The sequence below is a fragment of the Dendrobium catenatum genome, unplaced genomic scaffold, assembly GCF_001605985.2.
Source record: "Dendrobium catenatum unplaced genomic scaffold, ASM160598v2 fragScaff_scaffold_1521, whole genome shotgun sequence".
Taxonomy (NCBI): Eukaryota; Viridiplantae; Streptophyta; class Magnoliopsida; order Asparagales; family Orchidaceae; genus Dendrobium; species Dendrobium catenatum.
This window is the reverse complement of record NW_021319983.1, coordinates 1,231,423-1,286,310: the sequence shown is the minus strand read 5'-3', so window position 1 is coordinate 1,286,310 and position 54,888 is coordinate 1,231,423. Positions and strand designations below refer to the sequence as shown.

General features: G+C 35.2%; 3 protein-coding genes across 3 annotated transcripts in view; all 3 read right to left on the bottom strand.

Moving 5' to 3' along the window:
• LOC110111998 (biogenesis of lysosome-related organelles complex 1 subunit 2) overlaps positions 1-10,908 on the bottom strand; it is a 19,167-nt gene extending 8,259 nt beyond the window's left edge. The window contains exon 1 of the mRNA XM_020844071.2: positions 10,769-10,908. Within this exon, the coding sequence (XP_020699730.1) occupies positions 10,769-10,882 (114 nt within the window). The 5' untranslated portion in view covers positions 10,883-10,908. The remainder of the gene's footprint in view (positions 1-10,768) is intronic.
• Positions 10,909-20,954: 10,046 nt separating this feature from the next.
• LOC110111987 (calmodulin binding protein PICBP-like) lies at positions 20,955-22,472 on the bottom strand. Its single transcript, XM_020844058.1, has one exon. It carries the CDS (start codon positions 22,470-22,472, stop codon positions 20,955-20,957), a length of 1,518 nt encoding a protein of 505 aa, XP_020699717.1.
• Positions 22,473-24,557: 2,085 nt separating this feature from the next.
• LOC110111993 (zerumbone synthase) lies at positions 24,558-49,309 on the bottom strand. Its single transcript, XM_020844064.2, has 2 exons — positions 49,158-49,309; positions 24,558-25,637 (listed from the first exon to the last, which is right to left on the bottom strand). Exons 1-2 carry the CDS (start codon positions 49,196-49,198, stop codon positions 24,839-24,841), a joined length of 840 nt encoding a protein of 279 aa, XP_020699723.1. The 5' UTR covers positions 49,199-49,309; the 3' UTR covers positions 24,558-24,838.
• Positions 49,310-54,888: the final 5,579 nt, after the last annotated feature.

The following is a 54,888-nucleotide window of genomic DNA, read 5'->3' as shown; positions in this document are numbered from 1 at the left end:
TAATACTTATATTCAATTAAATATACATAAATTTAAATTATTTAATTTTAATTTTTAAAAAAAATAAAAAAAAACAGTTATAATATTTAGAGTTAATTAAAGTATCTTAAAGTATATTAAAAAGTTAAAAAATTAAAGTTGATTAAAATTTAATTAAATATTTAAATTTAAATTTAAATGAATTTCCTCTCTCTCCGTTTCTCTCTATGCGCCTCTCTCTATTTCTCTCTCCACGTCTTTATCCATCGCTCTCTACCTTTAAGCTAAAAAAGCAAGCACAATGGCATTTTAAGCATAAACGTAAGCATATGTCACGTTTCTACTGAAAACGAAAAGATTAATAGTGTTTTTCATGAAAATGCAGGTCTGACTCGCGTTTTCCTCAAAACGCATTATCGATTTCATTTTTTTATCCTTTTTTAATTTAATTTAGATTACATTCCTTCTCCTATTTTCTACATAAAACATGATCCTTTTAAAAATTTCGCTTTCAAATTAATATTCAATTTCATATATACATATTAATTCTGTTAATTTATATATGTGCATTCATGTTCATATGACGAAAGTTCTGATGTGAGGTTAAAGTGTACAACAAATTGTGTTATATGAGCCGTAATTTTTATACTGTTCGGCTTCTGCTTTTGGTGCCACCTATCAGGTGCATATATAGGAGACTATTTTTATCCCCATCTGCTTTATGCAAGCGTTGAGGATTCAAAGAAATTATAAGTGGAAGCAGAGTTATAAGGGAAATCAGGTTAGGTCTCATTCACCTAATGAGTGTTGACCTTGGTAGGCATAAGTGTAAGTGGAGTTATAAGCACGTATCGGGACATGAGCATATCATGATTCATATGTTACATATTCTATTGAATGAAATAACTTCAAGTACAATAAATATTATGTTAATAAGTATATTATGATGCTTCTATGAAAGTACAAGTGATGTTCAGTTAAAAAGTGTATCTGACACTAATGTGAAAGTACAAGTGAATGTACATATTAATATTGATAATGTTTAAGTTCAAGTAACAAATTCTGAAAAGTTAATTCAAATGCATATTCAAGTTTAAAACATACTTATGTTGCTCTTTTGACAATGCTTATGTAAGCAATCCCTCTATTTATGTTTTCTAAGAGTAAAATCATTTTTTTGTTATTCTACAATTGATATGTAAAATTTTTATTTATATGCTACAAATATAAGCATTGACTTCTGCAATAGGGACTTGGGTATGCTCACTGAGCATATGAATGCTCACCCCGCTTGTATTATGAAATTTTAGGAAAAGGGAAAAGTCCACCCAAGTAAAAGTTACAAGATTAGGGTTGTTAGAAGCTTTTCTGCCGAGGTATTTAATAGTCTAGTATTTAAATTTTCATATATAGAACAAACATATACTAGATTATTTATATTTGTTTGATTTTGGAATGATAATCTGAATGATTGATTTTCTTATTTTCTATTATTGGATTATTTAGTTGACTCTAGAATGTTCTGCATTGTTATTGAGATTTTTAGGTTTAAGGTTTAATTTTTCATTAAGTAATGGGGTGTGACACCACCGTTGCCCGACTATGATCTCTTCGACTTCAGTCGTCTGCCAACTACGTTCTTCGAATCACCGTCGTCTGACTACGATCCTTCGACTATCATCGCCCGATTATGGTTGTTCGACCTTTGTTGCTCGTCGATAATCATCCACAAACCACCATTGCCCGAGTACAGTACTTCTACCATCATCGCTCAATTGTTTTCCTACGGAACTCTGTTGCCCACTGACTAAGTCCTTGGGCCACTGTCACCCGATTATGATCCTTTCGACCTCCATCGTCCACCGACTTAAAGTTTTCTGACCTCCATCACCCGACTAGTGTCCTCAAACCACTGTCGTCTAGCTACTGTCCTGCCAATCTTCGTTACTCGCTAACTACATCCCTTTGACTAACATCGTCCAACTACGATCCTTTTGACCTCCGTCGCACGCTGACCACGGTCCTCGAACCTCTATCACCTGCCAACTATGATCATTCTGGCCTCCATTGCCCGCCGATTTTGACCACCATCGTCAGGCTACGACGTCAGGCTACGATCCTTATACCCTTCATCGCCACCGATCATCACCTTCCCACTACGTTCCTTTTGACCTTCATTGCCTGCAAACAATGGTCATTTTGAAATTAGTCGCCAGCCGAATAAGGTCCTTCCAACCTCCGTCGCTTGCTGACAACGGTCCTCGGACCACTATAGCCCCGACTACGGTCCTCCAACCTACATCGCCCAACCACAGTCCTCCAACCTACAATCTCCTAACAAGCGTCGCCCAACTACTCCAATGCCTAGCAACTTCATCACCTAACATAATCAATAATGCCAACACCACAGTGTCACTCATAAAATTGATGTATGTCATTTCTTTACAATGTATTAATTCCCTTCCCTGCGAAGGGCTTCATTTATAATCAAATACAAATACTAGTGAAATCATTTCAACTGGGTCAAACCCAATGTTTTTCTCATTCTTGGGTTTTTCATGTAAAAAAATATGATCTCTTATGACTCTCTTACCTACTCTCCTTTATCTATGTGTGTTAGACCTCCGTACAAAACTAAGACGTTAAATACTTTATCACTCTACAACCGCCTATGTTCTGGCACGCAATAATTTTTACCAAAATATTGGCTAGATCCCTCTTGGTTTTTTTGGATGCTTACAAACTAGCTTAAGAGAGGATGTTGAATAATCACTATCAATTAAAAGCAAAGTTCTCTCCTATACATGGCCAAAATCCTCACTAGAAAAGGCAGCACCCTTCGCAGCTTTTGGGACCAAGCGGATGCCTGGGGTGGCAAGCTGAATATGGCAGGAACCCTAGGACTATGATCAGGTTACATATATAATAAGTTAAACATAATACAGCGTATAAAATAAACAAAGTAATCATGTTACAAACCAAACAAATGGAGTAAGAGGTAACAAAGAAATGAGTGGAAAATAAGAATTATAAAAGAAGAATATAATGAATAAGTACGGACTAATCAAAGCAGTAGCAGCAGCTACCAAAACCAAGAAAAGAAAATAATAAGAGAATACTGAAAATAATAGAGTAAAACAAGACAGCATAGAATGATTTCACATAAAATTTGCATCATAATTAAAATAACAAGGTAGAAAATCATAAAACCAAAATAAAAAAAACGATTTTGAGAATTGTCTAACATTAAAAGGAAAACTCGCATTAGATGTCAGTTTCCTAAGAAATAGCACCGCTAAAATGTTCCATGATGTTTTCCTTTCTAAAATCAATATCCCGGAAAAGTCTAAGGCGCACTGATGGCATCTTGACCTGCGCCAAACTTGAGGCACCAAGGCGCAAGTCTCAATAAATATGCCCTAGACACAACTAAAATCAATACTAAAGTTGTTGCAGTTTGCTCTTGCTAGCAAATATTCATTGATAAGAAACCCTTTTTCAAATAATTCTTCCATGATGCGGGCAAATAACATGATCTCGAAAATATTTCCAAAGCCAAACTATCAGAGATATCAATGACAATTAGGGAGACGAAGCAAACAGCACCGCCATGGTCATCAACAATCAGAGGAAAAGGAGAAACCCCCAGGTTCTTTCACCAGAAATACACTACTAACATTGCAACTGAAAAAGTTGTCAGCTCGTCTTAACGTGTTGAAAGAAAATGTCAAGCAAAAACTTAATTATAAAGTATTTGAAGAGTAAATCTTAATTTTAAAAAAAAATTTGTAGAAAAAGGTAGCCTATTATTAATGGCAACATAAAAGCATGTACTTAACATCAATCCAGTGATAACAGTAAAAATAACATTTAAAATATAACATTAGCAGACTTTTTTTGAATTTTTAATTTGGACATGGCTAATGAATGTGATGAAGATGATGGCAATGTTCACGTCCCTAAATATAACATGGCCTCGATGCATCGGAGCTTCAAAATATCAAGAAAAGAGCTTCAAAATATCAAGAAAGGGGCCTTCACGATCGATTATATTGAATGTGATGAAATCGATGGATATCATACATGGCATTATGCAAATTAGGTTCAATGGCGTTATGCATATTAGGTTCAAAGTGCCTCGACCACAATCAAAATCATCCCATCATCGCCCGTTTCACATTACGAACAATGCTATGAGTTCAAAATATCAAAATTACTAAATAAGGAGACCAATATTGCATATCCACTGCAAGACAACGAAATGCAAAATTCGACTGCATGCGATAAAAGACAACACGAAGTTCAAGATGCATGAGAAACCAGGAATTGCACAATAAGTAAATTCACATTTCCTGTTCCTTTTATTTTAGTATCATTACTTCTACTTAAAAAATCATAAAAATTTTAAATAAAAAAAAAACAAATTCTCAACCAATCGTCCTCTTCATATTTGACATAAAATAAAATCCTACCCCAAAAAATCTTGGAACCATATACCTCGGTACCATCCCATCTGTCCTTTTCGCAAAAAAATCAATCAAAACCCAAAATCTATTGCATGACCTACCCACCACGCCCATTCCTTTTACCCATTTGAATGACTTCCTCTTTCATCTCTCTGTCCCTCGTTCAAATAAGAGCTAACTCGTCAAAAAAATAAAAAAATAAAAGCTAATTCCATAAGAAATTATGGTTGAACTAAGATCACCAAAAATAACAAACTACTTATTATGTTTTCAAAATGCTTATGATTTGAAAACATGATCTTAATTTAATTTAGAAAGCCACAGGTAACTTACTAGTAACCTACCTTACATAGCTTCAAGAAAATTGAAGAAGCTTAATTGCTTGTCAAATAGACAGCCACAGTCTCAGGTATGCTTGGAAGCCTTGGCACACAACAAATGATATTCAATTTAAGCTTGGTTTGTATAAGCTTAATGTTTCAAGAATGTGTTCCTTTTAGTGTTATATTAAATTAGTATTTATTGTATGTAGGACTTTCGAGCTTTGTTCTCAAGGTGTGATCGGTTGAGGATCTTTTGGCTTTGGGTCTTGTGCCACTCTCCTAGAGGTAAGTAACTATTATTTATTTTGGAATAAGCGTACCCTTCTTTGTTAGGGGTTTTATAATCTTGTTGCTTGTAATAGATTTTCGAATATTATGTTGCCGACTCTATTACCAATATTTATTATTATTGTGTTATTTCAAAAAGCATATTTCTTACTCATATTGAAATCATCATGTGATAGAAATAATATTATTTTGATTTGTCGATGCATGAGTTTTTAGCATTTAAATGGTTCATACTGTTTAAGGTTAAATTCATATAAATTAGTTCTATTTAATGCAGTATATGATTCTCATGTTGTAAATCATATTAGTTACATAAATTATAATTGTTATGTTGAAATTCATAATACATGTTGCTTATTTGTAACAACACTTGCACTGTGTGATTATGTATATGTCGGTATAATCCTATTAATTTTTTGCTAGCCATGGTCGACATGCCCCAAGAGTGATACAACAACAACAACAACAACATCAAGCATTTATCCCACTATGGGGGTCAGCTACATGAATCCTTTTTCGCCATTGTGTCCTGTTAAAAGTCAAATTCTCATTTAAATCTAATAAAGAAAGATCATTTCTAATATTTTCTAACCAAGTTTTATAGGTCTACCTCTACCTTTCTTAACATAAGTCAAATCTAATACCTCAACTTTCCTAATCGGGTCATCGAAAGGCCTCCGTTTAATGTGACCGAACCATCTATGTCGATTCTCTCTAATCTTATCTTCCACTAGAGCTGCTCCAACCTTTTCATATATATACTCATTTCGTATCCTATCTCTAATGGTAAAGCCACTCATCCACCTAAGCATCCTCATCTCTGCAACACTTAACTTAGCATTATGATTCTCTTTTAATGGCTAACATTCGGCACCATAAAGCATTGCAGGTCTCACCATCATTTTATAAAACTTTCCCATAAGTTTGAGGGGGACTTTTCTATCGCACAACAAGCCCGATGCATTCCTCCACTTCAACCATCCAACTTGAATTATGTTGATAATATCCCCATATATTTCACCATCACAGTGAACAATAGATCTAAGATATCTAAAACGAGTACTCTTAAAAAGAAATCACTAGATTTCCTTGGATATGTGTTTACCTTCCCGGTATGGTTATATGATAAACTAACAATAAATATATCTATGTTTAAATGTATAAAACATAAGCAACATGAATTGGAAGAAATAAATGACTGATAGGTCATTTGGAGGTATAATATTACCTAGTGTAGTACAGTTATAAACTTTGAAGTGAATTGACATCAATAGCTAATCGGCATATATTCATGCATATTAGAATATGCTGTATAAAACATAGCATATCTCATGGCAGATTTTGATATAGTGATTATAGGTTAGTTGATGCAAATGAAAGATTTGCAAAATCTAACAAAAAATAGAGACTTCCTTACAATATAATCATAACAAACTTACAAACATATAACTTATATTAATTTAGAGAAGAAAGATACAAATGGGGCGGGAATCATGGATAGAGAAGAAGAGGTTAAAAGACCGAGACGAATTATAAGAGGGGAAGGGGAAAGGAGGCTAACTCGCAAGCTAGTCAAAACCCGCAGGTTTCATTCCAAAAACTATCACATAACACTTACCTAAAAAGCCACAAAACATCTCTTATATAGAGGAAGAAAAGGTTTAAAAAAAATAATACATGTAATTAATGCACCTCAAAAACAGCCAATAAAAACACATTAAAAACTGCAGCACACCGGAACCCAAACGGACAGTCGTAGGAGGGAAAATTAAAGCAAAAAAATAGTAGCTTTATGGGAAAACCGAAGCATCACACGGCATCTAATGATGGGAAAACCAAAACATCAACACAGAATCCAAAGGGACAGCTATTGGGAATTAAAATAAGCATGGGGAACACCAATAGACCTCTTTTGCCTACATCATTAGTACTCTCTTTTGGTTATTCATACTGCATGGCTGATTCTTTTGTTGTTTATATTTTGATAGATAGTGGTTACTTGCTGAAGTTTGATTTATCAAACTCACTCTTTGTCTTTTTCAGCGGGTCTTGCAAGGTGTTTGGTGGACCGCCACCTCAGGAGCCGGGTTATCAGCAGTAGGCTATTTTTTATATTTATTATTTGGTAGTAGTTTATTATGCTTATGTTTATAATTTATGTGGGTTGGGTTTTTTCTTTCTTGTTTTTCGTTATATTTACATTTTTGTTAACTTGTATCAGAATTCATATTATTTGGATGTTTTAGATATTTGAACTTCTATTAATGAATTTGCTCCTTATCACTTCCTATGTTACTTTGATGCATATATATATATATATATATATATATATATATCATGTTGCATCTCTTGTATATGCATGTTTCTCTTTGTGAATAGAAAATAGGTCTTCCTATCACTTCATCGCATCCTGTGTTGCCAGGGTGTACCGCCTTACAGACCCGGGGTATGACACTATACACCTAATATTTTAGACAAGAATCCATATGATGTTCATTACAAAGAGACCCAGTTTTAGTGATGAGAAGTATTTTCATTTCTCTATGCCCATCTATTTTATGAATACAACTGGGAAAAAGTAGCTTCTCTTACATTATTGCACTGGGTTAGCAAAACATTCGTAAACCCACAATTCAAGCTTAGTTTTTTAAATTAAAAAGAAACCAAGGTTATTATCATGTCCAACTATACATTTTTATTCCTGTATTTCTATGATCTCCCATATTTTAAAATCACCATATATCCTATTTCAGCATTACCAACTCACACACTAAGAAATAGCCCTCCATAGACATCATACTCTTGACAACAATGCAGAAAATGTTAACATGAGAATTATTCATATTCATCCAATCAACTTCACATGCCCAAACATCCATTTATTCAACTTGAACGTGTCAAAACTGGGGTATAAAGATTTTTTGCCAAGTTTGGTGATGCAGAACGATCATGCAAAGTTGAATTACTTGAAGAGTTTGCATGCCTAAGTGTTAGAAGCCACAATAATCATATATTCACAATGAATTTTCTAACGACAAAAAAAACACTAAGAGCGGTAAAACTAGCTTAGGCTGAATCACACGCGTAAGAGTTAAGATCATAAAACAATCAAGTCAATCTAAGGTTGCATACATGAATGGTTTCAACAATAAATCCCTAAATTAACAATGAGAATAGTTGCTATGCAAGGACCCCTCACTGAGAGAAGATATGTGGCTGCGGTTAGGACTCCTGAGCAGAGAAAACCTTCGGCTGGATTGGCTGGAATGGGATTGGAGGCCTCCAAAACAGCAAAACGAGGATTCCGGGAATACAGGACAGCAATTTCCTGTTCTGGACTTCAAGAAAGTAGGTGGAGTCCTCTCTAGATGCAGAAATCTGTTTTGGACAACAGTCATGCAAGTCTTGGCCAGCAATCTTGATGCTTGGGGGTAGCCTGAACGACAACCTGTAGTGCCTAGGAAATCCTAGGCTGCTCTTGGAGGGTTGCTAGTTAGTAGACGGGAGTGACGTGGTGGAAAAATTGCTGGTTGGAAGTTTTCTGGACAGTATTTCATGGGTAAGAATGGCTGGACAGCCTATTAGATCAAGTTGATAATAGAAATCTGAAATTAATTTTCAGATTAAGTGGATTTGGCGAGATAAATTTGAGTTTAAATTCAAATTTTAATGGCGAGAATTAAATTGGATGAAAGGGAATTGTGGGAGGTAATTAGGGAGGCTTAATAAGGGGCTATTAATGAAATTGGAGAGAGAAAAGGAGCATGAAGAGGGGCCAGCCATAGCGAGAGAGGGGAGAGTGGAATTAAGGCTAATGAAGTGGGGCCCACATACTAATCAAAGGTTTAAATAAAATATGAATTAATTTTCATTTTTTTTTTTGGAGGGGAGGGGGTTCCTAATTTAAGTGTTAGTTTTTGGAAAGCTTTTGAATTTGAAATTTGAATTTGAAATTCAATTAATAGCTCTCTTAATTACTTGGCCTTATTTTAGGGAAGCAATTAATGCCCCTTTGAAATTTGAATTTCAAACATGAGGGTTGGGTGAAGGGGGGCCAGCGGATTGAGCACGGAAGATGGTGGCCGGACGGGTGGCTAGCTAGAGGTCGGCGGCCAGGTGGTTGGCCGGCGAGTGGATTGGAGGAAGTCGGTGGCTTGGATGTTCTAAGGAGGCCGGCGGCAAGGGGAAGGCTCGGGTAGGGAAAAATTACAAAGAAAAGCTTTGTGGGTAATGAGGCCGGCGGGTGGGAAGTTTGGGGAGGGAATTCGATGCAAGAAAAAAAAAAGAAAAGAAAAGAAAGATAAGAGATCTGCGAACCTTGGAATCCACCAAGATTGACGGGTACTGCAAATCACCCTCCTCGGGCTTCTCCCCTCATGAACTCACTAAGAGATCAACATGAACTCACCAAGAGATCAATAAAAACATAAAATTTTCATTATCAATAATTCATCATCATCAAATTACAAGAAACTAGCCTATAAATAGACCTCAAGAAAAGATAAGAGGTAACGACTAAAATGCCCTTCGGGCTACAACATTACATGCCCACCCATAAGGATAAAAAGGAAAAAAACAACAAAATAAAATAAAACACATAAATAAATAGAATCAAGATCGTAGCCGTTGATCTCCGATGTCCTCATCATTTGGTCTCCCTTTGCCATCCTTTCTTTACCAAAATTACATCTCAGATAAGATAATCATAACTACAGAATTCCACTTTTCTCAATTAATCAAATTACTTGAGTTTTGCATCTGAGATCTAACTTCTCTTGCATAGGCAATATTTTGAGTTAATCATCCGAGATTACATTTTCCTTATAGGAGCAAGGCATAGTTGTAAGCTTAGTGGCATAATTCATTCCATCATAATGGAAATCATGTTCGTCATAAATTGTTCTCATAATCCAATGATGTGAAGGACTTGAAATTGTAAGATGCGATGGTAAAAATGAAGACACCCTAAATCAATGAATAAGTGTTGCTGTTAGTTACATTGGGAACCAAAGTAAGAGTAAATATAATGGTGACTGAATGAAATCAACCCAAGAGTTAAATAAGTAATACCTGACAGTCAATCATGACTCAATATCAACTTCTAGCCATTATGATTTTAAGCAATCAATTGACCTATACTAACTATTTTCTGGCCTACATCAACCTCTAGACATTTTTGTCCTCGATTTTTTATTCAATGCATTCAAAGCAGAAGAGTCGAGCAGATTAAAAACTTGAAGCTCCTCGTAGCAGCTGAATTGCAGCTTGACCAAAGTTAGCTTAGAATGCACTTTTGATGTTATCAAGCTCAAGTCTCAACTTGAAGAAACTTTGAACCTATTCTGTAATTGATACGAAACAATACTTGTTAACAGCTAGAAGTACATTAAAGCTGGCATCATTTCTAGTTTTCAATCTTCATTAGTTGGGCCGAACAAAGGTTCAAGTTTCACCTTGGAGAATTAAAAGCAGAATCTTATTTTTGTTTTACAATGTCCCCCTTCTTTCCAATTAAAATTGTTAAACCTGACATTAGATCAACTCTTTAGGTTGGAGGGTCTTGAAATCGAAGGATAAACAATAGGGCTTAAAGTCAATATTTTCCCGATTTGAAAAAAGAAAAAAACCCGATACGAGGGATCGTTGTTCGCAATGAAAAAAAATATGAAAACAGCTACGAGGGTAAAAGTGAAGGAGGAAACAAGGGAAAACCTGGAGATCGCCTTTGACCATGGCGGAAACGTCTGTGAATAGACGCTCGAGGGAATCGGCAAGGTTGTCCCGTTCCGTTTCTTCTCTCCTCTGCCATGGGCTTTTCTCCTCCATCTATCATCGAACCACGAACCTCATTTGTGTTTGGGGTTTTTACATACATACCAATTTATACCTTATATTTTACATATCTAACACCTAAAACTTAAATATTACACTTTAACAACTCAAACACAAACTTCACCTCATATCTACCACTCTGTTTCACTCCCGCTCACTCCGTTTCATCTCCCCATTTCCAGCGTTGAAATTTTGCGCTGTAGCACGTAAATCCCGAAGGCTGGAGACATCCCTGTTTTGTTCGGCTTCTTCTGTTTTGTCGCACAGAACGTTTTCGTTTCTCCTCTTTTTACTAGCTGCATAGCCTTCTCCCTCTTTTTACTTTCTCCTCATTATCTTTACTTTCTCCTCATTCTCTTTTATTTTTTACATTTTTTTCTAAAAATGGGGTGTTTAATTTGTCTTATTATTTCAGGTTATAGTTGAAAAAGAAATTGCTAGTGGGTGGCATACTTTGTCTAGAATGGATTGTGATGATTTATGTGGAGAGAATGAAGGTCATTTTTTTGTTACAATTAAATATGGAGGATTTTGGTGTGATACCAATGATAACTTTAGAAAGAGATATAATGGTGGCAAACAAAGGATTGTCAAAATTGGAAAGGAAGTATGAATCTTTTTAAGCTCAAAACAGAGATTCTTAAAATATGTTCATGGCTTAAAGGGTATAAATATAGTATGCATTATCACATTCACAAAACATCGCCGAAGGAATACAAAATTATAAATACTGACGTAGACGTGGTAGAGATGGTTAAACATTCAAGTGGAAATTTTCGTACTGAGTTAGTTATCTCAGTAGAAGAGGTAGATAGAGAGCAATCAAACACAAACCTCATGGGGGTTGTTGGTGCTGAATATATGGAAGAATGTTCTGTGATCCATAATGGTTGTATAGATATAGGTATTGGCACCTTCTTCAATGATGCAAAAGTTTCAAGAATGCTCTCCGATCAGTTGCCATAAAGGAGAACTTTGGGGTTCAGATAAAAGCCAGCGATAAGAAACGTGTGATTGCGACTTGTTCCTATCAAGGTTGTAAATGGAGAATTCGAGCCTCTTTATGTGAAGACACTCAATCTTTCCAAGTTAGGAGACTAGATGGACTACACACATGTCCTGGAATAAATCAAGCTGGGAATAGGCTGGCAACATCTGCTTGGGTTGCCAACGAGATACAGGAGATGGTAAAGAGGTGCCCAGATATCCCACCAAAAGATATAAATAGTAGTCTAGAAAAAGAATTTGGGTTATCCTTACCTTATATGAAGTTTTGGTACAAAGAGCTCATCGAAGGATGAGTAGCTTGAGTTGGCAACATGAGTTAGTTCCAAATGTGGAGGAATATATTAGAAACATCACAACGCGGAAAGATCATTTTCTTATTCGACAATCTAGCCTTTTCAAGGCTGAGGTGGAGGGTCTTCATTCAAGACATATTGTCGATATTGAACAAAGAATCTGCAGTTGCAGAGTGTGGCAGTTAATTGGTTTACCTTGCATTCACGCTGTGGCTTTCATTGGAATGAAAGAATACCCGCTGTAGCATACGTATGTTGATGATTACTACCACGTTCATAGGTAAAATATATGCATATGAATAATTATTTGCATGTAATAACCGCTGATTTATCATATTGCCTATCGTGTAGGTACAAACTAGCATATGAAGGGGCAATTTCCACATTACCCGGAAAGGATCTTTGGCAAGTTACAGAGAATACTGAAAATGTTGGTGTACCTAGTACTTGTAGACCAAGAGGAAGTCCTAGGAAAAAAGATTGTTAAATTTCTTGGAGCAGGATAAGAGGTCACATAGGTGTGGCAGATATGGTTTGTTGGGGCATCATAGGAGTACTTGCAAAAATCCATTGCAAAATAATAATAACAAGGACAATTTGCGTACAGATGTTAGACGAAGAAGTCGGACAAAGTTGCCAAGCAGACGGAATGGAGAGGATCATCAACTTGAAGATTTCGAGTTCTCATATGTGGCTGGATTTTAGGATTGATAGCATTGACTGTTATGACGTTTTGAGCTAGTAGGAAGCATATTTTTTTTTTTAGCTACTAGAAAGCAGCTGTAACTTTGTTTGAAGATGTCACTGTTATAATTTTTTTGGGCTAGCACGTTTGCTGCAGGTTTTTTGCTGGTAAATAGTAGTTTGTTGTGAAGACTTTGCCATTTTCTTGATTCAAAGAAATATGAAATCTGCACGTTTGTTGCACGTTTTTTGCTTAAAAAGGTTTTTCCGAGCAGGATTTTTCACGTCTATACATTTTCGAGCAGGTTTTTTCGAGTTATCGTTTGCTGCAGGTTATCTCACGTCTATACATTTCTGCAGTTTTTTGACGTTTGCTGCAGTTTTTTCGAGCTGCAATTTTCACTCTGAGCTGCAATTTTGAACTATCCCTCACATTAAAAACAGTTGCTGCATTTTCACTTTGGAATTATTAATACATATACAGTTGCTGCAGGTTGTTTGAACTCAAATTAGAACACAAATTGTAGGTTATTAATACAATTCCTTGCTGCACGTTTTTTTGAGCTGAACAATTAGTAATTACAAACATGAGAGAATAATGCCTAAATTTATTCAATAATTCAACATAAATACTTACAATACACTACACCAACACAACAATAAAAGGTTGCAAAACTAAACATAACAAAAACAACCTTTTCTGCAGTCGACACAACACGTTACAAACACAAACGGATGGTTACATCAACAACAACAATTACAACGAAGACTTTCATCAAGAACATCATACATTCAAGCATATTAATAACCTTCGAAAAAAAATTCGGGTAAAACTGATAGAGGTTTAAAGGCCAAAACAGAGAAAACAGTCTGTGAAACATTCTGTAAAACAGAGAAAACATTCTGTAAAACAGAAAGCAAATGATCAGCCGAAGCCACAGATTTTCAGAACCGTCACGCCCCCCCATTGCTCCGACAAACCAGATACCCATCTCTGCTCCCCGAACTCACCGATTTGCAGCTCAAGAAGGACTTGGCGATCGGACCTGATCGGATCCAGACGAATCCGTAAGAAAAGCGGCGACGAGATCTTCCTCTGCTGCCCGAGAGAAAGCTTCGGCGGGTGAAGAATTTTTAGGGCTATTTTTTTGACGGAGTGAGCGGGAGTGAAACGGAGTGGTAGATATGAGGTGAAGTTTGTGTTTGAGTTGTTAAAGTGTAATATTTAAGTTTTAGGTGTTAGATATGTAAAATATAAGGTATAAAGTGGTATGTATGTAAAAACCCCTTTGTGTTTCCAATTTTTCTTATTGAAAAAAATTAGGGAAAAAGAAGAAGTGCAACCTTTTAGCCATGAGAAATTTTGAATTTATATAGTGCTCACAAATATATCCATCATTTTACTTTTTAAGAAAATATAATTAAATTTTACACTCAATTTTAAATATTCTTAGAATTCAAAGATATTCTAGTTTATCAAATAATTTTTTTAACACAAGAAATTTTGACCCTTATTGTTCTTTCTAAGCACCTTTTTCTTCAACAATTCTTGTTAAAGAGAGATGATTCTGAGGCTAAGTTCTAATATAGGATTTACATCTTAGTTTTCATCTCTCTGTATGGCTGACCAAAGATTCTCATTGAAGATTGATGATGTTACACATTTAGCAAAGCATCTATCTTCAATGGTGTTATACATTTACACTTTGAGTCGTAAAATTAGAAGACATTAGATATGAGATTATTATCTTTAAAAATTGCTCAAAAATTATTTTGGCCTTGAATGAAAGATGTTCAACATATGATTGAATATTGAATATTGTTTAAATGTAAGTACTAGTATCGAACACTAGTCAATGAAGCTATGCTCACGTAACGAAGATAGTTTGATCAATCCCCAAAAATTTTGATCAATATTGGAGTAATATTCAAACAATTTTTTGATCAAGTTTTGATCTTATGTTTGAAGAAACTTTGAGTAAAATTCGAATTTATTATTTTTACTCAATCTTTCATTTGAGTTGTCTTGCTATGCTTGCAAATGTATGCGAGAGTCATATATATAAATCTCAGGGTCATGAAAAAAATTATTAAATAATTTGAGTTATTTGAGGCGAATGTTATGATTTTATTGAATATGAGAGGCAATCACATAACATCATGCTTATATAGAGGCATTACATTACTTCTAATGATTTGATGCTGCATTTAATGGACGTGTTATTGAAAATTAATGCAGAAACTTGATGGCTTTAATGCAAAATGCAAAATAAAAAATGCATATGATTTTGCTTGATAAAAATTGACCCAATCATGATGATCTTCAAGAACACATTTTATAGGAATGTATATGTGGTTAGATGTGAACTCTTTTAGTGATGTAGCTGTGGTCAGATATGGGCACTTTATAATGATGTTATTTCATTTAATTGTATCAAACTTTTTATTTACTATGTTATAGAAATTGTGGTTATACTCAATATGTTACTATAAACTATTATAAATATTTTAATTTCAAGGATTGTTAATAAGTATTCTCTATTATATGCTTTCTTACAACCTAAAAGTTGGAAAATACTAAAATCCTAAAACAAAAGGTGGAAAAATAGATATTTAGTCATTTACATCACATGATGCTTCCTCTATCATTCAAAAGCCCCAACATATGATAAATCAATACCAATTTTTTTAATGTCACATTTAATCAATGCAAGAAAGGATAGCAAAAAAAAAAAAAACTTGCATTCTTGTTAATGTTAAGCATTATCTAATATTTTATCCCTCAATTTTTTAGCTTAAGCTTCATTTCTTGAGACCTCCCTTGAACAAGCATATGTGGTTTCCTTAGCATTAGAACTTCTTTGCTTGGAAATTAGTGCAATCCCTCAAACAAGTATGATCTTTTATAGATTTATAATGAGGATGTTTCCTAGCTTAGGAAGACTTACTGACTAGTGATGCCATTACAACCCTTAGGAATTCATTTATTGTTTGAATCTCTTGAATTTGATAAGGAGTGCCATAAAAGTTGATAGAAGAATGGCTATCTCCTTGAGGATGAAAGTTTTGATTATATTTATCTTATGTAGCCTCTCAAGTAAAATAGTATTATATTTCTCTTAAGTGAATCCGTTGCAAAATAAATAAATTAATGGAATTAAAATTAACATAATCATTATTTTTATGCAATATTTTGGTCAATGAATAAAGAACATGTTGACCCCTACGTCAAATTACACGCAAAAGAGGCAAAATTGATGAATTATGCAACGCGCGGCGCGATGCATCACTTGAAGAGTCAAGAAGCTGTAACAACTAACAAGAATGAGAGGAGAGGTAGTGGCATATGTAGAAGTGGAGGTAGGTGTCATGAATTTTTTAAATGGAAAAACATATTCGAAAATTTGGACATCACGTGATATGTAGAGGAGACCGGTAAGCGGATCTAAACATTTATAACATTTGGATTGGTTGGCATAACAAAAAAAGACACAAGGAATAGAGCGATGTTGAAGTTTATTTCAATGTTGTGGATGAATCTATGGGTAGCATAAGCAACCAAAGACTTATAGATGATCGTAGGTAAGAAGTTGATGAAATAGAAGTTGAAATGGGGATAATTTATAGGTAGTAGACGTGATGCACCATGATCTAAATTTGGAAGAAAAATTCTTTTAATCTTTTAAAAAACAAAAAAAAAATAGAGCTATCTAATATCATATGTTAGTATAAACAACAAAATAGATTCTATAATTTAAAACATCAATTACACATTTGTATTCAATTCCCAAAAAATATATACATCACTCATGATCCATACAATCATCATTTTGTTTATCTGTTGCCAAAATCTTAAGGAAAAAGAGATTTTAATAAAGTCATATGAGTGACTTTAGATATTTTATTAAAATAATATTTTTATATTATATAATTTATTTAAATAATTTTGTTTAATAGAAAATTCAAATAAATCATTTTAGGACTTTAAAATTTATAGAAAAATATCCATAAAATAAAACACAATATTTAAAAAATATCGATGAAATCGATTTGCAAATTGGACACATGACGATCCCAAAATTCTCACTTGTACCAACATGTGCAAATTCCTTAAAGATTTTTTTCGGTGCCCAAAAATTAGGAAAAAAATTCGTGTAAGTAAAAATTTACAATCAAAATATGATGGCGAAGACGGATTGCAATTTGGAGTTATTATGACTCCAAAAAAAAAAATTGTCAAAGTTAAAATACGAGATATTACAATTTACCCACCTTAAAAAAATGTCGTCCCTGACATTTCCCTTAAGGATTCAGGTATAAAATCAATATCAACAAAATTCATACAATCAAAACTCTAATCTAACCAAATCAAATCAAAACTCACCAAAAATCATACAATCATACAATTCATTATATCACATGTCATTTAATTATGTATGCAAACTAATGCACCTTAATCTACCAAATCTATCATACTCATAATCCATTCATATAGCTCTAATAACAATCAATTCTTTCAATAACTATACTTTGATACTAATTGTGATACCTCAGAATTTAAATTTGAAAGAATTATTCTTTTAATCTTTTAATAAATAAAAATTAAAATTATGTAATATCATCTATTAGTAATAAACAACAAAACAGATTCTATAATTTAAAATATCAATGTATACATATGTATTCAATTTCCAAAAATTATATACACTACTCAGGACCTGCACAATCATCATTTCATTTCTATGTTGCCAAAATCTTAAGAAAAAAGAGATTTTAATAAAGTCATATGAGTGACTTTAGATATTTTGTTAAAATAATATTTTTTATATTATATAATTTATTTAAATAATTTCTTTTTATAGAGAATTCAAATAAATCATTTTAGGATTTAAAAAAGTACAAAAAATATCCATAAAATAAAACATAATATTTAAAAAATATCGATAAAATTGGTTTGCAAATTGGACACCTAATGATCCCGAAATCCTCACTTGCACCGACATGTACAAATTCCTTAAAGATTTTTGCCTGTGCCCAAAAATTACGAAAAAAATTCGTGTGAGTAAAATACTATGATCAAAATATGATGTCAAAGATGGATTGCAATTTGAAGTTATTATGACTTCAGAAGAAAAAATTGGCAAAATCAAAATATGGCATATTAAACTAAGAGAGGGTAAGCGATTAATTGGGTAAGGAACTGTGAGCAAGACATCAACCCAATTGTGAAGATGTACGTTTGCAATGAATAACAGTGCACAATCAATCTCCAGAAGATGGCAATGTTTTTGTTCGGCCACCCTATTATGTTGGGGAGTATATGGACATGTAAGCCTATGTAGAATGCCAAATGCATGTAGGCAATGTTAAAACTTGTAATTTACAAACTCACCTCCTCTGTTTGACTGAAGCATTTTAATTTTAGTTTGAAATTGATTTTCAACCAAAGTTTTAAAATGCAGAAATGTTCAGAGAACATCAAAATTTAAGTAAAGTGGATACATCCATCTAAATCGTGTAAAGACATCAACAATGATAAGATAGTATTTGTATTTTTTAAGGGAGAGAATTGGGGAAGGACCCCATACATCAAGATGTAAAGGCTGTAAACATTTAGATGTATTGGGTAAAGCTAACTAAAAAGGAAGATTGTGACTCTTTGCTCGAGCACAAGAGTCACAGTGAGATACAATTGAATTATCTGTAAAGTAAGAAGACAACAACTATTGCGTGGTGGAGGGATGTCCAAAGCTTTGGTGCCAAGAGATTGAAGTAACACGACGGCTGAAGAGAGCTGTAAGATATGAAGAAGAATTTGGAGGCGTGGATATGGCTGAAAGCTTAATAGGGTAAAGTTCATGGAGGCTGGATCTCTAAAGCAACGTCTGATGTGTCTGGGAGTTCTTAATAGTGAAACCATGAGAATCAAATGAAACATAACATGGATTATCATGAGTGAGACTATGAATAGATAGAAGATTATGGGTTAAGTGAGGAACATGTAGGATATGGGGAAGCGAAGCTTATGGGAAGGAGTCCGCAAAATGCCTTTACTAGAATGGGCAATGGGAAGTTGCGTGTCATTGCTGACAGGCACCTGAGAGTTGCCAAGATATGGTTGTAGGGATTGGAGTTGCGAGGCATCAGATGTAAGATGATTGGATGCTCGGGAGTCAAGAAACCAATCAACCGCAGATGCATCATCATGGGCAAGGAATGCTTGATTCAAATTGGTGCGCAAAGTCAGTTGATAAGAAAAATTCATACGATGTCAGCATGTGGCAGCAGGATGTCTAACTTTACAACATATTTGGCATTCGACATGTGATGGAAAATAATGACCACCACGAGGAGAAGACATAACTGGGTGACCGACGCGAAAGGAGTTGAATATGCCACGGAAGCGACCACAAGAGCTGCCACGTAAGGCAATGAGTTCAAACGAAGAGTCTTTAAGAGTGGTTGAATTGGTTTCGGTAGCTTGATCTGCATTGATATTGACCGCTTCACTATAGAGGAGGGCATACAAATCATCCAAATTAATTGGATGAAGTTTGGTACAAATTGTCGTTTTGAATGCATTGCATGTCGGAGGTAAGCCGTTCAATGTATAGAGTATAATATCTTCATGTTCAATGGCCAACCTTGCAACAATGCTAGCATCCACACATTGCTTAATCTCGAACAAGTACTTCAACATAGATCTATCTCACATCTGCAATTGGTGAAGCTCGTTCTTTAACTGAAAAATGCAGGATCTGTTGGAGGATTGCAGCCGACGTTCTAAGGTAAGCTAGATGTCTACACATAATTCAAGATTAAGCACACACGGTAATAAAGAGGGAGAAATGGTAGAAATAGGGCAGAGTCAAGATTTTGATCAGTAAGAAGCCAAGCGTTATAGACATGATTAGATGTAATGGATTGATCTGGAAGAAGCAATTGACGGGATGGTTTTAGAATGGTGTCGTCGAGATAGCCAGTGAAACCATTTGCAGAGAAAAGCTTAAGAACTTGGGATCGCCAGATGGAATAGTTTTTGGCAATGAGCTGGACATTGAGAACGGTTTTAATATTGGACATGAGAAATTTGAGTTGAGGAGATATCAGGACATCTGCCATGGCTACAAAAGGTAAGGTCGACATCGTAGATAAAGTTTTGGGAGTCTCCTTGGTGAAAAAAGTGGGAAGTTCACAACCTGATTAGCTCTGATACCATGTTATCAGAGCACCTGCGAAGAAACTAGAGCAGGAAAAGGCAAAAAGCAAAGGAGATGAAGTTACTGTATATTCCTTAATTACTATTGAACATTACATCACATATATATATGAGTTGGATTACATCTGTTAGATATAGATGGATGTGATGATTTGTACAGAGAATGTGTGTACATGATTAATAAGTAGGGGGCATATGTCTGCTAATACTATGTTCAATAGAATGCTTCTTGGCCTTCCCTCTTCAATAAAAAGCAAGAGACACTTCATCCAATATGTTATTAATTGCCTCCAAACCAGCTACGCAAGTCGTCACTGATCTAATTTACATGGCTAATTTGTATTACCCGTTCTAATCCCTTTGTCCAATGTGATTAAAGCCATCCATTTCTTCTTCCATGATTTTCTTGGGATGTTGCTTTAAGTTTATCTCAATTGTTAGAAATTAGAAAGTGTGCTTGAAGTCCCTCCTCATTGGTGTAGCCAAGGCCTCAAATCATAAGGCCATGGAGTCTTGCATGCTATTACCATGGGTCATACAAATCACACATTAGTTGATATGCTGTAATATTTGATTACAAGTTACATTAGAATCAGAGGGGGTGAATGGGAAACTGCGAAGAAATAATAGACTGAAAGCAAATTCTATAACAAAATGACAACTTCTCATTTAGATTTGTGCCATAAGGGTGAAAATGTTGAAAAGAATGCATCAACTCTGCTTGAACAACACGAACAAATGAAATATTACATTGTCTACATATTTTACATTCATATATTCACTTGTGCTATATTACAAGCAACTTCCATCTAAATCCGTTAAGATAACTGAAGAACATCAAAGAGCTTCTAAAAGTTCTGGATTACTGATCTTGCTTTTGACCAAGGTTGCCTGCTCCATTATGGCACATATGTGTTTCACACATTTGTGGCATGACTGCCTCAAAAGCAGCAACAAGCAGTGGTACCTTCTTCTTCCTTGTAGAAGCCAATCTTCTGAGAGCCTTACTGAGAGCATTGTCTATCATCCATTCCTCAGCAGCTTTTCTTTCATCCACTGTCTGATGCTTGAGATTTACCTGCTCTTGTTCTGGTTCATCTTGCAATTCAAGTAATCGTGGTGGCCGTCGATTGATCTCTTTTACACTCTCCCTAAACTTCGATGGCTGTCTTCTCAATTTGCTGTATTTTACTTTAGACCTATTACCCTGTGATGAACAATCTTTCACATTATTTTCAACTACAAAACTTTTCAAATTGGCCTTACTAATGTCCTTTTGTCGTTGAACGCAACCAGCTTCTAATTTAGTCCAATCTTCTTCCATTGATTTATACTCTTCTACTAGTAAGTTGTCCACGGTTGCTGCTTTTTCACTTTTTTCCGTTTCTGACTGAGCTTCTTCATCACATTCTTGCTCGATAAATTTCAGGAACTGAGTGATTACCTGAATGTCTTCCATAGAGAGCTCGCTATTCTTTTCTCCACAATCTTCAAAGCTTGTAACTGAGCATGACTCTTGCAGCTGACTCTCATCATTTGGACCCTCCAACTTCATCTTATTCATCCTATCGAAAATATATATTTTTTCAGCATCATCAAAGCTGTCTTCACCCCATTCCTGTAGCTTAGAGTGGATCTCAATGAAGAGTTCATTAACTACATTCTCGACCAGCTCAGCCTCCTTATCACCGCTCTTTTTTATTGATGAATAACCTCTCAGTTTCATGCTCTTCTGAACCTTCAGCGACTGTCTTCTTGATGACAAGATTCGCTTTAGGGAAGGCACAGCTCCATGTTTATGGCCATGTAGAGAACAGAACGTGTAAGGACAGACCTTCAGTGCTAAAGCATCTTGATGTTCTTTGAGATCCACAGACTCTGGAGTTTCTGAATCCTTAATAGGTGATGAACGATTGGCCCTGGTTTTATAAATCGACGACTGGTTATTCTTTCCTTTATTTTTCTTCATTGAAGACCTCAATAGCTTCAAACTAGAATTCTTTACCAGGACTCTAGCAGCAGAGGAGAGAGATTTGGACGTAGCCGTTATAGGAGTTGAGGAATCGATGGGTACCTTACTCTTCTCCTTTCTTGCATCGTAGCTGCTTGTAAACTTCATGTAGTTCGGCACTTCATCTGTAGCTTGTTGAGGAGATTTGCTAAGTGGATTTTGACTGGTTTTCTTAGGAGCTTTCCTGATTCCATCAAAGTCTGCCACTCTTATTGATCGCACCTTCTTCAACTTCTTCTTTGTTTCACCACCTCCATGGCCTCCATCCTGCTTCTGCTGCTTGGACGAATCAATCTTTTCAGGCTCCTCAGAGACCTTCTTCGTTTCACTTCTTGATCTAAACTTGTCAAGCATTTTCCTTAGCACCATGATGGCGAAGAAGAATAGGATTTGCTTCACAGCTTCTATGAATTGGTGCACGAAGAAATTGGAAAGCCTCCCCTTCTCTCTTCAAACTAAGATCTATCGATGGTTTTGGAAGACTTGTTGTTGCAGAAGCTGGTGGTGAGCAAGTCAATGGAAAACTCCAGAGATCCCGCACAATTATGATGAAGCTTTGAATAATCGGCTTTATGACTTTGGGGCTTCGATTTAATCTGGTCTGCCGTGAAGTCAGTCAGGCCAGCCAGTTTTGAATAGACAGGGTAACCCTTTTTGACCGTTACTCGCTGTGTCATGGTGTGGACTCGAAGACTTTTTCTTTGTTCTACAAATGTTGACGGACTCGGAAGGTATAAACCATTGCGGCGTTGCCTGTTTCTAGTAGATGGAGTATTGACTATGAGTCACTTTTATTATTATTTTATTTTTTTAGAAAATATTTATTTGATTATTTTTTTATTATTTTCAAAGTTCTTGAGATAAAAATTTAATTTTTGCAATAAAAAAAAATTAAGTTGTATTACTACAATAATTTCACAATCAACTTTCTAAAATCGTGCAACTGTTCCAAATAGGTGGTATAACTCTTTCAATAATATTTATAAAAAAAATTCTTAGTATGAGTGAAAAATAGGATTAATTACACAAATATCTCTCATATAATATTTAAAATAAATATTTAATTTCATTTTATTTTTAAAATGTGCATATAACTCTAAGGGTTGTTTGATAGCACCCAGGATTTCATTTTAAGTAGGATTTTGTAAATACTCTAAATCCGGATTTAGGAAATCCTAGGAGGATTAAATCCTGAAAATTGTTTGGTAGCATTCATTATAAATCTTGTGTGATTATTTGACTATAGAGCGTTAAATCATGAAATGAGAGGATATTTTTTTCTTTTTCGTATCAATAGAGCATTAAATCCGTTGAATTAGAGGATTTTGAAAATCTAGGATTTACCACGAAAATGGGTAATTTTCCATCTACCGCTGATTTCATTTACCGTGAGATTTGGTTTCGCATTTTAGGCCGTTTGGTTGGATTTCGCTCAAATCCAGTCTAAATCCTAATACGAAACAGCCCCTATAATTTTATTTGAATTACACATACATGGGATAAAATTCTATCAATTTATCATGATGTAAAATGTATTAAAATGAGCTTCTAAGTCATTAAATTTACACTTAAATTGGTGTTTTAATGATATTTTAATTTCAATAATCTCAATGCAAATTCAAAAACTTTGAAAATTATAACGCGCATTTGAATATAAAAAAATATTTTCTTCCGTTTATAAGGAAAAAATTATAATAAAAAATTGATCCGAATTGACCTAAAGAGCATATATCTACTTTGAGATGAATGCAATAATCATTCAAAATATATTAAAAGACTTTGAGATCCATTAAAATTTTTATCAAAATATTCTAAAAATATATTTTTTTTCCACTAAAAAAAATCACATTATTGATAACTTCGATTCAAACTTCCCCCTATTTTATTTTATTTTATTTTATAAAAAAGAGGCGCTAATGATACTTTCAAGTTTCAACTCAAATTTCAAAGTAATATAAATAGTTACAATAATTGTGTCACTATTAGCTAATTAAATTTCAAATTAGATTCAGGAAAGGAGAATCCCTCTTTGAGGACTGCAAGTAATACAAGAAGCTCGCTTTCCTTATTATTGGCAAATAATTGGTCGGATAAAAAGAAATGCAATTTAAAAGAAATATAATGTAACATGAATATTTGAGTTTTTTTTATGAATGTAAAATAAATTCAGATGAATGATTTTTTTATTTGGTTATAAGTAAAATGAATGTATAATAAAATTTAAAGATAGCAGCGACCGACGGGTGGTGGCAGTGGGTGGCAGGAACTGGTGGTAACAGTGGGTGGCCAAAAGCTGAAGGTGATGGTGGCCAAAGGGTGGCGGCGGTGGTGAATCAATTCTTACAAAATATAAGATTATAGAAGGGAAAAAAAAAAAACTATAGAGCTTATGTAAAGGGAAGAAGAATTGCAAGAGTATAAAAACTTGATGAATCAATTCTACAAACAACCATGTAAAGAGAAGGTTCTTCTATAACATAAATGATTTGACATATAATGTGATCCTACTCAAAACCAAAAAGTCTTGACCAAGAAAGAATAAAGACCAGATCAAGCAATTCATTGATTTGAAACAGTATTTAGCAATCTATTAACACTAATTTCAAATATTTGATCTGTGAATAGGAAATGCACATTAATCCACAATCCATTTATTAAAAAAGATGAACCTAAAGCCAGAGTTAAATAGTAATATTGGACTTCTCTTCTGATAATTTTTTTCAGCTAACCTGAGATCAACCGAAGGAACGAAGAGTATTGTTGACACATGTAATTGCTCCATCTACTGTAAGATTTAAGCCACTGACATATTTGGATTCATCGCTCGCCAAGTAAAGCACAGCATATGCTACATCCTCTGGCATCGCATCTACACCTTTGAGATTGGCATGGCTGCCCACAAATGCAAGGAAACCCTTCAGAGCTTCCTCAGTCCTCTCTTCCTCAGGGAAATGAGCCATTGAGAGATTTGTAGGAATTGCATAAGGAGAAACACAATTTACACGTATGCCATGCTTTCCCAGCTCTCCAGCCACACTCTTGGTGAGTCCCAGGACTGCATGCTTTGAGCCTGTGTAGCTATGGGGACCAAATCCACCCACAATACTTGACACACTAGCCAATGAGATTATGGAGCCTTTGCCTTCAGGAATCATTACACGTGCGGCATGCTTCATACCAAGAAAAACGCCGTTAACATTCACATCAAACACCCTCTTGAACTCGTCGAATGTTGCGTTCCGGATGTCGGTAACTCGGGAGCCAGAAACGCCGGCATTGTTCACCATGATGTCAATGGTGCCATATTTCGCAGCAGTGAAGTTCACGGCATTCTGTACATCGTCTTCGATGGTGACATCGCAATGGAAGAAGGCGGCGAGTTGGTCTCCGCCGAGAGATTCAGACAGGTTCCGACCGGCCTCATCCTGAATATCAGCAATGCAAACTTTGGCTCCATGGCTTAAGAAGAGTCGAACGATGGTTTCGCCGATGCCAGACGCTCCCCCAGTTATCAAAGCAACTTTACCTTCAAGGCTTCACAATGAGATGCAAAGGATTGTGAGAGACTTTATTTGATTGAAACGGAATGCAAGCTGCTCATTAAGAAAGATAGTCATGAGTACAAGACAATCAAACTTAAAAAAAGTAATGATTTGAGTGTTGTATTGTGGTACAAGAACACTGGTCTTTTAGCTGTTAAAAAATACATCTTGTAGTTTATATTAAATTTCCTTGTAGTTATAGAACAAAAAATAAAAATAAAAAACTGTTATGTAATTTTGATATAAATATCTGGTAGTTTATACTCCGTTTTATTGTTTGTGAATCATTGTCATGCAAAACCTGATCGATGTTTTTATGAGGAGTTTCTAACCAAAAATTTCCCCGGTGCGGATAAAAGAAGAAATTACGATTTATCAAAAAAAACATTGGAACAAAATTACACTTCATTACAAACAATAAACCGAATAAATATATTTGAAATCTGCAAGCATAGTAACAAAAAAAAAGACCAAAATTAAGCAAGGGAAAATATATGTTTGCAGATCCAAACAAGATGGACAGAGTTGAAGCCATTTAAAATTTGGAGAACATACAATAATGCACTAGCCCACACAAACAAGGTTGCTTGAGTACTAAAAACTACTTCGAGTATCATGAAGTCTTAATCATTATGGGCTTTGAGTGGAAATACTTGTCAAGGAACCTGATTTTGTTAGGATTCTTGAGGAGTTCTTGGCTTTCTTGAGCTCTTCTTGCAAGAGAGAGGGAGAGGGAGAGGGAGGAGAGAGAGAGACAGGATTTGGAGGAGAAAAATCTATTCTAAAGCTTTATTCCAAATTTTCCCCAAATCAATACATCTCATATAATGCTTGTATATATATAGGTATTTATATTGTTGTGATGTCTTATAGAATAACCTAAAATAAAACTAGACTAGCACCTCATAGATTTTTAAGAGGAAAATATATATATATATATATATCACACTAAAAGCAAAGGACCATATTTGTTTTTGTCCACAGCAAAAAAAGAAGTAATCAAATGTTACTTGTGATTAGAAGGATAATGAACTATTCACAGACAAAAGATTTTTCAGTTAAATAAGCATGAGAAAAGGATTGGTGGGAATCTAAGGGCTATTAGAATCCCAAAAACTGAAGAGATGCGTTAATCACCAAGTGAGGCATACTTTTGCATCAATTTCAAGTACACAGTTCCTAGGGTCTTTCAAAAAAATAAAAAGTTTACAGCGCTTTGCATTAAGGCAAAAGTAGGAATGAAGCATGATTGATACAACACTAACACATACACAAGTACCGGATCAGATCCCAAACCAGAGCTTTACATAGGAATAGAGGACCATCATCATCAGCAACATTCAACGTCTCAAAGCAAGTAGCATGATAAAGACTTGGCTGGTCCTTCACTTTGGATTTCAATATGTGCTGAATTCATAAGAACACTTCACCTTCCATTCATAACATGGCTAGTCACTTGACTTACTCTACAAGCAACAAATTACGCCCAAAATCCCTTTGGCCGTCCACTCTAAATATGGTCAAGATGAATGCATGCAAAATAGAACCACTCCTTTTTGTTAAATGACTTGGCCTAAACTAACATGGAATTATTGATGAACTTTTTGTTTCAATATTTTATAAAGACTGCATGTACTTTCTTATTAAATCATTGAATGAATATTGAATTACTTTGCTTGTATGCAAACCCTAAGAAAATTTAATGGCCGATCCAAACCCTCGGATTTTTGTCAGTTTTCAAGTTTAGCTTTTGTCTAGTATTCCTTCCCTTCTCCTTCTCTGCTTTCTGCCCAAACCCTAGCCTAGCTGACTCCTACACCCTTCCTACAATACAACAACATTCCCCACACCATGGCCTAGTTATCTCCTACATCCTTCTCTTAGACACCACAACATTCCCCACAAACCTAAAAGCAATCCAAGGCCATCCTATTATAGCCATCAGCCTCCTTCCATTAAATCAAACCCTAACCCTAGCACCCCTTTCCTACCTCTTGACCAAGCCCACAATTGTGTTGCGTGGACTATGATTATGTCAATCAATCAAATTGTACTGTCGACATAGACGTTAATTCTGTTGGTAGAGCTCGACGAGAACCTCCCTACGAGTTTGCAAGGGCAGCACGCCCTCTGCTCGAGGGCAAAGCCCCATGAAAAAAAAAAACTTATGATCATACAGTGTTGCGGTGCTATACATAAGAGCGTTGCGGCGTCATAGGATGTAGCGCGGAAGCTCTGCAGTCTTAACTTGGAGACAAAGAGAGAAGCACCAGTGTCGCAGTGCTACGAGTCAGGCTAGGCAATTTTTCTTCTCTTCTTCTTATTTCACTTGAAGGGTTGCACACTTTGAATGTTTTAAATGCGTCTCTTATCTATTTTGAGAACTATGTGAAAAGTGAAGAGAGATAATGAGAGACAGTAAGAAGAGTGATCTATACAATTTCTCTCATTTTCATAGTAATTTTTTTGGTATGGTTTGTGATGAGGACATCGACAGACGCTACCGACATGTTTATCGCCGGCGAAACCACAGATCGACGGCCACAATTCAGCGCCTCTACTTCTAGATGTCATTATGTATTTTATTATTATTATTGTCTTGTTTTACTGTTTTCCCATTTTACCCCTATGGGGAGTTATGTCTTATTGTAGCCCAAGGGGCATTTGAGTACTTTTATTTCTTTATGTTTGAAGACCTATTTATAGGGGTCTCATGCTTTGTAATAGGCTAATGAATTATTGAATGAAAATTTGATTTTGTGTTTCTTCTTACTCGTCTTGCATGAGAGCTAGAGAGAAGTGAGAGAGAAAGCCCATGTGAGGGCAAAAGCATTACCCACCAGTCATTGGAAGAGTTCGTGACTCGTGGTTTATCCCCTTCACCCATTTCTTCTTCCCTTTCCCCTCCCCTGCAGCCGGTCCAGAGATTTTTCCCTACCCAATTCCGCCGATTTCCCTTCCCCGCCCTCCCTTGCCGCCGGCCACGCCAGCCACCGGCCCCAGCCAGGCCGCCGCCTCCCTCAGTCCGGCCATCCACTTCCCTGGTGAAATCCCGCCACCCCTTCCCCTTGAAATTTCGAATTTCCTGCCTTAATTCTGTCATTATTTCTTTCCTAAAATAACGCCCTATATTTAAGAATAGATTTAATGGAAATCCCAGTTGTTTTGAATTCAAATTTCAAATTCCCTTACTGGATTAAAATCTGAGAGTTACATTCAGGCTCTAATTAAATCCACGGGCCCCTCTTTTGAATATGCAATAAATTAGTTTCCTAAAACTCCCTCCCCTTTTGGAAACTATTCACGTCATTTTCCTGAGCCAAATCCCCAATAATCCACTCAATTTCTGCTTACCAATTTCAGCCCCACAAAATTGGAAATCATTCTAAAACCTAGCCACCATCCAGCCGTCCCTCCCCTAGCCTTCTTGCTGGGTTTTATTTCTCCAATTTCCGATTAGAACTGATCCCGTGCAAAATTTCCTGCTCTCCAAGTTGCTGCCGAGAGTTACTGCACTTACCACTTGTTCCCTGCATGGGTTTTTCTCCACCAAATCCTGCCCACAAGTCCTCCACATAGAGCCTTCCACGTACTAATGTTGCAGCCAAAGATTTCCCACTTCCCCTGCTACGGTTCCAGCAACAAGAGACCCGATAGTTGCTGTTTGCAAAGATTGAATTGCTGTCCAGCAATTTCTGCTGGATTATTTTCGCTACAGCATCATTGAAGAAGTCTCTCTTGTTTTCTTCCTTCCCCACTTCAATGTTGAATGGCGGATCCTGAATTTGAGTGGGGTCTTGTATTCAACGCCGACGGAAGTATCAACGTCCTAAGGTCTCCTTGCTTCGACGTCGGATTTGAAGACGAAGCCACCGTGGAAGAGTACTTGGAGAGAGTTGTGCCAATCCTTGCAAGCATCTACGACCGACAACTTTCAAAGCACACTTGGAGCCTCAACGGTCACCTACGACGTCCATCCCCACCGGCTACTTTTCCTCCGACGAAGTTCTTCGGCGCCCTCTCTCTAGTGGTAACATCCTTCATCGCTTGGATCTTCTATCTCCGCCAAAAGCCTATCAATATTTGAGTGAGATGGCCCCGAGGTGAAATTCTCGTTGCTAAACGTTGGGTTTTTGTTATTGTACTTTGCATATTAAATTCTCCTAGAACTTGGATTGAATAGTTTTGGTTAATCTCTTTTGCAACTCTTTGGCCTAAGCAAAGTTAACGTTTCTAAATCTTAACTCTATCTTGCATGATCCACATAAATTTATAAAAGCAAACTTTAACAATTCTCTTTTTAATTTTGATCGTAACTCCTAATAGTTTCACATCAGTTTGGCTCCGTAATTTTTTTCCGATTATGAATTTTTTCAAATTAAATCTTGACGTTTTTTTCTTCTGCTTATTTCTTTTTCTTGTTAGTTTATCGTTATGTGATTTACTTCCTAACACCTATAACAAGCCCTATCCAAGCCTCCTACACCTAAAAGCCATCACAAATAAACCCCTCAACATCACGTCTTGACCACTCTATCTCAAGGGAAAATTTTATAAGATGGTGGTGAGATCTCCAATGCTTTATGGCGCAGAATGTTGGCCATTAAAAGAGAAACATAATATTAAGTTAAGTGTTGCTGAAACGAGGATGCTCAAGTGGATGATGAGTGGACTTACTCTTAGAGAGGATACGAAACGAGCATATCCGGGAAAAGGTTCCAGTGACAGATAAGATTAGAGAGAATCTCCTTAAATGATTTGGTCATGTAAAACATCGGCCTTCCGGTACCCTGTTAGGAGAGTAGATGTATTAGATTTAGCCTATGTTAAAAGGTAGATGTTACCTAAAAAGACTTTGTTAGAAAATATTAGAAATGACATTTCTTTATTAGATTTAAATGAAAATTTGACTCTTAACAGGACACAATGGAGAAAAAGGATTCATGTAGCCGACCCCACATGGTGGGAAAAAGGCTTGATGTTGTTGTTGTAACATCACCTCTTAACCAACCAAATAAACCAACCCATCCTAACCAAGGGCTTCATAGCCTCTCATCAATTCACCGAAAGCAATAATAGTGCCTTCTCCTCAATGGTCCTTCCCCCACCAAAATCATATTGGCATTAGGCTAATGCTACAAGGGTTCCACTAGTCAAGCAGCTAAGGTGTTCTGAAGGCACAATAAAAGGAGCAAACACTACAACAGTTAAGGCATCTTCAAGAGGCATCAACAAGTGATGATTTGATATCCACTAGTGGGTAACCTCTATAATCCTTCTAAATTCCTTTATATTGGTATTCTATCTTTGCAACGATAAATCTATGACTTCGATAGTCTGAAGTATTTGCATGACCTCCAAGTAATTTAACACCACATTTAACCAATCAATCCTAACATAAAAACCTACTCTAGTCACTGTTAATTGAGAGCCATATTTATGAGGGTGTGATCCACTTCAAAATTACCTTTGTCAAAGGCCTACTAAGTTTTTAAACACACAAACTGTTAAACTATCGCTACCATAAAAATTCATACATTTGCTTTCATTTTATTGCATAAGTATCGCTTAAAAGGAAAAAAAAAACTTTTTACATCATGCCTTCAGTCAATTCATTTAGATCAATTTCAGAATTTAATCCATACAATTGCAAGTTTAAAAGCTAAAATTTATGATAATATTATATAATTCTACAAAACATGATGAAATGCAATAAGAATCAACTGCAACTCTTAATTACTAGACATCAAGCATCCCCTGTTGCACAAATCAAACCTGATTTGCATGATCACCACTGGAAAAAAAGTTTAGTAGGAAACTAAAATGACATTAGCCTAGAAATGAATTTAGGACATATGATGAACCTTATAACAAAATTAAAATTCAAGCCCCCACCTTTGGTGGTATATTTGACCCACACAAATTCGTAGATTGGTTGACCTGAATGAAATATATTTAGCAAATATAACATGGATGGTTATTAAAGAACTAAATTTGCTAAAGTAAAATTGATAGTGCATGTTAAAATTTATTAGAATAATCTGCTAACAAAAGAACGAAGTAATTGTAGAAATGCCTTAATTGGGCATAAATGAAAGAAATGTTAAGATCTAAATACTACCCAAGACATTATGATAAGACATTGATTATCAAATTTTAAGTATCAGGCAAGGTACGATGCAGTAATTGAATATCTAAACGCATTTGAAGATTTGTTAAAGAGAATAAATTGTATTGATCAAGATTGATAGGTAGTAAATGAGTTTGTAATTGGCCTTAAAATAAAAATTGTAAATTAGGTTGAGCTTTTAGATCCACAAACATCAGAGGATTCCTTAGTCTAGTCACTTTTTATTGAAAAAAAAATCCTAATTCAAGGTCCAACGATCTAACCATTTTTAGACTTTCCTCTAGGTTTAATGCTAGCCCTCCTACCAAATCATCAGCATCTGGTAGTACTTCCCACCCTTAGGCTTCCATACATTCACATTCTATAAATACTTTGGTAATCATTTGTTACAAGTCTAATAAGAAATATCACATGCAAAACCAACATAAGGCACATATTATATTCTAAGAATAAATTGAAAAACCCTTGAGTTTGATTATTTATGAATGGAATATTATATATTATTAAATATATAAAGATGATATACATGTGAAATCTACACCGATTATACTGAAATAAACCTTAATTGTACATAATAACTCACCCTTGATTGTTTGAGGTGTTTGTCTGTTACAAAATATGCTATGAGAATTGGAGAAATATAGGAATATTTTGTATCTCTAAGTCACATATACTGAGAAGAGGTTTATACTAGCATTAATGATGAGTGATGACAATGTCATGAATTTTATTTTCACTCGTGCTCTTATAGGGCTAAACTAAGCCAACCCTATCTCTAAGCCCTTCATGTTAACTGCGTAACCATACTTCACGACCCGGCCCGGATGCTCGATTTAACGAGGCGAGTACGGAAAAATTCGGCATTAAACAATCATTACAACATTTAAACTACCTTCTTCATTTTTAATACTGAATAGCCACTAAAACACAAAAATGTAAATTATCTGTTGTCATTTGCACGTCGTCTTCTGTAAACATGTTCTTCTCTTTCAGCCATTATTCTTTAGAATTTACCTAAAACATTTAAAACGTTGGTGTGAGTTTACTAAGTAAACCAGTGGGTAACTATATAAATTAATCATTATAAAGTAAGATTCCAGTAAATAATCTATCATTTCCTAACCTTGTTTCTTTCATTTCATTAACTTATACTCTTCGGATATTTTAATTTATATCAATTTAAAACATTTGTTATCTTTAATATTCATTATTATTCCTATTCCCATTTGCATTTGAACACAGGAGCACCGATCTCAAATATACCCAAATGTACACCACAGGAGCACCGTCTCAAAGTACCCTAAGGTACAACCTTTTCCATTTGATTACCTTTTCCATTTCCATAGCATTTTCCTTTTCCTTTTTCGTGCACTAGTACGGCGTCCCCAGCCAGTACCATAAGGGGGTGAACTCCTGTCGTTTTCAATATCTTTTCCTTTATTCTCTTTTTTTTTTCTTTTCTCATTTTCATCCTTATTGTTACCATTGTATACAACATACCTTACATGTATCTCTATAATTATTACTTTTCATTTTCATAAACTTTTAAACCTTCATAACAGATGAATTCGTTCCTAAGACTATAAAATCATAAGAATTTGTGTTCAACATTTTATAGTATAAAAATTTAATCAATTTCTTAAAAAGTTTGAAATCATGAATAAAACATAAAATAATATAATTTACCCACTTTGAACTTTTCAGGTCTTCGATGCTTGATCTACTCTTGAATCAATTTCTCTTCTTGTTGAATCCTCGCGGAATCAACACTTACGACTTGATCTTTCATTTTCTAAAACCCTAAATTCAAACAATAACTTCTATCAAAAATAATATTTTGATTTAAATACTAAATATCATTAAAACTGAATTGGAAGAAATTCACTTACAATTTCGAATGGAAACTTCTCAAACTCTCAAAATCCTTCTTTTCGCAAATTCCTTTTTCTTCGCTTCAATCCCTTCCTTATCTTTCAAGAAACATATCATTCATTTTGAATGAAGTAAAGGAAGGAAATTTATACGAGAAATCCGAAAGAAAAATCAACAAACATTTTTCCTTTTCTTTCCTTGTCGGTTCTTCCCTTTGTTGCAAATTCTCCCAAACCTTTGCTTTTATAACAATAAGAACGAAAATGAGTTGTTAAATCTTACCCTCCAACGCGTTCGTTTGCTAAAATTGGCGTAAGGAAGTCTCCCCAAGCCTTCGCGCGAAGATCCGGTCATCCGCCGCCCTTCCGCGCTCTGTTTCGCAAAACAACCAATACCGACCCCTTTTGGGGTCGCGGCTATTAAAAGGCGGGTTGGCCGGTTCGGTTGAACCGGCCACCCAACAATTCATTACACATACCTCCCTATCTATAAGTACCATATGCTTAGTTCGTATTAAGCTTGGTAGATAAAAAAATCATACATGGTGTGATTTCTTTCCTATGCATATTGTATATATTCTTTTAAGTAGTCCTCGGCATTTTAATACTGATGTTATACTATGGGCATGAAAATAGTTATCTTTAAACATAAAAAAAAAAATATCATAACAACACTTCTTGTAAAGCTAATGGAAAAGAAATAGTAACCTAAACCTTGCAAATCTAGCTTTAATGTCAAAATTGTATCAAATCAAAGAAAAAGAATGCAAAACTCCAACTAGTTTTAATTAGCTCCCCTCTTCTCCTAATCTTTACCTTAGACACTCCTACTAAGTTTAGTTTGCACACTTCTACATTTTCCCTTAGGAATCAAACAAATATTGGAGGATTTAGGGAGTTCAAAAGAGAGTATTCTGATGAAGCTTCCCTACATCTCTGCCATGTGAAAGAAGTCACAACCATTCCTATTGAGATCCACATACCTATTATAATCTCAGATCTTCAAATAGAGTTTTTTGATATTTCTCCTAAGGAGCTCCCTGTGAGTTTATCATTGGCTCCCAATAAGCGATATTCAATATGCCATAGATTTTATCATTGGATCCCAACCTACTCCAGGAGGATCCCAACCTACTCCAGGATGAACCCTACTGAGTGTATCAAGTTAGAAAGATAAGTAGAAGACTAGCTTAGGAAGGGATTCCTTTAGGAGAGTCTAAGCCCTTATGTTGTACCTACCCTTTTGATTCCCAAAATAATTACTCTTGAAGAAATAGACTTAATGAAGATTACTATAAATAGACTTAATGACTTGCTTGATTTAGTTTTTGGACCAAAAGTTTCCTCTCCAGCACATATAAAGTGGTTATCATCATATTAGAATTACACCATGAGATGACTAAAAAATTGCATTGAAGATAACAGATGGCCTGTACGAGTGGTTATTCATTCTTTTAGTTATTCAAATGCTACTAATTTATTTATAGGATTGATGAATAGATTGTTGAGACTTGAGATCATTTATAGAGAAGTTATTGGTTGTTTATTTTGATAACATATTAACTTTTAATTTTGAAGAAAACATGCTTGATTTTGTTTTTGGCTAAAAAATTTCCTCTCCAAGACATAAAAAGTGGTTATCATCATATTAGAATTTACTCCATGAGATGACTAAAAAATTGTATTGAAGATAACAGATGGCCTGTATGAGTGATTATTCATTCCTTTTGTTTTTCAAATGCTACTAATTTATTTATGGGATTGCTGAATAGATTATTGAGACTTAAGACCATTTATAGAGAAGTTTTTGGTTGTTTATTTTGATTACATATTAACTTTTAATTTTGATGAGATACATTAATAACATAAGAGACTTTCTTTAACCAATTTTAGATTTGAGAAGTTATTAATCAATCCAAAAAAAATGCCTTTTTCATGCAAGAAGCAGTTTTTTTTATTTTTTTTTGGGGGGGTGGGGGTTTTTTTTTGGGGGGGGGGGGGGCGTTGCGATTTATCATCTATAATATTGGACTACAATATGATCCTGCTAAAGTAAAAGGAATAATTGATTGGCCTACACCTAAATTATTTTCTGATGTTACAAGGATTCATGTACTGACCCATTTTAATAAGAGATTTATTAAGAATTTTAATACTATTATGATTCTTAACAAGATATCATGAAAAAAGATTTTTTTTTACTAAAAGTGCCCAAAAAGATCTTGCTAAAATAATATTTTTTATTCTTCACAATAACAACAACAACAACAACATCAAGCCATTATCCCACTTTGCAAGGTGGGCTACATGAATCCTTTTTCTCCATTGAGTCATGTTAAGAGTCAAATTCTCATTTAAATCTGATAAAGAAAGGTCGTTTCTAATATTTTTAACCAACTTTTTTTATTAGGTCTACCTCTACCTTTCTTATCATAAGCCAAGTATAATAAATCTATTTTCCTAACCGGGTTATCAGAAGGCCACCGTTTTATGTGACCAAACCATCTAAGGCGACTCTTTCTGATCTTATTTTCCACTAGAGCTACTCCAACCTTTTCACGTATATGCTCATTTTATATCCTGTCTCTAAGAGTAAAGCCACTCATCCACCTAACCATCCTCATCACTGTAACACTTATCTTAATATTCTCTTTTAATGGCCAACATTCTTCATCATAAAGCATTGCAGGTCTCACTACCATCTTATAGAATTTTCCCTTAAGCCCAATGCATCACACAATAAGCTTGATGCATTCCTCCACTTCAACCATCCAACTTGAATTCTACTAATAATATCCCCATCTATTTCACCATCACTCCAAACATTAGACTCAAGATATCTAAAATGTGTACTCTTATTTCACCACACCCTAAAAAATTGCATTGAAGATCAACAAGTCTGATGAAGCAGCCAATGACTTCATACGATTATCTTTTCAAATGGAATTCAACATGCATTATTTATGCAATCAAGTAGCTACATGTTAGTTAGGTTCATTTTATAGCAAGCATTTATTAAGCCTTGCAATGTAATTTTACCTTAGTAGCCTTCCCTGCAGTAATGTGCTTTAACCCTAGCCATTAGATGGAGTGTCAAAAAGTAAGCCATGAACAATGATGCGGACATCCGACGGTGGATGTAAATTAAAGGAAGAGATGAAGATCGACGGCTTAGATCCTTATCTTAGTTTATTAATTGTATTTTTTTATTTAATTATGCATTTTTCATTTTTACCCTTACTTAAGAGTTTAATCTTATGTAAGCCCTAAGTGCATGATCATCTTATTTTAGTTTATTTTATTTCTGAGGCCTATATATAGAGGCCCTTCCTAGTGTAATTGTAAGATGGAGTTTTAATAAAATTTTGTTCTGTACTTTTGTTCTTTGGGAGGACGTTAGTGTGAATCCCTACGGAGGGAATTGTGGTTTCCACCAGCCGCAGGATGGGTCCGGGCTCGTGGTTTGAAGTCCCTTAGTGAAGGACATCGTATCACCCATCAATCTTCAGAATAAGCCAAGGCTTGCGGTTCTTTTTTTTTTTCTTTTTTTTTTCCTTATTTCTCTAAACCACCACCTCCTCAAGCCCTCCACCAAGGCGCGATCCTCTCACCCCATCACCTCCACACTATCAGCCTACACCAGCCCCTTTCTTCCTCCTCCCTCCCCTTGGCTGAAATCCACCAAGGCTCCACCCACACGCCGACCACCTCCTTCCCTAACCCCAATTCCCTCCAAAAATCCCACTTTCTTTATTTAAGTTGTCATTAATTTGGAAAGATTTTAAATTCAAATTAATCTAATTTGAATTTCAAATCCATCCTCATTAATTACATTAATTTTGGAAACTTCTTTCATTCAATTAATTAATCAATTCTGAAATTGATTGGTTAATTAATCCCTAGCCCAAATACATTGAACCTAGACACCCCTATTCCCCCCTCCCTCTTTCTCCCTCCATTCAATTCATTTCCTTCCCCTTATTGCTCTCTAATTAACTCCCATCTCTTAATTTTGAATTTTAAATTTTGAAAGGCCTTTAATCCCTTTCCTAATATAAGATTCTAATTAAAGAATCATTCAATTACCCCATTATCATTTTTCTAATTTAGCCCAATCTTATTTGGAAAGATTTCGTAATTCAAATTCAAATGAATTTGAATTTTAAAATCTTTCTTAAATATCATACACCTATTTTAGGAAATTCTCCTCAATTAGTGCAAATCTGAATTAAATGATTGGATTTGAATTTAATTCCCCCTATTCAATGTATGTGGATACATATATTGAATGTGGACAATTCTCCCTCTGACAACTCTCTCTTTGGCCAGCCCCCATCCCTTCCTTCTCCAATAAATTATGAATTTTTGAAAATTCAAATGACCCCCTCCATCATTCTTATCAGTTTGGTATCAGAGCATGGTTGCTCACCCGGAACGCGAACTCGACGGAGTCGAGCTCTTTTCCACCCTAGGAGAATGATGCGGACATCCGACGGTGGATGTTAATCAAAGGAAGAGACGAAGATCGACGGCTTAGATTCCTCCATTTTATCTTAGTTTATTAATTGTATTTTTTTATTTAATTATGCATTTTTCATTTTTACCCTTAAGAGTTTAATCTTATGTAAGCCCTAAGGGCATGATCGTCTTATTTTAGTTTCTTTTATTTATGAGGCCTATATATAAAGGCCCTTGCTAGAGTAATTGTATGATGGAGTTTTAATAAAATTTTGTTCTACACTTTTATTCTTTGGGAGGACGTTAGTGAGAATCCCTACGGAGGGAATTGTAGTTTTTACCAGCCGCAGGATGGGTCTTGACTCTTGGTTTGAAGTCCCTTGGTGAAAGGCATTGTATCACCCGTCAGTCTTCGGAAGAGCCAAGGCTCGCAGTTTTATTTTTTATTTTTTTCCTTATTTCCCTAAACCACCACCTCCTCAAGCCCTCCACCAAGGCGTGATCCTCTCACCCCATCACCTCCACACCATCGGCCTACACCAGCCCCTTTCTTCCTCCTCCCTCCCCTTGGCCGAAATCCACCAAGGCTCCACCCACCCGCCGGCCACCTCCTTCCCCTAACCCCACTTCCCTCCAAAAATCCCTCTTTCCTTATTTAAGTTATCATTAATTTGGAAGATTTTAAATTCAAATTAATCTAATTTGAATTTCAAATCCATCCTCATTAATTATATTAATTTTGGAAACTTCTTTCATTCAATTAATTAATCAATTCTGAAATTGATTGGTTAATTAATCCTTAGCCCAAATACATTGAACCTAGACACCTCTATTCCCCCCTCCCTCTTTCTCCCTCCATTCAATTAATTTACTTCCCCTTATTGCTACCCAATTAACTCCCATCTCTTAATTTTAAATTTTAAATTTTGAAAGGTCTTTAATCCCTTTCCTAATTTAAAATTTTAATTAAAGAATCATTCAATTACCCAATTATCATCTTCTAATTTATCCCTATCTTATTTGGAAAGATTTCATAATTCAAATTCAAATGAATTTGAATTTTAAAATCTTTCTTAAATATCCTACACCTATTTTAGGAAATTCTCCTCAATTAGTGCAAATCTGAATTAAATGATTGGATTTGAATTTAATTCCACCTATTCAATGTATATGGACACATACATTAAATGTGGACAAATCTCCCTCTCCCCTCTCTCTTTGGCCAGCCCCCATCCCTCCCTTCTCCAATAAATTAGGAATTTTTGAAAATTCAAATGACCCCCTCCATCATTCTACATCAGAAAAACACTTATTTGCTCAAGTTTCATATTTTTTAACAAATTATAAAATGTCGGAGCTTCTCACACTAGTACTCTTTTTCTTTCTCATGCACTTCTTTCTTAGCAACAACAACAACAACAACAACATCAAGCCTTTCTCATGCAACTTCTTTCTTAGCCATTCTAGTTAATAAGTTTCTAGTGTTGCTCAAGGACAAATTTAAATCCAATGTGACTAATTACTCACATTTTCTTCGTAATATTCAACCATATGATTGATGACTCTTTATTCATATTGTTAATCATAGTCAATTATCTATTAATCTTATTGGGGAATCTTATCTAAATAGAAAAAAATATTGATAGCAACTTTGACATTTGATTTTTTTGTGATGGTTTCACTATGTCGGATGGGCTGACAGAAAAATATTCTGTAAGCGGTCTAAAGTTCGATGATTATTTCCATTACATAATTCTATTTTTAAGATCATAATATTGTCAGGTACTATATTAAATCCAAATGATGATCTATGGCACAAGCATTTTGGCATATAAATTCTATGGTTTTATCGCATTTAATGAACATTGATTGTTAAGTAATAAAGATCAATTCTCTTATCATCTTTCAATATTAATTTGTTAAGTAAAAAAGATCGATTATCTTATAATCTTTCTTTAGATTGCTTAACATGTAAAATAAGAAAAAACAAGTCTCATCCTTTTCCACGACATGATAATCGTGTTGACAATTGTTTGAGTTAATCAATAGTGAAGTGTGGGGTATTACTCGTGTTATATCACATGCAAATTATAAATACTTCGAGAAATTCATAGACAAATTAAACAAGTATACATGGGTTTGTTTTCTTCGCAAAAACTCTATAGCATTAAACTATTAGTTGTCTTTTTGAAATTTGTAGTCTACGTTAAAACTCAATTGTCTTTCACCGTCAAAGATCCAATTCCAGGGTGGATATATGTCATTTAAATTTCATGACTTTCTTAAAAAAGGAAAATAAATAATTTCCCGGTGGTTATATCCCTATGCACCCTAATAAAATGATGTTATTGAATGTAAGAATAACTATTTGTTAAATGTTATTCAAACATTATTGCTTGATCTTCTGTTCCACCTGTTTTGGGTTGAAGCATTGGGTATAGTAGACTTTTTAATTAACATATTGCCATCTTATGTCTTAAAATTTGATTATGCTTCTTACATCTTTTTCATAAGCATGCTAACAAGATATACATATATTTCATAGTTTGTTTTATTTATGAACTACCCCATGAATATCCAAAACTCTCTAGTCAATCTATTAAATGTGAATATATGGGTTATAGCACTTCTCATAAAGCTAATGTTTAGTAATGACCCAAGTTCCAAAAAGATTTTGAAGCTCTTATCTTGTATTCTTCTTTGAACATCAATTTTTCTTCTCTGCTCAATTTGAACCTCTATTAGAGACATATGTTCTTCTTAATTTTGATGAATTAACTTTGGTACTAAACAATTCAAACCAAAATTTGTGCACGAAAGAAAACGTACAACGTTACCGCTTCCTAAGGCTAATGCACCATTTGAGCCTATGTAACTAAATTCACCACTCGAGCCCCTGAATAGAATTATATCTCCTAGATTTTCTTCCGAAATTGCTCATCTTCCAAATTTATATGGATTTCACACAACATTGGCATTGATTCCCATTCCTACATGTTACTTAGAGTCAAGTAAACATGATTATTTGGAAGGAAGCTATGGATAAAAAACTCTTGAGCTCTTGAGGATAACCACATATAGGAGATTAATCATTGTTCTCCTAATGTTAAAGCTATTAGTTACAACTGTGTTTACTCGATCAAGCTTCTCTCTGATGGTACTTTGGTCATTATAAGGCACATTTTGTTTTCTTCCATACAAACTAGAATATGGGGTTAATTATGAAGAAATCTCCTTTCGTGTCTAAAAGAACTATAGTACAAATGATTTTTGTTATTATTGCTTCATAAGGGTGACCATTCCATCAAATAGATGTTACAATAATCTTTCTTCTTAGTGATCTCAAATAGGACATTCACATCATTCTTTTAGCTGGCATTTTTGTTGCCTCTCCTTCAGATATATGCAAATTAGAACACTTTTTATATGGACTGAAATAGGCACCCCGTGCTTGGTTTGATAAATTTCAATCAATCATACTTTGTTTCTCCTTTAAAAATAACTAATATAACTTATCATTATTTCTATGCAAGACATCTAGTGGTATTGCTCTTCAAATAGTTTATATTGATGACAATTATTATTATTGGGATAGATTTAGCTTGATTAGTTATTTGTAAAAACATGATTAGGACATATTTCATATGAAGAATTTGGTACTCTTACTTCTTAGGTTAGGAAGTTTACACTAATCTCAATACTGTCTTTCTACACCAACGTAACATAAGTATATACAGGATCCTATTACTTTGGCTGGCCCCCATAATACTTGCCTTAGGGATATCCCTTAGAAGTAAAAGAAAAATCTCACAACAAAGAAGGTGATCTTCTTCCTGATCCCATTGTACTTTGGCAGTTTTTAAGCAACTTAAACTATTTGATAATTTGATATTTCTTTTGCAATACAACAAATTAGTCAATTTATGCAAACTCTCAGTCATTTGCATTTAGTAGATATTTTTGTTAGACCGGTCAACTGGACCAGTCCAGCCGGTCCGCACGGGACCGGCAGAGGTGCGAATAGGCGGGATCTCCGCCTCCTGCGAATATCTGGCGGGCCGACAGCTCAAACAGAGCGTTTTAGGAAGGATTTTTTAGGGGTTTCAGAGAGAAATTTGAATGTAGGGACTGTTTAGAGAATTCCTTTTGATTTGTATAAATTAAATAGTTGATTTTGCTAGGGTTTGAGTATCTTGAATTTGGCAGAAATTTGAGATCTCTTAGATTTAGGTTTTCTTTGGGCTCTAGCGGCGTCTAGAGAATCCTCCTCTCGAATTGAGGATCAATTGTATCTTTGCTGTTTTTTTCTTCTTCTAGTGAAATACAAGCTTTTCTGTGACTTTTCTCTCAGTTTTCCCGCGATTTCTCACTGTTTTCTTGAGAAAAACTGCTGTCCACTGCTGTAAACAGCAGTTTTCTGCTTGTTCTACTTCAGTTTTTGCTAGGAACTACTTGAAACAAAGTATTTCCTATCAAATTGGTATCAGAGCGTCATTTTTGGGACCTTAGGCGGCTGAAATCCTGATTTTTCAGTGAGCTTTTGGCTTCCTGAAGTGATATTTTTGAGATCCGTTGGGAAGAAAGATGGCCGGAAAGAAGCTTGATGTCTTGGAAGGCGAAGTCGGCCAATTGAAAGCCGATTTGGAGGAAAGATTCTGCAAATTTCAAAATCAAATCACCTCTAACAATGAAAGGTTGGAGGGAAAGTTCACCGCGATGGAGGAAATGATGAAGAAACTACTTGAAATGAAGACCAATCCAGCAGCATCGGAAGTAAGGGAGACTACCGACGGCCAGGGCATCGGAGGAAATCCGAACCCATTGAGGGGGAGGAGAAATTCGGAGGTGGAGATCCTGGAGGAGGAAAACGACATGCCCCCTCTAGAACCGCTTTCTAGAGAGGAGATGAGTAGGGGATACGACCAACGGGAGGCTGATTTGGTCGGAAGGAGGGAAGAATTCAATCGCCGAGGTGCTGAAATTGAAAGAATCTAGCGTCGAGGTGCTGAATTTGAAGGGGGAAGGGAAGAAATTCATCGCCGATGTGCTGAATTCAAAATGATTCAGCGTCGAGTGGCTGTTTTTGAAGGAAGAAGGGAGGAGCGTCATCGTCGAGGTGCTGAATTTGAAGGAATTCAGCGTCTAGGTGATGATTTCGAAGGAAGAAGAGGTGAGTATGAAGAGAGATTCGAATATAATTGTCGGAGGGATGATCGGGACACTTGGGGGACTCTTCCCCTTCGAGGAATGGAAGGTTATGGAGGGTACCGGGGAAACGGAGGAGACCTACGGGTGAGGAAGCTGAAAATGCCCGTCTTTGAGGGCGAAGACGGTCATGGCTGGATCTACAAAGTGGAGCGTTACTTTAATGTCAACAGGTTGATAGAGGATGAAAAATTGACAACGACGGGTCTGTGTCTGGAAAGGAAAGCTTTGGCATGGTATCAGTGGCGTCACAGGAGGGAGCCCATCCGGAGCTGGAGAGAGTTCAAGGATTTCTTATTAGAGCGTTTCCGAATCGACGGGGAAGGAGACTTCTATGAGCAATTCTTTGCCTTGACTCAAGAAGGGACTGTGGCAGATTATCGGGATCAGTTTGAGTAGTTGGCTAGTAGATTGGATCATATTTCAGAGTCAGCCTTAGAAGGAAACTTCATGAAGGGGATGAAACCAGAGATCCGAATAACAGTCAGGGTATTGGAGCCGAAGAACCTGGGAAAGTCTATGGAGCTGGCGCAGTTGATAGAAGATTAGAAGAAAACATAAAGAGGGGCTCGAGGAAACTGCTCAGGAGGCTCTTACAGGACGACGACCACTCTTCTAGCACCCAAGGGGCCTGCATCAGGCAACAGTAATGAGACCACCCGGGAGAAGCCAGTAGGAGGAGGGAGTGGGGAAAATTTCAAGAGGCTGACAGAGAAGAAGATGCAGGATAAGAGGATAAAGGGGTTGTGCTTCAGATGTGATGAGAAGTACATGTCAGGGCATAGGTGCAAGGACCGAACTCTTCAGGTTCTCCTTGTCTGTGAAGACGAGGAAGACGAGGAGGGAGGTGGGAGCAGATTGGAGGAGAAAATTGCATCTAGATGTGGCAGAAGTATCTCTGAACTCTGTGGTGGGATTCACTCCGAGTCACGCTATGAAAGTGAAAGGAGAGATAGCTGACCGTGAGGTGGTGGTGTTAATTGATAGTGGGGCTACCCACAATTTCATTTCCACTCAGGTCTCAACCAACTTGTGAGTGAATTGGTGGACACCGGTTGTTATGGGTGATGATGGGTACAGGGAAGGTGGAGAAAGGCCAAGGAATTTGTAAAGGTGCGGTGTTGACCATCCAGGGGATTCAAGTAAGGGAGGATTTTCCCCACTAGAATTAGGAAGCATGATGTCATCCTGGGGATGAAGTGGTTGCAAACTTGGGGAAACCAGGACAATTGGGGAGCACTCACGATAAATTAATGGTGGATGGGAGAAGGGTAGTCATAAGGAGAGATGCAGGGCTATCCAAAGCCATCACAACACTTAAGACCATGGTTAGGGACGTACAAGAGGTGGGGGAAGATTATCTAGTGAGACTACAACAGATTGGATGCAATCGATTGGAAGAGGGAGGGGATGTTTCCCTGTCGTGCAGCCCTTGATTCAGCAATACAGTAAGGACTTTCAGTTCACCTCAAGGATGGCCACCTCCACCGAAACACGAGCATATCTCCACCTGCGAGGACAAGGTGGATTTTCGGGAGGGGAGTATGTTAGACCGTTCCACTGGACCGGTCCAGCCGGTCTGCACGGGACACGGCAGAGCGCGAACAGGCGGGATCTCCGCCTTCCTGCGGGAGATCGGGCGGGCCGACAGCTCAAACAGAGCGTTTTAGGAAGGATTTTTGGGGGGTTTCAGAGAGAAATTTGAATGTAGGGACTGTTTAGGGAATTTCTTTTAATTTGTATGCATTAAATAGTTGATTTTGCTAGGGTTTGAGTATCTTGAATTTGGCAGAAATTTGAGATCTCTTAGATTTAGGTTTTCTTTGGGCTCTAGCGGCGTCTAGAGATTTGGGAGAGATCGATCCTCCTCTCGAATTGAGGATCAATTGTATCTTTGCTGTTTTCTTCTTCTTCTAGTGAAATACAAGCGTTTCTGTGACTTTTCTCTCAGTTTTCCCGCAATTCCTCACTGTTTTCTTGAGAAAAACTGCTGTCCACTGCTGTAAACAGCAGTTTTCTGCTTGTTCTACTTCAGTTTTTGCTAGGAACTACTTGAAACCAAGTATTTCCTATCAATTTGTTGAATCATATGATATCTTAGTAAGACGCCAAGCCGTGTTTGGTTTTTTTTTTTTTTTTTCGAATTGATTCTTCTCTTTACGCTATTACATATACTGATGTTAATTGGGTTGAGTCCCTAATACCCAACAATTGGCCACGGCTTGGTGTATGCATCTTGATGACTTTTTAATTTCTTGGAAGAGTAAGAAGTATCTTCATGCGTCTAAATCATCCCCAATATTGTTTGATGTCTGCCACATGTTTAGAGATTATTTGGCTTCATGGACTTTTATTTGAACTTGATTATTTTAAAAATAAGCTCACTCCTCTCATGGGAACAATCCCAATGCTATTTAATGTATTATTAATCTTGTTTCTCATTAGCACATAACATATATTGAAGTTGGCTATCATTTAATTCAGGAAGCTTTAAACAAACATATTATTTCTCTTCCTCACATTCTTATTAACCTTCATATTGCTGACCTATTTAAGAAAATCATAACACAACAACGATATCAGTTCCTTATGGGCAATTTAATGCTTCTTGAAAAACTAGCATCAATTTTGAGGGAAGATACCAGCTAGATATGTCATAAATAACTTTCTGCTAATTATGCCTATAAAATCAATGTAATAAAAATAATATAGCAGTAAATATTTATTTTCTAAAAATATAATTATAGATTATTTGTTAGGCTAAATCTAATTGCTCAAATAACCCAAAGATTACCTTGTATTATAAATTTTAACTTCTTTCTGATGAGAAGAACCCTCTGAGTGAGGGAAAGACCGAAAGTAATTTCATTATCATAATATTAAAAACTCAATTTTAGGGCTATATATACCTATATGATTGCATTTTGGGATAAGTTCTTCTATCATTTGTATTGTACACATGTATTTAACTATATATAACCTTGTAATTAAGTTTACAGGATTGTTCACACATGCGTAAACTTATTCAAGTGCAGGTTCATCTATAATTTGAGTTTAATGCATGAGTGTATATTCTTATAAACACAATTAGTAGATTGTATACACGTGTGCAATTATTTTAGGGCAAGTTTTCCATATTTTGTAATTTACACGTGTAAAATATCATAAACTCAATTCTAGAGTTGTACACATCTATCTGCAAATGTTTTAATGTAAGCTCATTCATTTTGTGTCTTACACTACCATGTACACTCCTTTAAACTTAATTAGTGTGTTATATACCCCAGTGTACATATATTTTGAAGAATGTTCTTTCAACATTTCTACTATATACAGTGTTTTCCAAATAAATTCTAATATTTAAGTAAAAAATACATATAAAAAGTACTACTTTGTATACTCCTTTAAACTTAATTAGTGTGTTATATACACCAATGTACGAAGAATGTTCTTTCATCATTTCTACTATACACAGTGTTTTCTAAATAAATTCTAATATTTAAGTAAAAAATACATATAAAATGTATATTATAGAGCTCTAAACAAATGAAAGAGCTCTAGCCCAATGAATATTACTTCATCTATGCAAAGAAATATGCTTTTTCAAAAACAATAATCTTCTAAAAAGTAAAGGACATCGATAAAACCTTATTCTTTAGTTATTTGTTGCAAACATTTAGTATTTTAAATGCAGTGCAAAGTAAATATAATGAATTTGAGTTGATTGGTTGATTGCAAAATAAATTCAAAAAATTACTTTTTGGTGTTTTATTAGAAGTAAAACAAAACTAAAATTTTCTATTAATTTTTTTTTTAATATTTTTTTAAATGAATTTAGGACACAGGATGCCCTCATGAAGTCGACACAATCCACAATATTGGAGGGATGACGATGAAACAAGGATGGGGAGAGTCAGAGAGAGGAATTTTAGAGGCACGGAGAAGTGGGGTTGATGTGATCGGAAGGTTTACACATGGACAGCAAGAAGCACGATTGATGTTAGGTCAATGTGAGGACTATGGGTTTGTGAGAATAGGTTGGCGCAAGCACAGGATACTAATAATCGTGAGATGTTAATACAGTGACTTTGCAAGCATGGGATGCCAATGAGGTCTCAAGATCAACCGTAGATGCAAGATTGTGATGTGCAATGTGTTAGCTTGTGTGGAAAATGATTTTGTCGATCAATCAGATTATATTGTTGCCTCGGACCTCGAGTAAAAAAAAATGGTACAACACCCCAGCGCTGTATACTCGAGAGCCCCAGCGTTGTGTTCACAAGCCCCCCGTTTTTTTAGAGTTCCCTGGGCGAAACAACAGAGAGCAAAGCGTCGTAGTGCTCTAGATTTGATGTTGTAGTGTTGTGGGTTTAAGTACTGCAACATCGTCAGATGGAATGCTGCAGCGTTCTAAACAGGCGTCACAGCGCTTCAAGACTTGTCTTTCTCTTTTGTTTTGAATGTGAGAATGGTATAAAAGAGAAGAGAAGCAAGGAGAGATCGAGACAAAAGAGAGATATGTATTATTTATCCCAATTATCATAGTGGGTTTCTTGGTGTGGTGTGGCTCCATAGGTTTTTCCCGATTTTGATTTTTCCACATTAAATCTTGGTGTCCTTTACTTTCCACTGTATTTTTTATTTTTATTTTTTGTTTGCTTCTCTGCAGTGTTTTTTATTCCATCCCCATCACAATGAATTTAGAATTTGCCTAAATTGAACGAAATTCCAAATTCATAAAAATGACCTATTTGAGGTATTCAAATCCCTTCGAGCAATACATTGGATTTGTCTTAACCTCAACTAAATACTCAAAATTTAAAACACAAATACAATACACTCAAAATACCTACAACCAAAAATTTCCTTACAAAAATCAAAATACAAACATAATTTCTTTGGGTTGTTCCTAATATTAAAGCCAAAAATCAAAGTAAACCTATGTCAAAAGCCTTTCAACAACTCAAACTCAACAAGGTTTATGAATGACAAGAGAAGCTTGGCCTTGTCGCTTACTTCCCTATACAATTTTGAAATTAGCATCAAGCAATAGAGTTGTTAAAACAGATGTACTATAAATTACCAAACAATATCAGATTTTGATGCATAAAGTACTAGAAGATAACGTTACTTAATCACAAGATAAATTCCAGAGATAGCCTCTTCCATCTCAAAACTCCACCACTTAGTATGAGAAAATTATTACGTCAGGTGTCCGGATTCGTCTGGATACCAATCCAGACGCGCAACGTCACCTAGATACACCCGGGCCCACTATATCTAGGTGACGTGACGCCTCTGGATTGGTGTCCGGACGGTCCGGTGACCAGGACGTAATAATTCACCCTTAGCATGAGAGCATCAACGCACACCCACGTCTCTAATCTCACAAATAACACAAAAAAAACCCTTATATGGGCCAGAACAAGCAAGCATCCATCCAAAGCAGTAATGAATTGGCGGTCAATTTACCGAACAGAAATAAAAATTACATGAAGCAAAAGAACTACTGCTAATCCAAATCTTCTCAAAACAAGGCTTCTTAACAATCATCAATTCCAACATCAAAAGAATGCTCATCAGAGTAGACAATCTAAAATAACAACTTATGCAACAAGGAGGTCAACAAACCTCCCAGCATACAAGGATGAGTTGCATTCCACTGAAGTAAAATCAGAGCACTCGCCATCGTCTTAATTCAAATATCTTAGTGCCCACTATCAGCTAGTTCAGGGGAACATAGAACAGACAGACTCAATAAAGGCAGTATTCTAATAAAACTAAGCTTTTCTTTTGTTATAACTGTAGTTTATAACGCGAGCAGTGGGATTCAGTTTGGCATGCTTACCGTTGGGAACTGACGTGAAAGGACCTGAGGGCAGTAGACATGTCCGGTGATCTACTGGGCCTCCTACGGTGACGACGACGATGGGATTGCGAACAACGGAACAAGGGGGTGCAGAGAAAGAAGACGAGATAGGGAAATAAAAAAAATGAGGGCGTTTCACATAGTACTTACTAAATTTCGTATATTCAAATTTTTTATTAAAGTTGGAACGTATTAAAATCTGAAAATTATTTAAAAAATAGGATGTTAAATTTTAATAAATTTTGTGAAACTGTTTGTTAATGCAACTTAAATTTTAAGATAATTAATTTATTGAAAATTCAAAGTTAATTAGTATTTTTTAGTTTAATTTGTATTTTTAGATTTAATTTATATTTTAAATATGAGCTATTGATTAATTTCAATTTTAATAATTATCAAAAAGTTACAACTATAAATAAAATAATTAGAAACTAGCTTAGTTATCAAATAATTTGTCTAATGATTCAATTGTTGATTACACTATTAATTATTGGATTACTTATTTAGTTGTTTTTTAATTAGTATTTAATTAATAATTATAATAGTAATTATCTCATTAATTATTTTAAGTATTATTTTAATAACTAGTTATTTAATTACTTATATGACACCCCCAGAACTTGAGATAAAGAATTGAATATATTTCCTACTTTATCACATCTCTGAAACACAATTAGAGCCACTAAAAATGTTTACTATAAATAGTAAACATAAATATTTTTATTTCCCAAAAATAATTTTATACAACATCCAATACAAGTTTTAGCCTCATAAATTTTTGGACTATCAAAAGAATATGTCGGGTTTATGCACATATAATCGTGCACAATATAATCATATCACTATTTGACACATGCCATTTATTGCCAACTCATGCCTAATTATATATTTATATGTTTATATGCAAATAATTATAGTCGATTTTTTCAAACACCATACACCAGGAAGGTAAACATCAACCCAAAAAAAATTCAATGATTTTCTATAGAGTCGTTACTCTTAGGGTTTGTCGGCTCGGCTAGCCAATATACAATAGGGTTCTACCTACCTACACTTCATTGTGCACATACAACAAGTGTTATAGTTTCAATATCATATATGGAACTTTAGAAATGGAGGCCATCCACATATAGACATCAATATTGAACTCTTTGTCTCTATTCTGAGGCAAACTGACTATCTACTTGTGGACACTCAGTCATCATGTATCATGCCTATTCACATCAAAAACACCGGTCAGTCATCCTATAGCATTGATCAAAGTGACATATGTCACAACTCTAACACATAGGTGCCCCATTAATAAAACTCCCAAACCTTACAATATTTCCCCTATTAAAAGTTGCCACAATCATAAACTGACCACTTCTCTATGAAAATACTAACCAATTGTGGATTATATCTTGTCAAAATAATAAACTCTGACTCATACTGCATCACAGTCCTCTCTCGAACTAGTCTCAGAAAAATCTCTTGCATATGTTGACGTGTATAATGTGGTATAAACAAGACTCAAAATATATCAGAGAAATCCTCCCAACTAATCAGAGAATTCAATCTCCCTTAAAACTTCTTCTCCTGCTGGCCCATCCACCAGCACTTTGCCTCACCATCTAACAAAAAAAGTGCTAACGATAATTTTCTCTTAGGAGGACAGTACATACCATCAAATGTCTTCTCCAACCTTCTCAACCATCATCTAGGCTATTAGACTAGCAAACTAAGAAACATTATTATAACTAACTATTTGAGTTGTACTATGTACAGGAGCTACATGACTGATACTCTAATAATCTGTCATGTCTTAGTCTGGCGAATCCAAATAATGATAAACATCCAGACAAACTTAAAGTGTCAGTCAAGTAGCTCTTGTACATAATCTTAAAAGATTACGATCCCTTATGACTCTATTTGTGCTTATAGCATCAGAACATGTCTGTAAGCACCATAACATGTATTATAACCACCAAAACATGGCTTGTTAGCCACCAAAAAATAACTTGTTACCCACCAGAATATGCAATATAGGCACCAGATTCTTAGACTAAAACAGAATCTCAAAAGATTTTGGACACTTAAATCTCCCAACAGACATATTTTATCACATCATTGTGTAGCAATTTAAGCATAATTAGGCGCATTTCATAATTACACAATATTCTATAACAATAGGAAACCAAAATTCCTACTTAATAAAATTTTCTAATTTTAAAATATAACCAAATTACAAAGGATTGTGTAAAACATCATTTTAAGACTTTAATTGTACTATATCATTATTTTTTTTATCTACATTATTTTTTATTCAATAAAATCTATTGAATTTTCAAAATACTATGTGAAATTTTCTTAGAACATATGAAAATTATTCATAATCTTAATTTTTATAATATATAAAAAATTACATGATGAAATTAGAACATATGAAAAAAAATAGATTTTTAAATCCTGAGATATGCATAATGTGACCTATCTCAATCTAGACAATTATCTCAACTAGTCTGAAGGATAAAAATGACCCGAAATAGCTCAAAAATCCTTTTTTCCCTTTCAAATTTCTCTCCCTCTCTATCCTCGCGGCTACCAATGATCAAACGAAATAAGTGAGCAGTGAATTCATTTTATATTTAAAGTGTTGTTAGTGGCTTAGCGTTGTGATGCTAGTTCTTTTTTTCAAAGAAATTTGAGACTATAAAGTGCAATGTCACTATTTAACATTTGGTACTATATAAGCATTGAGATGCTCAAATACCTAACATTGAGACGCTCAAATAGTAATTTTTTTAAAATTTAGCCAAAATTACTCAAGATTCTTAGGACTCATTCTAGAATACATGCAACATTTTTCAAGACACTTTCAAACACATACAAATGGGATCAAAACTCAAAAATTTAAATATTTTCCTTTTTTAAATCGGGTTAGAACAAGTCAATCCATATGCTAAACATGGAGGTGTCATACGTACATAGCCTCACTTAACCATATTCGCCTATTCGACATACAAATTAAGCTTTCTTAGAAACAACTCAACAGAGCCCTTCCAGTCTTATGCACTTTTAAACCAATTAGATGGCAACTTCTATTTAGGGTAAGTTGTGTTGCGTTGTATGAGTGTTCTGTCTAGAATTATTATTTTTCTCTTTTTTGTATAACCTTTTCTGCAGCCCTCAAAATCTTATAAATAAAGGGTGTTGAGAAGCAATTTGAAACCTTTTGCTTGAATTTTGGCTGATTTCGTGGGTTTCATGCTGGTATGAGATTCATAATTTTCTTGAGTTTTTTACATTCTTCCTCTCTCCATTCTCATAGGTTCTAGCTCATCATGTAGATTTGCTAGTAAAGTCAGGTGTTTCCCACAGACATAATCTAATTCAATAGGCTGTCGGTAGAAAGAAGGAAGAGGAGTTTGCCAAGAAACCCTTGGCAAGGAGTTGTTGAGAGGATTTTACTTGGAGTAGAAGTAGAGGTGTGCGGTGAAATAATTTTCATGGGAAATGAATGGAGAAGAGTTATAATTCACTCAACATCAAAATTTATTGGAAAAATCATGCCAATTTTTTTTAAATAAGAAGTATAGTTAAATAAATATTTGGTTTAAAAAATATGACTTCTTATTGCATCAAACTTGGTGCCCATAGGGTTGAAATTCTTCAATATGATGAATATAAAAATTGTGAAGGATTAATCTAGCTTTCTATGGTATGCAAATCACTTTATTAAATAATAATAAGTTAGTAATGCTAAATTTAATGTGATAAAATTAGCTTTTTAGAATTTAAATATTCATCATTATAGTTATGCAAAAACTATGATTTCCTTATTAGAATTTGTCAAAGTGAAAAAAATATTAATATTGTATATGATTGTATTAACATACTAATGATTCTAAAATGATATTATTCCAACTAGTAATGTGAGAGTTCAACTTAATACTTAAACAACGAGAACATGTCTTCTTCTCTAAATTCAAATTATCGATTTGTTAAGATGTTAAAAAACTATAATTTTATGTGCCAAAATGGATAAAATAGAAAACATGAAAGTTTTAGATTATTATGTCACCTTTCTAATAATACAAAAATTATTTGATTTTGACCAAAAAAAATGATTGAGTTCTATAAAAAATAGTGAGAAAATGTTTTCCCATAAAATTAGTTCTCGTGCATAAGAGAATTTTGATATTTTCTTCTACAATGAATTTAAGCAAGATAGGGGGGTATTGTTTTGAGTAAATTTGGTGTATGAATGCATTAGTATGGTTGCTTTGTGATGCTAAGAATATCATAGTACTTTTTGGTCGAGGCATAACACTTTATGTTGGTTCTTCATGACATCGCCTCCACTTCCATCACTATTATTATATTTGACTGATTTGATTGGTGAAATACATATGGAGGCCACAGTCACCTTATTGATCTCCTTTGAGCTTTATTTCACCTTTGTCAAAACTCTTGAGAATAATGTCAGGGGCAAGGACCTCCACGTACGATTACGACATCTCCTATCCTTATTGTCTCACATTTTTCTCCTTTCATTAGCCTCGTACTCAACACTAATTTCTTCAACTTGTTTATTGGCATGTTCCTCCTCGTGCTTGTCTTGCATAAGGGGAGGTTTCTCATCATGTTCTTATGATTCTCCAAATTCTTTTTCCTCAACATTGTCTTGAGATTGGACATCAACATTAATGAACATCTCTGTATTGCGAACCCAACGTATAAATTATTCTCCTCTATGTTAGGAATCTTAGTGATCTCCTCCACAATTTCTATCCCACAATCATGACCTACATTATGTCCATTCATTTTGCCACATTATTCTAACAATATTTATGGAGAATCCTATAAATCTAACACAACATGCCTTATTGATTGTTCTTTCAAACTTCACTAAGAATTTCCTATCAAGTCTCTTATATATAGAAGGCTCTACTATTGCCATTACTTCTCTTTTCTCTTCATCTTAACTATCCATCTTCATACATGCTTTCATATTCTCTTTTTATGATACCTCTTCTTGATGCTTTTAAGTATTTTAAAGATATTTTTTTATGTTTTTAAATAAAAAATATCCTGATCACAACCAACTATGGCCAACAATCACAATTTTATGTAATATTTAATAAAAAAACATATATATAAATGATTATCTTAGGCAACGACTGTCTTTGCTGAGGTGGTGGAGAAATTATTGGGTGCGGAGTGCGGACGTAGCTCTGTGTGTGCAAACGAATTGGGTCGCGCCACGTGGAGCCCATCTTGACCCCACCGACTTGAAGAGAACGTGTGCTCTGTTTACCCGATAACCCGATAACACAAACCATCCGAACTACTTGAAAAAATGCGCGGTACCTAGTAGTACCGAGCGGTACCTAGTAGTACCTAGATGCGGTAAAATAAAGAATAAACTCTAACAACAAACCTTAGATCTACAATAAATTATAGAACTTAGAATGCTTACAAAAATATGCCAAATCCTAGAGAGTACCCACCTCTAGGTACTACTAGGTACCGCTTGGTACTACTCGGTACTACTAGGTACCTCTCGGTACTACTAGGTACCGCGCATTTTTCAAGTAGTTCGGATGATTCGTGTTATCGGGTTATCGGGTAAACAGAGCACACGTTCTCTTCAAGTCGGTGGGGTCAAGATGGGCTCCACGTGGCGCGAACCAATTCGTTTGCACACACAGAGCTACGTCCGCACTCC

Bases quoted from the DNA above. Each gene is read 5' to 3' on its own strand.
- LOC110111987 (XM_020844058.1), bottom strand. From the start codon at position 22,472: ATGGTGCTAAGGAAAATGCTTGACAAGTTTAGATCAAGAAGTGAAACG.
- LOC110111993 (XM_020844064.2), bottom strand. From the start codon at position 49,198: ATGTCTACTGCCCTCAGGTCCTTTCACGTCAGTTCCCAACG. The intron at 25,638-49,157 runs GTAAGCATGCCA...CTCATTGTGAAG, and splicing joins TTTCACGTCAGTTCCCAACG to CCTTGAAGGTAAAGTTGCTT.